The 68,820-nt window shown below is 32.4% G+C and overlaps 6 protein-coding genes across 7 annotated transcripts; 3 read left to right on the top strand and 3 right to left on the bottom strand.

The window, feature by feature from the left end:
* Positions 1 to 317: 317 nt before the first annotated feature.
* Positions 318 to 940, top strand: LOC123206198 (squalene monooxygenase SE1-like). The gene is made up of 2 exons (XM_044623338.1): positions 318 to 515; positions 614 to 940. Exons 1-2 carry the CDS (start codon positions 318 to 320, stop codon positions 716 to 718), a joined length of 303 nt encoding a protein of 100 aa, XP_044479273.1. The 3' UTR covers positions 719 to 940.
* Positions 589 to 4,409, bottom strand: LOC123206195 (pentatricopeptide repeat-containing protein At3g49740-like). The gene is made up of 2 exons (XM_044623333.1): positions 1,426 to 4,409; positions 589 to 707 (listed from the first exon to the last, which is right to left on the bottom strand). Exon 1 carries the CDS (start codon positions 4,365 to 4,367, stop codon positions 2,166 to 2,168), a length of 2,202 nt encoding a protein of 733 aa, XP_044479268.1. The 5' UTR covers positions 4,368 to 4,409; the 3' UTR covers positions 589 to 707; positions 1,426 to 2,165.
* Positions 4,410 to 8,900: 4,491 nt separating this feature from the next.
* On the top strand, positions 8,901 to 11,542 carry LOC123206196 (putative pentatricopeptide repeat-containing protein At5g65820). The gene has a single exon (XM_044623334.1). The coding sequence runs from the start codon at positions 8,998 to 9,000 to the stop codon at positions 10,888 to 10,890; it is 1,893 nt and encodes a 630-aa protein (XP_044479269.1). The 5' UTR covers positions 8,901 to 8,997; the 3' UTR covers positions 10,891 to 11,542.
* Positions 11,543 to 12,523: 981 nt separating this feature from the next.
* LOC123206197 (DUF21 domain-containing protein At2g14520-like) lies at positions 12,524 to 16,150 on the bottom strand. 2 transcript variants are annotated; one of them, XM_044623336.1, is made up of 11 exons: positions 15,708 to 16,150; positions 15,275 to 15,351; positions 15,116 to 15,199; positions 14,880 to 14,993; positions 14,711 to 14,797; positions 14,419 to 14,558; positions 14,239 to 14,326; positions 14,075 to 14,148; positions 13,279 to 13,403; positions 12,932 to 13,173; positions 12,524 to 12,850 (listed from the first exon to the last, which is right to left on the bottom strand). In XM_044623336.1, the coding sequence occupies exons 1-11, from the start codon at positions 15,883 to 15,885 to the stop codon at positions 12,806 to 12,808; spliced, it is 1,254 nt and encodes a 417-aa protein (XP_044479271.1). In that variant the 5' UTR covers positions 15,886 to 16,150; the 3' UTR covers positions 12,524 to 12,805. The 2 variants fall into 2 exon arrangements, with proteins under 2 accessions (XP_044479271.1, XP_044479270.1); XM_044623335.1 differs by having other exon boundaries at positions 12,932 to 13,179; positions 15,708 to 16,148.
* A 1,377-nt stretch (positions 16,151 to 17,527) lies between these two features.
* On the bottom strand, positions 17,528 to 20,518 carry LOC123206187 (pentatricopeptide repeat-containing protein At3g49710-like). The gene has a single exon (XM_044623322.1). The coding sequence runs from the start codon at positions 20,418 to 20,420 to the stop codon at positions 18,258 to 18,260; it is 2,163 nt and encodes a 720-aa protein (XP_044479257.1). The 5' UTR covers positions 20,421 to 20,518; the 3' UTR covers positions 17,528 to 18,257.
* A 12,382-nt stretch (positions 20,519 to 32,900) lies between these two features.
* LOC123206204 (1-aminocyclopropane-1-carboxylate synthase-like) lies at positions 32,901 to 34,905 on the top strand. Its single transcript, XM_044623349.1, has 4 exons — positions 32,901 to 33,271; positions 33,382 to 33,513; positions 33,589 to 33,749; positions 33,853 to 34,905. The coding sequence occupies exons 1-4, from the start codon at positions 33,125 to 33,127 to the stop codon at positions 34,796 to 34,798; spliced, it is 1,386 nt and encodes a 461-aa protein (XP_044479284.1). The 5' UTR covers positions 32,901 to 33,124; the 3' UTR covers positions 34,799 to 34,905.
* The last annotated feature ends 33,915 nt before the right edge of the window (positions 34,906 to 68,820 follow it).

Below are 68,820 nucleotides of genomic sequence, written 5' to 3'. Positions count from 1 at the left end.
TGGTGGTGGAATGACTGTGGCATTATCTGATATTGTTGTGCTTCGGAATCTTCTTAAGCCTCTGCAAGACTTTCATGATGCAGCTGCCCTGAGCAGATATCTTGAATCCTTCTACACCTTCCGGAAGGTAAGCTTAATTAGTATACCACTTTTATTTATTCATTTTCATTATTACAGCTGTAGAAAAATGGGGAATTTACCTGGTTTAGCCTCACAGTTCGTTCTTTTCTGGCAGCCAGTGGCATCAACAATAAATACTCTTGGCAGGTGCCCTGTACAATGTGTTTTCTTCTTCCCCTGATCAAGGAAGGAAGGAAATGCGCCAAGCATGCTTCGACCATTTAAGCCTCGGAGGTATTTTTTCAACTGGACCAGTGGCTTTGCTTTCTAGTCTAAACCCTCGCCCTTTGAGTTTAGTTCTCCATTTCTTTGCTGTGGCAATATTTGGTGTTGGTCGCTTGCTAGTACCATTTCCTTCCCCTAAAGGCGTTTGGATTGGAGCTAGATTAATTTTGGTATGTATCTTCCATCTTCTATAATTGATGATTACAGCAGGTATGGATTGTTGCATTTTGGGATTTTTAAATTCTCACAATAATATTTCCTTTTACAGGGTGCATCAGGTATTATTTTCCCCATCATCAAGGCAGATGGAGTGAGGCAGATGTTTTTCCCTGCAACTGTTCCTGCTGTTTACAGAGCTCCTCCTGTTGATTGATAAATCAAAGATTATATGGCAATAATCTATGCAAACTGTTCCACTCAAAAAAAGAGACATTGGACATTTATTTAGAGTTCATAGGGTGGCTCAAAATAATTCTGCAAGTGTGATATTAGATGATGTAATCTTTGCTAGATGTAGCAGTGAAATTGCTAAATGCTTAGTTTATTGGTGATTGCATGATAAAATTCAAAAGGTAACCAAACCCGTATCTTGATATGTGCCAGGATTGTGAGATGCCTTTCTATGGTTTCCTTGAGGTGAAATAACAAATGAAAACTCAAGTTCTGTATAAAGAAGAATACTCAAAAACAAGTCCTTGCTTGTACAAACGTACTTCATATCTATCGTGAAATCTCATTAACCAAATGCATAAAAATGAATGCCAAAATTAATCATAGAGACAACTCATATCTGGCACAACTTATTGGTCCTAAAGCCATTTCAGAGAAGAAAGTAGACAAATTGGCTGGTGAGTCAACAGTTTGTATAGAAAGAAGCATTACACAATCAGATGGATAATCACCGGCCAGGCACCACAATGGTGTTTTGGTAGTTCAGTAGTCATGTAACTGCTACTGTGGGTTACCAGTCATGTAACTATGATGACATAGAGGTTCTATCTATTGCTTGTAATACAGAAAATAATAATGATGAAGATGAGACCAACTGACATGAGGTGAGCCATGAGCCATGATTCGCACCTGGAGTTCCTTGTGCAATCTACATTTTTTCTTTTTTATGACGAAGAACCTATTTGAGTTGGATCTCTCTTTTAGGGTTGAGTCAATCATCCCGAGTAAGTAAAATCCCGTACTAGGTAAGTTAAGATTTTGATATTGATATAACCGCCTCTCCACTTAGGGATTCCATATGCTTTGCCACTCAAACTCCCATTTGGGGAATCCACATTGATGGATACCATGGGCAGCCCCTATCTGTATGGAATAGTTGTAGACTTTCATTCCATATCCTATTGTTTACAGTATTACTAAATCCACCAATTCTGATACACGAAATCTTCCCTGTATAAACCAACTGTTCAACACCACCTATATCTTTATGAAAGTTGAAGGGCCCAAGAACTGCTTACATCTTTCTCGCAACCTGACATGGCCAGAAGAAACCTTTTCAAGGATCAGACAACTTAGTTCCTTTCAAAATGGTTGACATTTGCAAGTTATTTTTATCTTAGAGACTCTCAAATATGACAAATGACTAGTGCTCCTACATGGCTCTTCACCATTCTTCTCAAGCTGTATTTAGAATGGATTCAAATCCCCACAATATGTTCTCAATAAATACTTCAGCTTATACATCAATCCACTAGGGGCAACCTACCTGTCAAAAACTAGGGAAGCAAACAACACATTGTTTGTTGAAAGCTGAGTTCCCATTTCATATTCGACTATTGTTTGTCGTCAGGGTTCAAGCTTGCATGGTTTTATGACCCAACCCAGCTGCAACCAGGTTGCTTCATCACCCCGGTTCTCTTTGAGAGTTCTCTAATATTCGCAGCTTCTTCCCACAAACCTGAAGTTGCATATATATTTGATAAAAGCACATAAACTGATGGATCATTTTGCTCATTTTCAAGGAGAAAGCCAGCAATTATTCTTCCTAGTCTTAAATTACCATGAGCAGCACAAGCACTAAATAAGGTCCACCAGACACTCGAAGGCACTTGAATATGCTGACTATTTATTAGTCTCTCAGCTTCATCAAGATACCCTGCTCTTCCAAGAAGGTCAAGCATACAAGATAGATGATCTTCTGCAGGAGCAAAACCATAATAGTTCACCATGCAGTTGAATATCCTAGTGCCATCATCAACTAAACCTGCATGGCTGCAAGCGGAAAGAACAGCAGTGAAGGTGGCCTGGTCAGGTATAAGGCCACCTGCATCTTGCATTGCCTCAAAACAACTGACAGCTTCCTTTCCTTCTCCATGCTGAGCATATGCAGAGATTAGGGCATTCCAAGAGACAGTATCCTTTTCAATCATCCCATTAAACACTCTCACAGAACAACTCAAATTCCCACATTTTGTGTACATTGTTATTAGACCATTGCCTAGAGAGGTATTTGAGAAAAGATTATATCTCAAGATGTAACCATGAACCTGTTTCCCATGTCTTAATGATGAAACACTAGCACAAATACTCAAAACAATGCTCAGGGTATATACATCAAGCTTGACATCTGACATCAGCAATTTGCAAAAAAGCTCTAATCCTTGCATTGGAAACCCATTTAAAAGGAAACCAGAAATGATAGTATTCCAGGTTACCAAATTTCTATAAGACATGCCATGAAATATTTGATAGGCATGCTTTATTTGCTCATGTTTTGAATATGCAGAAATCAATGCATTTGAAACTTGGATATTTGAAATGATCCCATTTCTAAATACAAGGGCGTGAATAATCTCTGTGATTTCTACAAACTCCGAGCTTGCCAGCAGACTTCCAAAAGTAAACTCATCCGGTTTCACTGTTGCCTGCCCCATTCTAAGATAGGCCGCGATTGCCATTCTACCCAGTTTACCTTGAGCGTAACTTGATATTATAGTATTCCATGAGACAAGATCTTTCTCTTCCAAGTTCTGAAAAACCCTCTGAGCAGCATCTAAATCCCCACAGGTGGAATACATGGACATTGCTGCATTGCTCACAGGAGTTAATGCTTCAAAACCATTCTTGACTGCTTGAGCATGCACTTGCCTTCCAACTCTAACACAAAAACATGCACTCATTGAACTCACAAAACTCAATTCACTAGGCCTAAGAGAAGCCTGTAGCATCTCCTTGAACATCATTAAAGCCTCTTCAACTCTTCCTAAACTCACCAAACCATCCATCATCACATTAAAACTAATATTATCATACACAAAATTTCTTGCCTCTTCAAAAATCATACTCGCATCTGCAAAAATTCCACAGTTAAAGTACATAGTAATCAACGCATTGACCACAGAAACTCTAACAAAAAACCCAGTTTTAATCACCAACGAATGCACTTGCCTCCCAAGTTCAACTAACCCTATATCAAACACACTTAACACGCTACCCAAACTATACTTATCATGCCCAATACCCAATCTATGCATTTCTTTAAACAAACTAATACCAATATCTTCATACCCGTTTTCCATACACCCGGTAATCATCGAATTGTAAACAGCTAAGTCTCTGTTAGGAATTTTATCAAACAATTCACAAGCATAACCAAAATGACCCATCTTAGTACAACAGGACAACATCGTTGTCCAAGAATAAACATCTGGGTTTTCTATTTCAGCAAAGACCCTTTTAACTAAACAAAAATCTTGCGTGTTTTTATACAGCGAAAGAATAGTATTAGCCACGTAAGAAGATAGTTTAAGACCGGTGCGTATAGCGTAGGCATGGAGTTGGTCACCGAAGGTGGAGTTGCGGAGATTTGCGCAGGCAGTAATGGTTGTGGAGAGAGTGTAGATGTCTGGTTTGACGTGATGGGAAGACTGGAATTGGAGGAAGAGATGGAGAGCATCTTGGTAACGGGAACAACGATTGAAATTTGAGAGTGAAACGTTGAGTTTAAGGAGTAGCTGTTTAGTGCTATATTTTGTTGCAATGGGTGGTATTTTGCAACTCAACTGAGTCATCTGTTTGGTGATTTTGCCGTGGGATGGAAATTTTTCTCGTTGTACTTCATAATTTTAAGAAGGCCGAAGGACTTATTCTTGCCCAACCAATGTTGCTTTTCTAAGTTTTTTTTTTATTAATTTTAAAAATCCTATTTATCTACTCGTATACAGTTAAAATTAATTGAGTTTATTACTCATATCATTTTCTCCCTTAAACCTTAAAAATTAACAATTTCTCCTTAACCCAAATTTTCAAAAACTATATTTTCCCCCTAGGGCTTCGAAACTTTCAAATCCAATTTTTTCGGCTACGACCAGCAATCTCCAAACACCTACTCTTCTTCTCTGGCACTTCTTCCTTTCGGTTGTGCATCTTTCGACATCGTGTGGTGTCGTTGTCGATGAAGATACATCTTTTCATTGACGATGATGCCACACGACGTCAGAATATGCATGGTCGGAAGGAGGAGGCGTCAGAGAGGAAGAGTAGGTGTTTGGAGATCGCCTATCGTTATCGAAAAAATTAGATCTGAAAGTTTGAAAACCCTAGGGGGAAAAATGCTATTTTTGAAAACTTGGGTTGGAGGAAATTGTTAGTTTTTAGGGTTTGGGGGGAAGAATAAAATCAAATTTAAGTTTATTTTTAATATTTAAGATAAAATGATGATTTTGTCCTTGAAACCGTTAAATTTAACTGTCCATAGATGAGTAAATATGATCTTCAAAGTTAACAAGGGGAAACTTAAGAAATCAATATACTTTGGGCGGGAAATAGTCCTTGGGCCTTTTTATGAAGGCCAAAGAATTATTTTCCACCCAAGTTTTAATGTAAATATAAATATACACTTGTAAGATTTGAAAAAGGCCAAAGGACTATTTCCCACCCAAAGTATGATTTCCTACCCAAAGTATGCTACTTTCCCAAATTTCCCCCCTTTAACTTTAAAAATCTCAAATACTTACTCATGAACAGTTAAAATTAACAGAAATCTAACCCTTTAAAATTTTATCTCTTTTACCCTCCTAAACTTTAAAAACTAAAAGTTTTCCTAACCTAAGTTTTAAAAAATGACAGTTTCACCTAAGGTTTAGTTTTCAAATCTTCGACGTCATTGCTAGTGGCCTCTCCCTCCCGCAGCTTTCTCTCCCTTCGATGGTCTCTCTCTACCCATTTGGATGCTCAATGGACATTGAAGGAGGCGTGGAAGACGAAGACGAAGATCTAGGAAGACGAAGCTCTTTGTCTTCCACATTTCCTTCAAAGTCGATCAGGTGTCCAAATGGGTGGAGAGAGACCACCGAAGGGAGAGGAAGCTTCAAGAGGGAGAGGTCGCCGACAATGATGCTAGAGATATGGAAGCTAAACCTTAGAGGGAAACTGTCATTTTTTAAAACTTAGGTTGGGGGAAACTTTTGGTTTTTAAAGTTGGCCAAACGACTATTTCCCGCCCAAGGTATGCTGTAATGACAAGTTTCTATCCTTTAACTATGGAAACACCAAACACCCACTCATGACTGGTTAAATTTAACAAAACCCTAACGGTGGTAAGGGTAAAATCATCATTTTCTTTATAATATTAAAAATAAACTAAAATAGAATCTACTTTTGCCCCCTTAAACTTTAAAAACTAAAATTTTTCCCTAGCCTAAGTTTTAAAAAATCGCAGTTTCACCCTAGGATTTCGTTTTGAAATCTCCGACGACATCTCCTACTCCATTGCCGACGACCTCTCCCTCTCGAAGCATCCTCTCCTTTCGACGATCTCTTTCCTCCCATTTGGACACCCGATCGACGTCGAAAAAGCGTCTTCTGGGAAGACGAGTCGTCTTCATCTGGGAAGACGATTTCTCTTCCCAGACGACGTATCTCTGCGTCGGATGGGTTGGAGTGGAGTTGAGGGGGGTCGTCGGTGGAAGAGAAACCGTCGGGAGGGGAAGACGGCCGACGATGGCGCCGGAGAAAGTGAAAGGGTTTGGAAATAAACCCTAGGGGGGAAATGCGATCTTTTCAAACTTAGCTTAGGGAAAAAATGTTAGTTTTTAAACTTTTAGGGGGGAAAATGAGATTAAATTTACCACCGTTAGAGTTTTGTTAAATTTAACCGGCCATGAGTGGGTATTTGATGTTTCCATAGTTAAAGGGTGGAAACTTGTCATTACAACATACCTTGGGTGGGAAATAGTCGTTTGGCCTTTAAAGTTTATGGGGGAAAAAGAGATTATATTTTAGTTTATTTTTAATATTATAGAGAAAATAAGTATTTTGCCTCTACTATTGTTAATTTTAACCAGTCATAGGTAAGTATTTGAGATTTTTAAAGTTAAAGGGAGGAAACTTGAAAAAACAATATACTTTGAGGGGGAATAAGTCTTTTGGCCTATGAAAAACTCAAACACTAACCTATAGGCTAACTTTTATTAAAGACAAGGGTAAAATTATCATTTTATCACTAAACCCTAAAACCTACCAAATTTATATCATTTTTCTTTCTTAGTTTAAAAAACTAACAATTTCTTCTCTAGGTTAAACTTTGAAAAATCATAATTTCTTCCTTAGGGTTTCTCTTTTCTTCTTCTCTATCTTATGCTGTCAGAATCTGGTTGTGCTTCTCTTTATTGTAGAGATGAAGAGATTCCAGATCTTTTCAGACGAAGACCTTGTCTTTGTTTCTAGTCAGAGACAAATACATCTTCGTCACCGTTTACGAAACATTGGCGGCTAGAGACATAGAGGCATGATTGAATTTTGATTACTGGAGATGAAGAAGAAGAAAAAGAGAAACCTTAGGGGGATAAAATGTGATTTTTCAAAGTTTAATATAGGGGAAAATTGTTAGTTTTTTAAACTATTGAGAAAATGATATAAATTTGGTAGCGTTTAGGGTTTAGTGAAAAATAACAATTTTGTCTTTGCCTCTAACAAAATAATTTAACAGAAGTTAACTCATAGATGAGTATTTAGATTTTTCAAACCTCACAGATATTTATTTATATTTGTATTAAAACTTAGGTGGAAAATAGCCTTTTGGCCTTTTAAGAAGATTGTTTTGCTTTTATTTAGCTTCATTAGCCAGTCATATACCACCACCAAGCCATCATATGCTAGCCTAATTTGTTGGTTATTAATTGAATTTGGCTGAAGGACTATTTTGCATCCAAGTTCTAGTTTAATCTTAAAAACATACATATGACTATTAAAAACTCAAAACACTCACCTATAACCCAATTGTTGTTAAATTTTTTTCATCAGAGGTAAAGGTAATCATTAATATTAAAAAATATAAAATTTATATATTTTTTCCATAGATTTTAAAAACTAACAATTTCACCCATATCTAAAGTTTTTTATTTTTGAAAAGTAACATTCCCCCTCCCCACCCTCCCCCCCTCCTAAACCTAGGGTTTATTTTCAATGGTTCTCTGACAACTATTTCTAGCCACCAACAACTCCCTTTTGAACCCAAAGTCGTTACTGTCCCTTCCAAGACCATTATGTCATTTGGATTTGTCAATCCAGACAATTTCAAATGACAAGATGGTTTTAGGAGGTACAACCACAACTTTTGGGTCAAAAGGGAGTTGTCGGTGGCCGGAGATGGTCGCTAGAGAGCTGTTGAAAATAAACTTTAGGTTTTGGGGGGAAAATGTTATTTTTCAAAATTAGAAAACTATAGGCGAGGTGAAGTTGTTAATTTTTAAAATTTAGGGGGAAAATAAAATGAATTTTATATTTTTTTAAATATTAACGGTAAGATAACGATTTTTTTTGGTTAATTGGAGACCCTACCTGTATTTTGGATGGGTAAACCCTAGACATAGTAACTGAACCTATAATCACTGTATCAGGTAAGTCAAAATTTTACAAATATGACAAAAGCTTGAACCTAGACCTTTATTTTAGAAGTTTTAATGTTTTACAAATTTTACTAACTTTTGAGGTCATAAAATAATAATTTTATTTTTATCTCTAACAAAAAAAATTAATAACAGTTAGATTATGAGTAAGTGTTTAAATTTTTGAATTATCATAAGTATACTTTTGAGATTGAGTTAAAACTTAGATAGAAAATAGTCCTTTGGCCTTTGTAGTCATTGAGAGACGATAATTCACTCTATAAAACTAGATTTTCAATTCGTCTTTTTCTAAACAAGAAAGATATTTTTTGATAAATATGAAGACGGATACAAAGATAAATATATTTTCAATCTGTTCTCTCTTTAATTTATTCTTTTTTTATGTATTCTTTAAATTTTTATATATTAAATAACTTTTAAATATTTTGAATTATTATTAATTTATTTTAACACTGAATAAATATTTTATTATTTTTTTAATCAGAGAAAAAGGGGTAGAAACTTTTCTACAGGTAAAGGACAGAAATTTCCGTTATCCTTATATTGGGAATAGAGCAGACAGAAATTCCGAATAAATTTTCTCTTTTCATTGGGCTCAAACCGAGGCTAGCCTATTAATGTTTGTCATTGGGCTACTGTTATGCCAAAACTTTCGGGCCGTGATGTTCCAATTTGACACCCTCTTCTCGCTCATCACTCAAACCGCACCGTTTTCCGCTTTCTCCCGACTCGAAGACCCCCCTGGAAAATGCGTCAAAACTAGGTAAACCTGTAACGTTAACATTTATTCAACATGCTGAGATTCTCTTCAAAGACTTTCTCTCTCCTCAGAAAACACCGCCACTTCTCATTTTCCCCCAATCAAAACTCCAATGTGGTTGTTCAATCATCCGAATTGAGGAATCAGTTTGATTCTAACCTGGTTTGCCTTCAAACCAGTAAAGAAGACAACAATGATACATCTTACGCTGATGAATTCTCCGCCGACGTTGAGAAGATATTCAGAATATTAAAAAAATTCCACTCTAGAGTTCCGAAACTTGAGCTGGCTTTACAAGCATCCGGCGTCGTTTTACGTCCCGGTTTAACAGAACGCGTGATTAACCGTTGCGGTGATGCGGGGAATTTGGGGTATAATTATTATGTGTGGGCGTCGAAGCAACCGAATTTTTTTCATAGCTATGACGTGTACAAGTCGCTGATTAAGAGTTTAAGTAAAATGAGACAATTTGGCGCCGTTTGGGCTTTAATTGAGGAAATGAGAAGAGAAAAGCCAGAGTTGATTTCAAGTGAAGTGTTTGTGGTTTTGATGAGGAGATTTGCGTCTGCAAGAATGGTTAAGAAGGCTATTGAAGTGTTAGATGAGATGCCAAAGTATGGGTGTGAAGCGGATGAGTATGTGTTTGGTTGTTTGTTAGATGCTTTGTGTAAGAATAATAGTGTTAAAGAAGCAGCCAAGCTGTTTGAGGATATGAGAGTGAGGTTTAAGCCGAGTTTGAGGCATTTTACGTCGTTGTTGTACGGTTGGTGTAGAGAAGGGAAGTTAATAGAGGCTAAATATGTCTTGGTGCAAATGAAGGAGGCTGGTTTTGAGCCTGATATCGTTGTTTATAACAATTTGTTAAGTGGGTATGCACAATTGGGAAAAATGACTGATGCTTTTGGGTTGTTAAAGGAAATGAAGATGAAGGGTTGTGAACCAAATGCAAACTCATATACGGTTTTGATTCAGGCACTGTGTAGGCAGGAAAAGATGGAGGAGGCAATGAGGGTTCTTGCTGAGATGGAGAGAAATGGATGTGAGGCTGATGTTGTGACTTACACTACCGTGATAAGTGGGTATTGTAAATGGGGGAAAATTGAGAAAAGTTATGAAATTTTGGATGGAATGATACAAAGAGGGCATATGCCTAATCAGTTGACTTATTTGCATATAATGTTGGCCCATGAGAAGAAGGAAGAGTTAGAAGAGTGTGTGGAATTGATGAGGGAGATGAAAAGGATTAGTTGTGTTCCAGATGTTGGTATTTATACTGTGGTGATTAGGTTGGCTTGCAAGTTGGGGGAGGTGAAAGAAGCTGTAAATGTTTGGAACGAGATGGAAGCTAGTGGGTTTAGTCCAGGGATTGATAGTTTTATTGTGATGATTCATGGATATCTTGGGCAAGGATTATTAGTTGAGGCTTGTGAGTATTTCAAGGAAATGGTTGGGAGAGGCCTATTTTCTGCTCCTCAGTATGGTATCTTGAAGGAGTTGTTGAATTCTCTATTGAGAGGTGGGAAGCTTGAAATGGCTAAAGATGTTTGGACTTGTATTGTCAGTAAAGGATGTGACCTTAATGTTTCTGCATGGACAATTTGGATTCATTCTCTCTTCTCCAATGGACATGTTAAAGAGGCTTGTTCTTATTGCTTGGACATGATGGATGCAGATGTAATGCCACAACCGGACACTTTTGCTAAGCTCATGCGTGGACTAAGGAAACTATATAATAGACAGATTGCAGCAGAGATTACAGAGAAAGTGAGGAAGATGGCTGCTGATAGAGAAATCACCTTCAAAATGTATAAACGACGTGGTGAGAGGGACTTGAAAGAAAAAGTAAAGCTGAAAAAAGATGGGAGGAAGAGGAGTGCTTGTCAAAGGCGATGGGGCAGGGGACATGGTAAAGCCAAGATTTTGTAGTTAGAATGAAGGGATTGTTGTGATTCTGGTGAAGTAAACGACTTCAATATAAAGAAATGTATTCATGAGACTAGTTCCAATCCAGTGCTTTGAGTAATGCAGAAAGCCTTTAAATCCTCAGCTGATTGTCTGGTTTACCATGGGCATCTGAGGATCATTTTTAATCTAAATATATAGAAATGTTGCTCTGTTGGTTTTAACAAGGATATGCCGTGGTCAGTGGTTTTTCGGTGAGTGCAACTTATGATAACTATTAGCAACAAAGGCAATTATCATAGACGGTTGATTTTAGCAAACTGGTGGCTGTGTTTGCCGCATGAATGCCAAGACTATAGGCGTTTAACAGCAGGATGTGGTAATTTCATAAAGGGACACCTTATGACGGGCCACCATATAGAATAACTTTCTCCAGCTCTCCCTTTGCATATTGAGATAAGTGCTTCATTGGACATGGAAATGCCAATTTGCCACCATCTCAGATAAAGAAGACTTCTGGGTTGCCTGCAAATTTGACTGATGGTTTCTGCTAGTGATTAGATATATTCTATTTGGATGTTGGCATTGCTAAGTTGCAACATCTTTAACAATTAGGTATGAAATAATATATATTTACTTCCTGCACTATTATAAAATTTTCAAACTATAGATTCACTGATCCTCACCTATCTTCATTCAATTTTCTACACCAGCATGTAAATAGATAAGAATGTTACATCCAACTTGAAGAAAATGGTGTATATATATATTTTTTAATAATTCTAGTTAGACAGATGAAAATCACATCAGTTCTCAGATAAGTGTATTGGATTGGGATAATTCTGTGTGTAACTGTTGTTATTCCATGATTGTTAATTATGAAGAGTTCACATGAAACTGTTTTGTTGATATTGTTGAGTTACTTATATCAAATTGTCTCAAGTTTTATTTATCTTTCTCATAAAAAAATGTCTTTACAGATTCTGGATTTCATTTTCTTAAGAAAATCTCTTTTGCATTTTTATATTGGGTCAAGTCAATATGAAAACATTACTCATAGTGGATTTGGGGTTAATCAAACTCGAAAGGTGACTGCTGAAACATCAGGTGACTCTTTACCTGTTTACTGTACACCTTTCCTGCCCCTCCTAGAAATAGGATTTACCAGTCCTTAGTAAAGGGTCTGGAAAATTAAGGCTACCATTTTAATAACTAGGAGACATTTTTTCTTTTGACAATATTATTCAGAGAAAATCAATAGTAAAAGTTGGATTCAATTGTCAGCTGCTCCTAAACAAATAGATATAGCCTCTTGTTTTTTGCCTTTTTCCTAGTGAACTTCTACCTGCTGTATTTGTATGCCCTAATATCATCTTAGATATTTTTTTGGTTTTGTGGCTCCCCAATTTAATTTGCTTTAGTTCTTGGAAGTTCCTTAACCTAGTTTTCCAATCCATGTCTTAAATGAGGACGTTGACATTTTTGCTTCATTTTCATATATTACTTACCCTGGTGCTTTTTGATTCTTCAGTATATACCGTGTAGGGAGTTTAATGATGTATCCAATGGATTTCTGTGACTCAGAGAATCAAAATCTGTTAAAATAAGTAAATTGAAATGCTTATTTTGACAGATTTTGAGAACGTTATTTGGGTACTGCAGCCAAAACTTCCATTGTAATGATTTTATTTTTACCATTGGTCTTAAAGATTACTGTTTCTCTCAAGTCTCAACAACAATTTCATCACTTTTTTTTTTCCCCATATTTTCAGATCAACAGTTTCTTTTGTCAACCTAAGTTGCCAATAACATATACATCAAAATCTAAGAAGTTTACTTTCAATTCTTCAACTTGTGATTTATTCAGCTGTTGAATGAAAATGAATCTCTCTGCATTAATTTCCATAATAAAGCTATACTTGATATTGGCAGATCCTCACTAATTATTCTCAGCTTGATAATCAGTCTCATCATAGATCTCCTCCTACATGAAGAAAAGTTATTGGTATAAATTCTCTGGGAGTATAGCAAAAGAAAAGTTTATTAAAAAAATTATTGCATATACTTGTAATAGTTCTTCAATGACATCTTCTAGTGTTATAATGCCAATAGCTTCTCCTTCTCCAGTGGTCACTGGGAGTGGATCATCAGTGATATGCAGAACTTCTGGGTTAGTCCATTTCTTACTCTTGGAGGCTCCTCTATGCAGATTTGGATCATGAGAAAAGCTACTCTTCTTTAGTGATCTCTTGGTCTTTAAACATTTATCTTTAAGATGACTTTCACCATCAATGTCCAGCCTCACATCTGTATCTGAATCCATGTTTTTTCAAAAAAATGGAAACTAGTATTATGGGAAAGAAACGTTGACCATGGATAATAACATGCCACAGCTTTAGAAACAGAACTTACCAACAGTTGAATGTTCACCAGCTGGTTGCTGTGTCTCACCCTGATGCCTTATAACAACAGCCATATGGCTATGACCTTTCTGAAACTCATTTAGTATGTCGTATAAAGGCATTGCTTCTGAAACCCTGCATACAAGGCACATACAATACATTAGCCAATCTTTACTTTTTCTGTGTGCACTGGTTTTCTCATTTTGGTGAGATTTATCTAGCATAACATTTTGTTAAGGCCAGTAACATATATACAATTTTGCCCAAAAAAAAAATAACACCAGGTTAAATAATGTCAATATCCTCATAGTCAGTGTCCATAACTGGCATTTTTTAACCAATCCAAACACTTTTGTATCAAAAGTAGTTTTGTTGAACTTAATATTTTTGTTTGTTAGTATCTTGATTTATCAGAAGGAGAATTTTAGTCTATATTCTTGATTAGTTCCTGTTAAATCGATAAAATAATCAAGAGAAGTTAGAATCTTTATTTTTATTTGTGAGAAATTCCATCATAATGGTTGCTGGTTATTGCCATGGCTAGGATATGAAGCTTTGCAGGTTGTATTCTGGACTGGACATATCAAATTAATGTTGCCAGACTTATAATTTCTATCAGATTTTTGAGAATCTACTGGGTTTTAGTTTTCTGTTGAAAAATGCTCTTAGATTTTGTTGTGTTATGATCAGATATCTTAATTTAGAGAAATACATCAGAGTGGCTGCATGGTGTATATGCAAAATATGTATCTTTACAATGCAGGTGTCTTGACAAACTATGATGTTGTGGAAATGGAATAAAATACCTTGGAATTCTGCGAATGGGGACATTCTTCATAGGCACCTCATTTTCTGGATGGATGGTTAGTAAATTTTTCACCTATGATAAAAAGCGGACAATTCTGTAAGCATAAATTGGGCTAGAGGCACAAAGTGACCATATAAAATAATATGTGTAAAATGTAGTTACCAATACGAGTCCAATTATGTTTGTTGGTCGCTGATAGTAAACTGGCACTCTGCTATGCCCTTTTTCCAGAATTAACTTCCTTAAATTCCTGCATGTTGTTCATTTAGATATGAAATCCATCTCAACCAGTTGTCATTACAAGAAAACCAATTTAAAATACCAAGATGCATCATATATTACCTGTCTAGTTTGGCATTAATATCAATGGCAAAGGTCTCAGATATGGGAGTCATTGCATCCCTGGCCTTTTTTGCAGAGAGTTCAAGTGCTCCTGTGATGATTGTTGTCTCATCTCGCGTCAGTTCTCCACCTTTGCCAGCCTGCATAACAGTCAATAGAAGAAGAACTAGCTTCATTGCAAGGTAAGAGGATGGATTTCTGCTCAATAGACTGAATAGCTTTGTTTTCACAGGCTGAGGAAAGGATATGATACAAGGAACTACTGATGTTGATAAGCTTAAAAGAATATTACCTCATTACCATGCAAATCAACCAGTGTCTTCAACTCAGCTCTACGAAAAAGTGGCTCATTACCTTTCCCCAGCAAGAAGTCCAATAGCTGGTTAAATACACTCCCCGTCAATATCCAGTAATGAAGATTGAGAAATCAAACTTAAGAGAACTAATCAGGTTTGTTTCACCTTGCTTATTGGATATGCCACAGGAAAACAGACCCAAACAAGAACTCGAACAAATGGAGCCAGTTTTGCACCAACTGCCAAACCATATCGAGAACAAACAGCTTGGGGAATGATCTGCATATGGAAGAAAATCTTTGAGTCTGTATATGCAGATCAGTGTAAAAAAGGACCAGAAGCCACAAACTTGCAATCCCATTAAGAGAAAATGAGTATATTTGCCCAGAAAAAGAACTAACCTCACCAAACAAAAGTATCAAGGTTACTGAAATAAGAATAGCACCCCAAGCTGTTACCAAACTATCCAGAAAGATGGGAAGGGCCTGAAAGAAGAAGATATTTCAAACACCCATTGGTTCTATTTTCTTTGACAGTTGTTGCTGCAGTAGTAAAATTACCTCCATGGCAGCAGCATTGCAGATTAGCAGAGTGCATAGCAACAAGTGCTGTTTCCTCACAACCGGCAATATCTTTGCTGTTATCACAAAGAATGAATGCTCAGTAATTGCCTCTCCAGGGATATCTCCCAAATTAAATCGAGGTGAAGGAGTAACATATAAAGCATGCAGCTTAATATAATGAATTGCACAGTTCACACAGTCTACTTGCCAACATCTTTTAAAAGCATCCATAATTTAAATCCCCTGACTGATGACCAAAAATAAATATGCCTCAATTTGCAGTTGATATTAGAGATGGAGCACAATCAAGCATCATATACTGAAAGAATTGCAATCTGTTTGATGAACATAAATAATTATTGCAGCTAATTAACAAAAGTAGTGGAAGCTGAAGGAGACATAAAATGAAGTGAAAGAAAGGGCGCAGTACAAGCATGTTGACGATCAGTGGGTGTTCCAGACTTGGCGAGAACTTCAAGATCAACAAGGCTCATTGACATGAGGCCCAACGTGAGACCAGACATCAGCCCTGCAAATACAACTAGCATGCTCGCTACTAGTATGCCAATGAAGAATCCTGTGTCGCAGCATCTATACTCCAACGCCATTGATCAAAAGCACAGGTTTACAACAACAATGGCTTTGCCTAACTAAGAAATTCTAATGTAAACAAATGGATTCACAATTGCGCAACAAAGAATAACGAACTTATTCGATTCATGAAAATATCAGAATAAAATCAGATTCTATTTCCTTCTTTTGATTGTGGGTTGTGGTCTTTTTCAACTGAAACGTCTGGAACTTCACTTTTCCTCTAGCTTTTACTTGATTCTAAAGGAAGAGAGAGAGACTAAAAGGTGGCAAATAAATGAACAGTTTGGTTCGTCTGTCACAATTCTCTCTATCTATAAGTCCAAGGCATAATAACTTTTTCTTATCTAAAGGTTTGCTGCGTTATACCCTTCCATGGAAGGAATCAAAACGATACTTGAATCACACAAAAGGTAAAGATACTCTCATTCATTTGGCTTTAGAGTAATCATTCTTTATTATAAGTAATATATCATTATTTGTACATAAAATTTTATATATAATTTTATTATTAGTTATAATAAAGAGTAAAATTATATATATAAACAAAATATATAAATTAAAATGATAATATATAATTAAATGATTTTGAAATAAGAAAAAAAAAATCATATTATATAATAAAAAACTATTATATCAATTTGTATAAATGAATTTGAACATATAATTTTATTATGAAATATTACATATATAAAATTTTAATTTCTTGCATTTTTACTTTTCTTTATAAATAGAAATCTTGTCATTATAATAAAATAATGATAAATCCTAAGCTCCTATTGAGGTTATTTTACACTAACTTATAAAAATACCCATATTTTCAATTAAAATTACCAGCCGCCCAAGCCTATCACCCAGACCACCATCCACCACCATTTGTCGACGCCCACACAGCAACCAACCTTTCACCATTTAATATTACATGAAATTCTCCTATCATCGTTGAAGTGAGACCAAGAGGAGATAAAAGTTGACAGAGTCAGACTGACAACAATTTCCTTTTCACAGTCATTGGATTCTTTTGATGTAATCTTATCATTCTCATTTATTATGGTTTTTCTCGATAATCTCTTTCAACCCCCTCTCATCTACATTTTTTTTAGTTTGACCCATACAGTTTCACATTTGCTTTGATTTAACATAAAAGATATTTTTGTAAAATTATATCTTAACACTCTTTTATTATCGTCAGCATAATAATGATTTATACATTCTAACTTTATTAAACATAATAATAAACTTTACAAATAATCTTCTTCATTCATTGATATTGCAAATAAACTTTTTCATTTTATAGCTGAACCCAAACTAAACCCGAACATGATTAGAAGGAAAATGGTAGGACGAGGTGCAAATAAAAAGAAAAACACATACAAGATCTCCCACAATATTTCTACCCAAAAAGTTAAAAAAAAAAAAAAGGGGAATTTATATATAGCTGTCCAAAAACTCTGTTGGGTCATTTGATTTGGTAGAAGAGAATGTTGATTAATTTCATTGACGAGGAATATATTTCTTTTTCAGTCTGATCATGCATTCAGTTATTTGGTCTGCAACTTTAGCTCCAATTGCATATCATCACTTAATGTTAGGTTACTAGTATTGTCATATACCATGTGCCATTCTAGAGATGCAGATAACTTGGTAAAGCAATGAAGATGTTTAAAAACTAATATTATTCACCATTGGTGGAATATTCTTCTGGATTATATAGATAATTTCTCCTAATGTCATGGTATAATCTGAGTACATTTATATCTGCATTTGCATAAGTTTGAATGGGGTCACAGCAAATGAACAAGCCAGCCAGTCCAAACTTCCATTTACTATCTAGGCCAATTGGTAGAATCTTTTAGATCTATAAAGATGCCCAAAACATGAGCATGAAAAGATCCGAATGGGAAAAAGATGCAGAAGCTACCCAAACCAATTAGATCAGGGGGCAATCAATAGAAAAAGGAAGTATCTTCCCCAGGGCCAAATCCATAAGGCACAACATCCTTATCTTCAATTTCACATTCTTTTGATGCAATTCTGGTGGCTTGCTTCATCTGTGAGGAAGATAGCAGAGTGTTTCGATTGAATGATCATGACTTTTCTGATACTTAGGGCCAGCCCCTTCTTGAATCTGCTTAACACATCTCTCTTTCAAATTCTGTTCACACTAGATCGAAACCTTTTGTGAGACACAGAGTTGTTGGTGGCAGAGATAAAAACTGAAAGCTTGAATGCTTAACCATAGCTACACCCAGTAAATGACTTTGTTTAGCATAATGCTGCATGATACCAAATTTCATTCATGGAAGGACCTACACTTGTGATGATTATTAATCCCTCCCATTGCGCTGATTCCTATGGTGAAACCCTTAAGCTCAAATTCTAACCATTGTCACCAATAATCACCACAAGAGCACTGTCCATCCTTGAAACAGTGGAATCTATGGGTATCCCTGACAGTGATTTCCCTCCCAGAAATAGCGGACAAAAATTTGATTGCATTGTGGCAATCTCCACATATTCTCAAATTCTTTACTACAAGTATCGGTTCCCCATCTTTACTTGAGAGCAGCCCAAATGCAACTGCTAGCTTCTCACTGTGATGCACCAATAGTTTCTCCTTCTCTCCATGCTCTATTTCATCATCCTTAACCAAAGCCCATCTCACATCTGGGACATAGCCTGCTCGTTTCATCTTCATTGACATCTCCTCCAGGTACACATGAATTTCCTTTATCATTGGGTGTGAACTATCTCCAGCCACAAAGACATGTACCCTTTTGTTCACTTCAATCCAACTACAGCCAGGTTTCTTCTTCACACCTCTATCACGCATCAGCTTTCTAATTGTAGCCACCTCTTCCCATTTACCAGCGCTTGAATAGATATTTGCAAGCATAACATATGGAACAGCATTTGAGGGTTCCAGCTGAAGTAACTGATTAGCTGCTTTCAATGCTAGCTCCGTGTTTCCATGTGTTCTACAGGCACTGAGTAGTGCTGCCCAACCAAATGTGCCAGGGCTAACAGGCATCGCCTCAATGAGCTTCTCAGCTTCAGTCAGTTTGCCTGCTCGGCCAAAAAGATCAATCATGCATGAATAATGTTCAGCTTCTGGTTCAATTCCAAATTGATCTGTCATTATGCTAAAGTATTTCTGACCCTCCTGAACTTTTCCAGTGTGCACACATGCAGAAAGGACAGAGATGAAGGTTACACTTGTGGGGGGAATATTTTTCTGCAACATCCATTCGAAGAGATATAATGACTCCATTTCTACCCCGTGCTGTGCATAACCTGCAATCATTGAATTCAATGAGACAGTATTGTACTCTGGCATCCTATCAAATAACCATCTTGCATCTTGAAGGTTCCCGCATTTGGAATACATAGCTACAAGGGCATTATTTACTGAGATCTGGTTTGAAGGGATGAAAGATTTAATTGTTAATGCATGAATCTGTTTTCCTACAGACGGAGACAAACTGGAGCATGCACTAATAACACACACAAAGCTACAATCATCAGGGCAATAACCAACTTGTTGCATCTTCCTAAAACACTCAAGAGCATCTTCGCTGAACTCCTCACTTTGTGAATACCCAGATATCATAGTGTTCCAAAGAACCAGATCTGGACTACGAATTTCCTCAAAGACCTTTCTACAATCTTGCATTCCGCCACTACATTTTGCATACAAATCAATCAAACCACTTCCTACATGAGAATTCTGATGAAACCCACATTTAATCAATTTCGCATGAAACTGAAGACCACCCAACAAATCCTCCACACATGTGAACGCGGTCAAAATTGTGGCTAAAGTAAACATATCAACAACTACTCCCATACGAACCATTTCTTGAAACAGTTCTAACGCCTTCTCTCCCTTCCTATGCTGCCCATATGCAACAATCATAGAGTTCCAAGAAACCTCATCTTTAATCTCATCCATCTCATGAAACACTCTTTTCGCCTCATCCAATAACCCCTTTTTACCATAATAAGTAAGAAGCGAATTATTCACGGAAGTATAATTGTCAAATCCACCATAAACAGTAAAACAGTGCAACTGTTTCATTAGAAAAACATCGTTACAACAGGCAGTAATCACCCCAGATAACGTAAAGCCATCCATGTCAAAACCCCTGTCTTTCATATCCTTAAACAAGCTTAATGCTTGTTCAGTTTCTCCACAATCCGCATAAGCCGAAATTAACGTGTTATACGAGACCAAGTCCGGCTGGGGAATTTGATCAAACAGTTGATGAGCAATGTTCAAACATGAAACTTTCGCATAACCGGCTATGAGAACATTAAAGGAGAAAATATTGGGGTTCTGGGTTAGGTTAAAAGAGTGGTGGGCAGAAGAAATGCAACCGCATTTGGAGTAGAGGAGGATGAAATGGTTGGAAAAGTAGGTAGAGGGATGTATGAGGCTTTTGAGGTAGAGTGCATGAAGGGTTTTGCCTGTTAAAATGTCTCTTTGAGCTATGCATGTTTTCAAAAGGTGGCGGAAGGTTTGGAGAGTCAATGTCCATGAGATTTGGTTCATCAAGTATGCAGAACTTGGAACGAATTGACATTGAGCGATCTCTTCTACGCTTTTATACTTTTCTTCGTTTGCTGGCCTTTCGGCTATCGGTATTCAGTCCATCAGTGCCCGGACCTAGGCAGTCCATCAGTGGCCGCAAGACCCAAGTCTATCTTTAGAAAGACTTGAAACCCGTTAGTACTTGGGCTCAAACCCCAATTCCTTTCTGACAACTCTGAAGCCCATTACTATGTCTCCTTAAAACCCAAGCGTTGTATTTAGGGTTAGATTATATGCAGGATGCTCAGGCTAGAAACATAGCTGGGATTGACGAATCAAGCCGGAGCTTAAAATTGAACATGTTTTTATAAATAAGTCAAATTTGATCTAATTTGAATATTTAAGTTTAAACTGATTCATGCATCACTTAGATCACATCTAAAGTTAATTTTTTTTAAATAGACTTAGAGTCTCAACTTGTCGATCTTGAATTAATCTTAAACTGAATATATGTGGAGCCTAACAATCATTTCCCTCTGGAAGGAAGTTTATCTTAGTACGACTTTTAGTGCCTACTCTAAAATTTTTAACGCCTACTATGACTAGGCATTGGAGCCCAAGTCTATCTCTGGCAGTCTTGAAGCCCATTATTTGGTCGCCTTAAAACCCAATCTAAAAATTTGGAGCCCATTAATATGTTTTTTGAAAACTTTTGAAACTCAACATCATTGAAGGACAGGGTTGATTCAAATTGGTCTAAACTCAAATAAAGTTAAGCTTGAGCTTGGTTCAAATTTGATAAGTTAGCAGTTTCTGTAGTTCAAGATCGGCTCAATATGCAAGTTTATAGCTCGAGTTTGATTATAATCTTACTTGTTTGTGTACATGAGTCAAACGTATCTTAAAATTTAATTTGTCTTAGATTGAAATTTAACCCATTTAATATGTTAGGTAAATATGGACATTCATACATCAACAGGTTTATGGTTGTGAATTCCATAAAAATATTTGACATCCAAACAGTAAAAATTAGAAATTACACATATTTACATTGAACATTCGACTAAGTATATTGTTTTTTTTTTTTTTAAATCCTAGAAAACATCAAGTATCGAAACACAATTGTATAATCATGGTTCCCACAGTCTCAACTATGTTAGAAGACATCAAATTGGAGAAATGTTCCTTGAACTTTGAATTGGATTTACACTACAACAACCCTTTGATCTAGTGTGAGAGCTTCAATAATATGTCCAAAATATTAGATGTCAAGCAAAGTAGGTGACAACACCAAACAAAAAAGTATGCGTTATCAATGTAAAAGATTTAACATTCAAGTTAGAGATGCCATTATGACTACATAATATCAACAAAACAAGATACTATTGAATCAACAAAAACAAGAAAAACAAAAACACATTTGCTGTAAATTACTGGTGTTCCATTATACCCAATCACAAACTTACTATGCAATTATTATGTCACACCAAGAAGACAACAAAAAACCAAATCCATGATGTGAATGATACCAGCCAACCATTATCCATGATGCAATCAAGTAGTTGTCGTATGTATAGATCCAACCAAATTCTAATACCAGTCAGTCAAATTAAACTCTACATAAACAATTGAGTAGACAATCTAGACAAGTTAAAGTATCAAGTCGACCTGTGGCATGCCCTATTCTCCCTTGAAAAAACATGGCTTAAGAGGGTATAAGTTGCAATTTTATAAGTTGTGTTAGGGTTGCGAATTGTGTGAACCGTGTTAAGGGTTTTAGGGTTTGACCCATGAGCCGACTTGACACAAGCTTAAAAAAAATTAAAAATTAAAAAATCTATAAATGTATAATATGACAGGTTGATATGTTAAAACACGTGAGTCAGTCTACTAAAGGTCCACAGAAGCACAACTCAGAAGCTTTGGATTGTATCCCAAACCTTACTATATTGCATGTCTTAGCACAACATGACTTACTACTATGTTTAAGACAATCCAACCAAAGTACATGACTAAATTGGTAACACAACATGAACAACTAAATTATTGTATGTACAAAACCAATACTAAAAAACATGTAAGTTCTTAACATATAAAAATGGTTGATCAACTGCATCCAAACTTTGTATTTGAAATCACATCCATAACATTATCAACACCTTTGGGGATAATATCAGGAGAAGAGAACATATGACAGAAACATGTTTTGTACTAAAATATAAAAATTTTAAGCACACATGATAAATTGTTTTGGATTTTATATATTGATGGAACTTGCTTCCTCAGTGTAATGGTAATGGAATCTCAATTTCAGTTACAAATTTTACCTACATGAACATAAATGAAAGGAAGTTAAACTTATATCATTAAAGAAAAAAAAAAAAAAGAAAACCTCAAGGAAAATTGAATAGCATATGAAAGTAAGTAAACAAGTACCAAATTGGATTTTTTGCACTCTTTGCATTGCTTTGATCCAGTCACCCCCACTAAGAAGCATTGGACAGTATTTGGAGATTGAGATGCTCTGTAAGGATCAATTACTCTCGAAGCAGCACTAAACGTTTACTCTAAAGCTACTGATGTTATTCAAATTGTTATATTTTTAGCACCCATTTGACTAAGCACTTACTTCAATTGATTTGCCGTGCACCACTGAAAGGCTTTAAAATCTGATGCTTCATTCCCCTCATCAGTGTATATACACGATTCTTCAAGGTAAGCATCGATCTCAGATTTCATAGTGGGTTTAACTTCAACTTTCTTAGTGTGTTATCTTAATCTTTGCCAACCTAAAAAGATTTCATGTTAACAATTGGAGAGCCAGATGCTTTTCCTACAAAAATAATATGTAAAAAAATAACTGTTTCAACAAAAATAAAGTTTAATACTAAACTTGATCTAGTGGATTGTGATTGTACATTGCTTGCATTTTCTGTTGCAAAAAGTTCTACGTACCGACTATAATCTTGATCAGATCTGTTAATGAAATCGTATTACAAACATGTATTTATACACAACCATCAGGCGTATCAAGAAGTCATTACTATGTAGGCAACTCCTCCGTTTTTTCAGTCACTGGGTATACCAAACAACGCTCTCAAACTAAATATAAGACTGCATCTTAATATTCACATGAAACACAAACGATCAGAGGCTCAAACAGATTCATGAAGTCTACTAGGATATCTATGAACAAGTAGGTGTTCAGGGTGCACAAGTGTGCGTATTATGTGTATAGGGCAAGAAGCTATGAAATTATGAAATCGTGTTTCTTTATATAGAGACCTTGCATGGCCATTCATGATGATGTTCAGTCATATATCCTATGTTTATCTTAGCCGTATAATCCACTAGATTTTGGACAGATAAGATCCATAAATAATCCTTACCAAGAACAAGTTGGGCTTCAATAATGTGTTCGAATTGTTTTAAGATAGTAACACTCTCACTTTGATAGTCTGGACGCTTAAGACATGATTTGATGTTTTTCCTATGGGGTGCCATGGAAAAAGAGTCTTAACATAGACTTGGAAAGTTTTTACTAAAAAAGATAAGAGCTTTTTAGAAGCCTTTTCTTAGCACAAAATTTTTCATTGTAAAAATTCCACCAGTGATAAACATATATAATTAGAATTAAAATTTTAATAAAAAAATATTGATGAATATAAGATTTTAAAGTGGTTTGACTTGTTGTTCAGAAGACTTATGTTTATTTTTTATGCTATTGAGTTTTATGGAGACATTTTAGCATAGTAATGGTATGAGTTAAAAAAATTGTCATCTTTTTATCTTTGCACAATATTGTATTTATATGATAAGTGGAAATGATATTTGGGTAATTACATAGTTGAAAGTAAATATTCTAAATCCGAAAACATTGAATTTAGATGTCTAAGTTGTGATCACATTATACCGTAGAAATCAGAGAAAATTATGCTATTTTATAATAATATGAAATAATTTTTATCCCATAACGATACAAAATAAAGATGAAATGTGACCGATTAAATCATGGAACAACTAAAATTGATTCTTCTTATAGTTTTTCAATATAAAATTTTTTACCCACAGTGAAAGTTATCTCAAGTATAGATAATATGTCTAATTGTTAATTAATGACAATACACCTCTTCAATAGAACTCTGGTGATTTTACTAAAGAAAAGTTTAATTTCGCAACTTGAGCTATAAGCCTTTCTATTTTGTTATGAACAAATAATAAAAAGTAAAGATTGAGGTTTGGAGCGTTAGAAATTTTAGGGAGAAATCTTAAATTCGAGTTTCTATATCATACGTATGAAATCCTCTAATTAATTATAAAAAAAAAAATGGAAAGTTTGAGGTTTGGACTTAAAGTAGATTTACTGAGAGGGAAATTTTGCATCAGATTATAGAAGATTTTGTTGCGAGGAACTTCTCTTCAACCATAAGGGCACTTAAGGCAGCAACAGAGATTAGGTTACAGGGCTTTCTCTTGGGATTTATAATCCATTACCCATTTAATTGGATTTGGGTCCATAACTAAGGATGAATGGCCTATCAATTTAATCGTACCTTCTCGAACTCGTCAATGGACTGAAATAGCTGGTAGGATGAGACCTTGGGTTTATATCATACCTTTAACTAGTAAGCAATGGCGTAAATTATTTATATTTATATTTAATTTATATTTTAAATATATCGTTCTGAATTTTTAAATTCAAAATATATTAAACATATATTTTATATATTTTTTATATTAAATATATTTTTTGCTCTTTTTTACCTTTTTATGAATTTTTAAAATACAAAATATCTCTTATATTTTCAATTAATTACTATAATGTTATAATTATATAAAACTAAAAACTCAATTTTTTGTCATCCAAATTTCTAATGTGCATTTTACATTTTCAATGTCTATGAGGGTATTTCATAGATCTCTCATACACGTTTAATTTTCTTAGCTCAAACATCAACAAATCATAATATTTTGGTGATGATTTGATAAATATATTATGTTATATAAGTTTAATATCCAATTAGATACTTTATATTTGAATTATTGCATTGATTTTAATTAAAAGATATATGAAAAATATAAAAATTATGATTAAAATTATCATATTTTTAAAATCATAATATTAATGATGTGTCTTATTAAACCTATATATATATATTTTATATATTTTTTGTATCTAAATTTTATGATTTTTTTAAATATATTTTTTATTTTTTGTCGTATTATACTGATGTAACTCTCAAACATATCTTTTCGATTTCATAATTACTAACTACGATACGATTGATGGCCCTTCTTTCTAACTTTTGTCCATTTTCGTCAGATTTTTTGTTTTGTATCGCCTTTCGCTTTCAGCCCAAATCATATCAATCCTTTTTTTGTTTTAAAATAGGCCAAATGAGTATACTATTTTTCTAAATTCACACTATTTAATTTCGAAAAACTCATTTATCCACTTATAGACCATTAAAGTTAATAAAACTTTAATCCCTTAAAATTTTATCTCATTTTCTCTCATAAATCATAAGAACTAATAATTTTCCTCATAAACCAAATTTTAAAAAACAACATTATCCCTCTTAGGGTTTTATTTTCAATTTCTTAGACATCTTTAATGTCATTGTTGACAGTCTCTCCCTCTTAATACTTCCTCTTCCTCTTCTTCTATCAGTATCTATCTTGACATCTCTCTCTCCTTCAACAGGCTACTCAAACAAGAAGACGAAGAGTTTCGTTTGAAAAACACCATCGGAGAAAGGGAAAACATCGGGAGAGACAGACTACTAGCAATAGCACTAGAGATGTCGCTACAAATTGAAAATTAAATCTTAGGAGATAAAATATTGTTTTTTTTTTATTTTTAAGTTTGACCTAAAGGGAAAATTTTTAGGTTTCAGATTTTATAAGAGAAATGAGATAAAATTTTAGTTTATTTTAATATTGTAAGTAAAATGATGATTTTACCCTTAAAACTAACAGATATAATTATTTATAGATAGGTTAATATATTTGTTAAAATTAAAGAGCGGGAATCTTGTAAAGTAGCATATTTTGGGTGGGAATAAGTCCTTTGGTCTTTAAAATATGAACCTAATTATCATTTGCAGGTCTATTAATTTTAATTAATATAATGTCCAAAAGTTTTTTTTTCTAAATATATAAATTCAAATAACTATGTTAAGTAGGTTGCCTTGATTTGGGTATAACGCTATTCAAATAACTTTAAGGGTGCGTTTGGTTGATGATTTTTAAAATTACATTGATAATCTATCTTTTATTCCCTTGTTTGGTTTGTCAGTAATAAAAGATTACAGTAATCTTTAATTACCAATGCTGAAGTGGCAGATAATATAGGTGGTAATCTGATTACCACCTTCACCTTAGGTATTTAAAGATTACTGGGGTAATCTTGAGTTTATTATAGAAAAATTATTATGTATTAATTTTTTGAGATCAAAATAAATTTATTTTTAATTAATATGACAAATAATATAAAAAATATTTAAAAATAATTATATTTAAGGACATTTAAGTAAAATAATTTATTAGTAATATTTTATTACCTTTAACCAAACACAATAATTATTTATACCTATCAAATTTTATCAAATATAGTAATCATTTATACCCAGTAATCTTCTAAGTAATCTATCTTCAAGGTAATCTTTCTATTTTAGTAATCAAACATTACTTAAACCAAACGCCCCTAAGTTTTTAATGATGGTACAAGCTTAAACACAATATTGCTGGACTGAATGGTCAATTTAAAACATTTGATAGGGGTAGGCCCATGCCGAATAAAGTCGTACTTTTGCGTAATTAGGTCCCATTTAACCCGTTTCAAGTGTTGTCACTATATATATATTTTTAAATATTTTGCATACAAATAAATTAACATGTAAAATATCTACAAATATTTAATTTATCAATTTTTTAAAACACTTAAATAACTAAAAATATAACATTATTATTTATATTTATTAAATTTTATTAATTACAATCATAATTCGTACACAATAATTTTTTAAATAATTTATCTTTAAGATAATATTTTAATTTTAATAATAAAATGTTTCTTAAATCTAATATTACTTTACAATACCAATTAGTTTCTATTAATATTTCGTCACTTATTTTTTTTTTTTAAAGTTCCGTTTATTTTGTTTCATATTAAACTGTGATGAGAGAAGATTCGTTGAAAGTGTTAAGGAGAAATGTAGATTTAGCATAAATTGGCCTACTTAAACATTACTATTATTATTTTAATAAAATTTAAAAGTTTATAAATATCTCAGTAACCTAGTGAAAATAGAATTTAGGAATGGTACTTGTAAAATCACATAGACATACCTAGGATGTCTCGGATCACGTAGTGGAGTCAAACCCTAGAAGTAATTAAGGACCCACCAAGGGGGATGATACAAGCAGCCTACTGTCACAATTGCTCTCATTATAATTATTTTACTATATATATATATATATATATATATATATATATATATATATATATGTATGTATGTGTGTGTATATATATATATACAAGTATATTGTAATATAATATGATACAAATGAAAACAATATATATTTAAAGATATATTAAATTAATGGAAAAAAGATAATTTTTCATTCAAGTTTTAGTTTAATTTCAAAATCATATTTACAATAGATAAAAAATTTAAATACTTACCCATAAACTAATTACTATCCAAATTTTAAGTTAGAGATAGAGATAAAATCGTCATTTTACCTATAAATCATAAAATATAAATAATTGATATAATTTTTTCCTCTTAATTTAGAAAACTCACATTTATCTCTGATGACTTAGGAAACTAGCCGGTGATTGGGAAAAAACGGAGATCTTCTTCGACGAAGGACGATCTGGATAACAAAAGGTCATCTAAATAGGAAAGAAGAGACGAAGGACGACACATCATCGTCCTTCGTCATCGCATGTGGATGACATGATGAAGGACGATGAAGAGTCGTCTTTTGTTGTCGCGTTTGGATGACTGTTTTTTGTTGTCCTTTGTAGTTGGATCTGAAAGATGAGTGAAAAATGTTGGCCGTCGATCGAAATGATGGTGGCTGGAGAAAGAAACAAACCCTAAGGGGTGAAATTAAACTTTTTAAACTTTGAGAATGAGTTGAAGTATTACTTTTTAAAACTTACGGGGAAATGTTATAAATTTCAAAGTTTTAGGGTTTATGAGTAAAATAATGATAAATGTAGACGGTAGTTAGTCTATAGGTACGTGTTCGAGTTTTCATCTATTGCGAATATAATTTTGTGATTAGAATAAAATTTAAGTGGGAAATAGTCATTTTTTCTAAATTAATATATCATTTAATACTATATATATATATATATATATATATATATATATATATATCTTATAATATAATATATTTTATTAATACAGATCGATATATCTCTGTAGAGAAAATAATAATATAATAGATGTGTATATAAAAAATTTTAAAATTTTAAAAATATTTATAATATTTTTTAAAATAATAATATATCAATTATACTTTTTATTATTTTAAAAGATACATTATACTAAACGACATAATACACAATACAAATATTAGGGGGAGTTGGCACCAGGTGGAGTCTCCAAAATGGGAAGGCATTGAAGTGAGCAGTCACTCTCAAGCTAGGCTGGACTGAGTAGCAATCTGGAACGCAATAAGGGCAAGCTTGATTGCTTGGTTGGGGCTGTTTGATTTGAATTTGTACACCAAGTTATTCCAAGAGAGCCTCGAAAAGTCCAGGTTCCTCGTTGTGCACATTTACGCAACTCCATACTTCATCATTGTCCCTCACGACCCACCTGCTTATACCAATTACAAAATGAATGCAAGCACTAAATTTAAACTTGCTTATGTACGGCCTGGGTCCTCATCTCAGTCTACAAATTCTAGTGTGATTTCTGTATTATGAAATTCACAAGAATAATTTGGCACGTTGACCCACCTGCGTACAATTTAAAAAATGTTTGCTAGGCATCCAAAAAAGACCAAAGCAAAGGCCCTGGGATTTCACTCCTCACACGTACATGAAACCATTGAAAATCTAAAATAAAACAAACAGTCTTGTGATTTTCATTTGTGAAGGCTTTTTATTGACTTCTATAAATATTTCTATCAATGTGAATTGTTGTCTATGTGTCATTCAAGTTTAAAGAACTTAATTTTAACGCATGTACGATTAGATCAACCTTATTATTTGACATTAATTTGTTCAGTTACAAAATATTTTGGACACGGACTGATCAACCATTTAATTTAAATTGATCTTATATGAAGACAATGAAGTTAGGTTTATCTATTCTCGCAACCTCTCATTTTCATACAAAGACATATATAAAACTTTTGACTTTTGGTTTTTCCACATCTTAAGTAATATGTAATTATCAATTCTATCGTTAAGGAGAAAATTCAATGATGTTGCATTGATTACAAATAGCTCATCGACATTGAATAATTTTGAACGTAACTGACGTAATTTCATGACTTAATTTGATCAATCCAATCAACGGTTGAAAGAAGCTTAAATCTCAATATGATTTGTGAAGAGAAGACTCAGGTTTTACTCAAGCCTATCTAGCTTATTGGAATTATACGTGTTCTGACTCCACAAATTTAGTAAATAAGGTTGGTATGCATAGTTATCGTTGGTTGACTTACATATGTTAAAATAGATATAGAAGCATCAATTTCAATGAGAAAGACAAAGAGATAGATTCATGGAGAGATATAGATGAGAGTGAGAGGGGCCTACGTTGTTGAAAAAGGAAGCAAATGAGCCATGGCCGTGTCTCCTAGGAAGATTGTGAGGAATGGACTAACGTGAGCTTCCTGTTATTTGTCACCAACGCGTGAATATGGTCCCTGACGCTGAGGCTACATTTATTCTACATTCATGTGTTTAACTGGCTGTGGTGGGGGCAAGTAAACGAGGGTTTCACGTGCCCTAATAAACCTTATTCTACTACAAACCACGTGCCCCCCTCAATTATTCAAAAGATATTTCCCTTCATATCATCTAAACGCCCCATTTTAGGGCTAACATGATTCCCAAATTCTAATTTTACTTATCAAATGTCATAGGGTGCTGAGTGTAGAGGACAATAGTTTGATATTTTATATATATATATGTTATGGACAAACCAATAATTCTCTTGCCATTAAAAACAAATTTATGATAATCTAATATATGATAAAATAGAGATTTCTCATCATGTTTTCACTTGTCATCCCATAGTTATGCTCACAAATTATTTCAATTAGATCAGCAGCCCTAGGGGAGGACCCATTTGTTGCTTGGTAAGAAGTATTAAGGGACCCTATTACACGACCTGTCCATAGATTACAAAATAAACAATGCTATCTGTAATAATTTTGAGTATATAAATGGATATATATTTTATATGTGTCACAATGTGATTAGATATTACTTTATTCTTAATTCAAAATCATCAATCAAGATACCTATAGTGTTATTGTTTGGATTATTAGTTATTGTTTGTGTAAGTTTATATATTAGGGTTTTTTATTCACACCCAAATTAGGAAGACGTTTTGCCCTAATCAAATTTTTAGATGGAATTTTGCTATAATAGTCTCTTTCTAATTTGACAATCCATTTCTTAAGGTACTTAACTGATAAACTAGCTAGTTTATATGTAAAAAATTCTCCATCCAATTTAACAATATCCAATACTAATTTGGTTTTCAGTATAAATCCCAAGAAGATAATGCTCTACAGTAAAGTCCCAATTATTTAGGGACTTCGAAACTCAGCTTTCAATCTATTTATCTTACCATAAATTAACAAAAAATTATGAATGTGGACTTGCTTTTTTGTAATTAATCTCCTCTATTATCAATGATTTAATCCTCGCCAATAATGCGCGCTCTTCATTAAGTCTTATCTAAACTAAACACCTTGATACAAACGGTAAACTTGCTTTCAACACGAAATTCCCAAGTTTAGATTTCGGATAACATCCTTAAGTCTGATTAATTAAAAATAACAAACCCCATATAACAGTTAATTTATGAGTGTAGACTCCATTGGAAAAGAAGTACCGTAATTGGGCTGCCCTGAAGTTGATTTTTGTGGGTAATTAATTTCTAGCTTCTATTTCTAAGATGTGGCTTGGATGTTTGTCTGCTTATTAACACTGATGTCCATGAACTTGTACATGCCAAAAGAGGGAGAGAGGCCAGGTGGTGAGTAATGTAATGCAATTAGTGACCCACTTGAAATTCAATATCCTAAACGGATCAAGAAAGTTAAATCATCCTTAGCTGTCTCTGCTTTTTCATTGATTCGAATGCGATAAATTAGATTAAAATTATGGTACAATGTGAAGAAAAAGTCCTTCAAATCTGGGAGCGGACTCAGGCCACCCTAACCTAACCTTTGCTTCTTTGTTAAGGAAACACACTGATGATGTAAACACGACCAGTCCCTTTTAATAACATTTTTGTCTTTTTAGTATAGTCAGCACTGCCACTGCGAAGAGTATGGTTTTCATGACTTCTCTTCTTCATGTTATTAAGAATGTTTAGAATGGGTCACAGTGAAATCTGGGAGCAAAAACAAAAGGCGGAATCAGAAGTTGATTTGGTTCATGGTAATCTGTAACCAGATAGACAAATCCATACACATGATACAATTTCAACCACATATTGTACTCATAATTAATACACTTAATAAATCAGAGTTTTAGATTTTTTTTTTTGAAAATTCTCATATTTTATTAATTTTGTTAACTCTATGATCTAATAACCAATATTATTTTTATTATATTAAATAAGTAAAAAATTAGATCTTAATATATCATCAATAAATTTTGAATCTACTCTCACACCCCATCTTTACATTCAATCATCCATTTGGGGAGTCATTTTATTATAATGAGGTTATATTAAAAAGCATTTTCTTCCTACGTGGAGATATACTGAAATGTTTGACCTAGAAATATTTTTCAAATGAATCGTGAACAAAAATTAGGAAATGGAACATAGGCTTTTGGGAGAGAGTAAACGACTAAAGAGAGACCGGAAGCATATGGACCAGGGTGCACAGTTGAGGGTCCAAGTTAGCATAAACTCTGTGGGTCAGTCTAGCCATTTTTAATTAGATTTGTCTCGGTTTTGTTCACTAAACACTAACACGATATTTTCCTCTGGGTCTCAGTTTTTTGTTTCTTTGTTTAGTATAAAATATTTATGAGTAGTGTTATATATATAAAATGTTGTATGATCAAGTTTTATATATAATTTTATATATAAATAATAATATAATATTATATAATTAAATAATTAAAAATAAATTAATATTTAATTATATAATCATATATTATTATTTATGAATAAAATTATTTGCATAATTTTATCAAATATTTATAAACTATACTCTTATTACACCACGCGAGTTACAAGAATTTGGAGTATTCAATGTACAGTTCTGTCCGGCGATGGACCAGAAACATTTTATTTCTCATATTAAAAATAAAGAAATCTATGTCTGTATGGTCTAAATCTGTCTTCGGTCACTCTTTCCTTGCTACAACAATTATATATATATTCAACCTGTGGATTAGAGTTCTCCACTGAACCATCTTCAAACTCCAAATCAACATTTCTTTTCTCTCTGAGATTTGTTCTTTCTCTTCGATACTCCTAATTGTTTTCTTAACAAAACTGAAAATGAAGCTGTTGTCGAGAAAGGCTATGTGCAATTCCCATGGGCAAGATTCTTCATATTTCCTCGGGTGGCAGGAATATGAGAAGAACCCATATGATGAGGTTAAGAACCCTAAAGGAATTATTCAGATGGGTCTTGCAGAGAATCAGGTAACTGAAATTACTAAATACAGTACTTAACTGTATCTTGAAAGTTTATTGAACATAGTATAATCCAAAAACTGGTGAGTTAACTTTTATTTATTTATTCTTATTTGCAGCTCTCCTTTGATCTTCTTGAGTCATGGCTCGCTAAAAACCCAGATGCAGCTGGTTTCAAGAGAGATGGACAATCCATTTTCAGGGAGCTTGCTCTCTTTCAAGATTATCATGGACTCCCAGCATTCAAAAAGGTAAGAGAAAATCCTACTTTTTTGGTCATCTCTATAATTTGTATATCTAACTCTTCTTTGAATACAATTATGCAGGCATTGGTAGACTTCATGTCAGAAATTAGAGGAAACAAAGTAACTTTTGATCCAAGCAATATTGTGCTCACAGCCGGGGCAACTTCTGCAAATGAGAGCCTCGTGTTTTGTCTTGCTGAGCCAGGCGAGGCCTTTCTTCTTCCCACTCCATATTACCCTGGGTAAGTATCTTTGTAAGTACTCTTCCTATTTCTAAAATGGCAAGTAAATATACTTTATGCATAAAATGTACGTTACTGATATATATTTTTTAATTCCTTGCAGATTTGATAGAGATCTTAAGTGGCGAACTGGGGTTCAAATCGTACCAATACAGTGCACAAGCTCAAATGGCTTCCAAATTACTGAAAAAGCTCTTGAAGAAGCTTATCAGCTAGCACAAAAACGCAACCTAAAAGTTAAAGGAGTCCTTGTCACCAACCCCTCCAATCCACTGGGCACAACAATGAGCCTCAATGAGTTGAACCTTCTTGTCAACTTCATTTCTTCCAAAAATATTCATTTAATTAGCGATGAAATTTATTCCGGAACAGTGTTTAGTTCACCAGGCTTCATTAGCATAATGGAAATTTTAAAAGAAAGGAAGCTTGACGATACTGAAGTTTGGAGGAGAGTACATATTGTGTATAGTCTCTCAAAGGATTTGGGCCTCCCTGGCTTTCGAGTTGGCGCAATTTACTCCAACGATGACATGGTTGTGGCTGCAGCCACAAAAATGTCCAGCTTCGGCCTGGTTTCTTCCCAAACTCAATATCTCCTCTCAGCCATGCTTTCTGACAAGAAGTTTACAAAGAACTACATTTCTGAAAACCAGAAGAGGCTTAAACAAAGGCAAAAGAGGCTCGTCTCAGGGCTTGAAAAAGCTGGCATCAGCTGCCTTAAGAGCAATGCCGGTTTATTTTGTTGGGTTGACATGAGGCATCTTTTGAGCTCTAACACATTTGAAGCAGAGATGGAACTATGGAAAAAGGTCATTTATGATGTCAAGTTAAACATCTCTCCTGGGTCTTCATGCCGTTGCACCGAGCCTGGATGGTTCAGAGTTTGCTTCGCTAACATGTCAGAAGAAACTCTAAAGCTCTCCATGCAACGTTTGAAGGTTTTTGTGGACTCAACCACTAAAACGAACCATTCAAGAAGAAAGTCCCTCACCAAGTGGGTTTTCTGGCTATCCTTCCACGACTGTGAAATCGTTAACGGTGAACGATAGTCTGGTGTAGGGCTGGATTCGAGCCTAGCCGAGCTTGAGCTCGTTTATATAGTTGGCTCGAGCTCAACCGAGCTCGGCTAAGGCCGGCTCATTTCGGGTTTGAATTCGGCTTGATTCGGTTCAACTCATTTTTCGTTATCAAAACGACATCGTTTTTAATATATATTGGTCAAAATGACGTCGTTTTGTATCAAAAATTTTAATTAGAAAATCTGACGAGTAGTTTGAGCTCGAGCTCAGCTATGGCCGACCCGTTTCGGGCTCGACCGAGCCAAGCTCGAGCTGGCTTGGCTCAAATCCAGCCCTAGCTTGGTGGCAACTTTTCCAAATATTTTTTGTTGGGTCTTTTTCATATATTACTCAAAAACATTAGACAGGTGAACTCTGTCCACAAGTCAATGTGGATTAGAAGTGGTTTAATTAATTTAGTCCCATTTTGTAATTCTAAATCTGAAGCTCTTACCTTGCATGAAATCTTCTTCAAAAGCTCAAATGACAATATAATGTAACTATCCGTGATTAGTCTATAAATTATCATAATAAAAATTAATTAACTTCTTCCTTTATTTTCTTAATTTAAGTGTATGAACATTATTATTAAAATTTCTTGCAGTAGTATTTGGGGACGTACGACTTGTAATGTTGCCAGCGAGATAAACAGATGTAGGCGGTGACTTAGGCTGTCGGCATCGGCCGGTCCTCTATTAATTGAAGACGTGTGAGAAGGAAACTCTTGATATATATATATATATATATATATATATATATATATATATATATATATATATATAAACAATAGAGTAAAAGAACATTCATATTCTTGTTAGGGTTTAATTGTTATAGATGCACCTTCCCTTTTAGGGTTTGAAACAAAGCCAGGAATGAATATATGATAAAGACTTTAACACTTGGACACTTCTATGTCTCTCGTCAAATTATTCGTCGCCTACCAAACGATCAGAGAGGATTTGGAAGAGTGATAAATAAGAAATTTTAAAGATTAATGCTTTGTGAACTTGATAGGATTATTAATTAAGGGGCTTAAAAAGTGTTTTTTCTTGTAGTGTTTCATACGGTTTTTGCGAAAAGAATAATATTATGCATACATACTTTAGAATATATAAATAAATATAAATATAATAAGTTGTTATATGATTTGATATTATTTTATTATTAATTCAAAATTACTTAATCACATAATAACACATTATTTATTTTCAAAAACTGCTATGCATATATGAGTTAAAGGGTGACAAAACAAAGTCATTAATAGTGTTAAATTATTTAGAAAGTGCTTTTCCTGTCAAGTGCTTCCTTGAATTTTATATAATTAACGAAATTAAAAAAAAAAAAAGAGATAGCATGTGTTCTGTTATAGGGAAAAATAATAGAACTACGATTCTATTCTCAAGATCTTTTGGTACTAATTGAATATGATATTTTATTTAGTTAATTAAGTATATGAATTGACTATTAATCTCTTTTTTACTGGGATCATTACCATAATCATATCATTATTTTACCAACCAAATAATATACGCATGTGGTTCCATTATAGTAGAGGGGATTTAATTACTTCATATATGCTATTGAGTACTGAATATTATTTAAGGTCGAGGACCGATCAGTGATGACAAAGAATGAAGGCGACAAATTGAAGATGAGGATATTTGTTTTCGTAGAATAGCTATGGATAACAAGAATCAAACTTTTTTTTTCTGTCAATTTGGTTTTAGAAGAAGACGAATCGTGTTATAGAAGCTTTATCTAGAGCCAATTCAATGGACAATAAATTTGGAGAAGTTGACGAAAACGACGGGTTTTGTATCTTCAACGACACTTGGCATTTAATGATGTCTCTAGAGTGACTGGAATGGGAAGATGGGTGGGAAGTGCTGACACTTAGCTGGAATGAAGAAGATGATTGAAGAAAAGTAAAAACCTTAGGGTCTTATGGTAACTTTTCAAACTTTGAGGGAGATTAATAGTTTTTAAACTTAAAAAAAAAAATAGAAATATTATATATATAAAAAGATATTAAAAATATGGTGGATACAACGGACTAAATTTTTAGATTATATTATATACGAAAATTAATTTGGTTAGTTTCATTGCTGATTTAGGTATGATCCAAGATGGGGATCTCAATGCAACATGTTAAGATATATTTAACAAAAAAGAAAAATCATTTGAACTGTTAAGACAGAAAGTTAATACATCAAGAAAGGAATAGGTTTCTTTCTATATTTGTAAAGCAAAATAAGACTCCACTTAATTTGCAATCAAGATATGTTATTTTTTAAAATTAAAAAATACAATTGATCAAAATCTTAAGAAACCTAGTTTGGTTTTGCTGTTTCCAGTACAGTTCTAAGTGAATACTAAAATTTATTTGAAATTAAAAAAAATAATGAACACTTTTTTTAATAATTGAAAACCAATTTAAATCCACCCCACAATATTCATATCACCCTTAAACTGCAATATTATTTGTCGGGTTGGACCGGAACCGGGTTGACTCAAGATTGAAAGTTGGTTCGGCTCGGTTTGAATTTATTTATTTTAAATATAAACTAAATTCAAGTTAAGAGGTTTGATTTGTTTTAAAACCGAACCGAACTTGAGTTATAGAGAATTCAACTTTGTTTGGGTTGTGAGTTAGATGAATGATTAGATTCAATTTGAACTTGACTCATGATTCAATTCGAATTATGTTAAATAATTGTTAAACAACGTCGTTTTATCAATGAGTCATGAATTCAAACCACGTATATAAGCCACATATCTGAGCTATGAATTTGAATAATAAATTTGAGCAAAACTTGAACTGAACTTAAACCAAACCATTTTTATTCAAACCGAACTCGAACTACCCTTAATGTTGGCACGATAAATTTGAGCCAAACTTTTTTTTTTTCACACCAAACTTGAGCCAAGTGGTGTTCGGGCTCGCTTGACTTGATTCGATTTGTATCTACCCCTAATTATTTATATTCATGTCATTCTGATAACAACAAAACTGTACATTCCTATTTTTGAGTATACAAATAGATACACACATAATATGTCATTATGTGATTAGGTGATTTTAAATAATAATAAAGTGACACTATTTATCTAATAATACATCATATATATACATATTCGTGTATACAAAAATGTGTATGCAAAACATTATTTTTCTTGTAATTTACCCAAGCAGCAACAAAAATTATTTTGCACTTAATTAAATTGTAGACAACATTTTTTTTTTTTATAATATCACGAATCATAAAATGGAGCTTCCCCTCTTCGTCTTCTTGCTTCTTGTTTGAGACCAATAAGTCCATTGCATGTGCCATGTGGGTGAGCCAACATATAACAAAACGAATTATGAAAGAAGAAAAAATAAATATAATAGAGAGCTCAATTGTTTTTCAGTTGAAATAAATAAATAACTACATGATACGTATATTTGTTATTTCTAATATTTATTTGAGTCCTAATTATTTCTGCCTAATTTTCCACCATATGCGGCCAATATGTACCTATCAAAACTGCCCATGATCCTTCCATGTGCTGAAGTCCCTGGCAGCCCTCATTAATGGTTCGAATATATAAAATAAAAGGAAAATTGGGAATTTTGGAAAATATGTGTATGTTATATAGACAGGCCAAACGGCTATGTCCCACCCAAGATTTAGTAAAAAGATCAATTCTCACCCATTAATTTTTAAAAACTCAAATATCCACCTATTTATTAAAATTTACCTTTAAGGTTAATGATAAAATTGTTATTTAATAATTTTTTTTTTTAAAACTATAAATTTGTCACGTTTCCCCCTTAGTTGTAAAATTAATAATTTCTTTTCATCCAAAGTTTTAAAAATAACTATTTTTCCTTATGATTTTTTCTCCTTCTCTTTGACAAACATCTCCTTCTCGGTCATCGATGTTCTCCCTCCCGGTCAACTCATCTCTCCCTTCCAATCTCTCTTTCGCCCTTCCCTGGTCGTGGTGTCTCTCACCCATAGACCGACGTTCATACGAAGATTAGCATCCACAGATCTGGACGTGGTGTCTCTCACCTACAAACCAGGGTTCAGGTGAAGATCGACATCCACAGATCTGGACGTGGTGTCTCTCACCCACAGATTAAGGTTCAGATGAAGATCGACATCCACAGATCTGGACATGGTGTCTCTCACCCACAGATCGACATCCATAAATGCATCTAGATGAATGCATCCATGAAGAATGCGACGAACAGGTTCACCGATTTGGATGAATGCATTCATCCATTTAGAGGGAAGTGCCAATTTCGCCCAAGAGTAGCATGATTTGGTCGGAGAAGAGGAGTCTGGGGGGGTTGACCATAGAAGATGGTTGTCGGAGAAGGGAAAAGAAAACCTTAGAAGGAAATAGTCATTTTTCAAACCTTCGATTGGTGAAATTGTTTTGAAATTAGGGGACAAATGTAATAAATTTTTAGTTTTTAGAATTTTTTTCTAAATGATAATTTTACCTCTAATCCTAACAATGAATTTTACCAGATGAGTGCGTGTTTAGATTTTTTGAAGTTAATTGGTGGGAATTTGTCTCGGTAAACCTTGGGTGGGAAATGGTCTTTTGGCCTAGGTAGATATATTAATGTCCATGATCCTTTTTATATAACATATCATATTAAAGGACATATATTGCAGTAGATTTAGCACATATTATTGGCCATTATACATATATAATGTTGATTAATATCTTTCAATCAGATTATGTCAACACGGTTTTTGTTAAATTAGTTTCTTCAATGAATCGCAGATCCGGGCGGCAGGAGGGTCGATTTTATGTGATTCAAGTTTAGAGTATCCCTAAAAGAATTGAATATTTAATTATGGAGTCACATAATGAGAGATGTGGGTAATTAAATTTAAATTATCAAGCCAGACTGAACTGTTTAAAAATTATAATTTAGTTTAATTTATAAAATAGTTTGATTTGGATTGATAATTTTTTAAATATTAGTTTACAGTTTGGATTGTGGTTTGAACAATTTTTAAACTAAATCAAATCAGAAGTTATATTTTTTTAAAAATACATATATATATATATATATATATATATATATATATATATATATATATATATAAAAGGATATTTGAAAATTTTTTTAATAAATAATTAGATATACAACTTATTTTTTATAATTTTTTTATTATTTTCTTTATATATATATATTTCATTTTTATTTTACATATTTATATTATATTACTATAATTCAGTTAATTAAATTAAATAATATTTATTTTAAAATAAATTATTTTAATAGATTCAAACCGTACTCTAAATAGGACAAAAACATATCTTTTCAATTTGGTTTGAAAATTTTTCAAATTATTTTTTTCAGTTTAGTTAGAAAAAACTCTCAAATTGCATCAATCCAGACCGTGCACACCTTTACACATAATTTCTCTCAGTTTTTTTTTTTTTCAGATGAACAAAGTTATATATATATTTTTTAATACACAAATGATGTGTTATCATGCAATTAAATGTTAATGTATTTTTAATTCAAAATCATCAAATCATGTAATTACACATTATTTATGTATATTGATTTGTAATTATCAATATATTGAGACTGATAAAAACAAAAGTTTTTCTTTTTTAATTTTTAAATTTCCATAAAAGTATTATTTTCCCTTAAGGGGATATTTGGTTTGGATAATATGTTATTACAAAAAATAAAAGATTACCTTAAAGATAGATTACTTAGAAGATTACTGGGTATAAATGATGATCATATTTGATAAAATTTATTAAAAGTTGGTAGATATAAACAATTATTATGTTTGGTCAGAGGTACTAAATGAATACTAAAATATTATTTTATTTAAATATCTTTAGATATAATTATTTTAAAATATATTTCATATTAGTTGTTAGATTAATTAAAAGTGATAGTATTTTAGTCTTAAAAGATTAATAAATAAAAATAAAATTATAATAAAATCAAGATTACCTTAGTAATTTTTTAATATCAAGATGAAAGTAGTAATCAGATTTCCACCTATATTATATGTCATATTATTATTAATAATATAAAATTATTATAATATTTTATTATTGATAAACCAAAGAATATGATACAAAGAATAAAAAATAAATTATTAAAATAATATTTATATAACACAAACGAAATGACACTAAATGTTTTAGAAGACTTTGTAAAGGTTTACTTTTACAACTTTCCATTTATCAAAGATATAGAGATATAGTTTGTTTGTTTGTTTGTTTTTTTTTTAATTTTTCTAACATTTGAATGACCAAAGTAAAAGTATAAATATTTTTTGGAATAAGAAAAACATTTTAAATGCTTTATGAAAGAATATTCTATCAAGTATTCCTATAAATGCTATATTTTGACAGTCAAAATATGTTGTTCTATTTATTCCATTATGTTGACTAAACATCTAATCATGATAATCGGATCATGTATTATATGATATATCAAAAAATTTATTTTGTGTATCATGTATCAAGTATCGTATTGTATTATACAGATTTTTAAAATTATGATAATAAAATAATAAAAAATTTAATTAACATGTCAACATTTTAAAAAAATCACAAATATTTTTAAAATTTTAAAATTCCTCATATACATTTTTATTACATTATTATTTTCTTTAAAAAATATATCAATCTATATTGATACTGTATAACATATCGTAATATTATATATTATATCGTATTAATTAGATATATCTCATAATATATATTATTTTACATCTATATTATATCATATATTATAAAATATTAATAATTATACATTTAATCTGTTGGATGGTTATTATGTATTATAGAAAAGTAAATTGTAAAAAAATCTTCATAGAAAGTTTGTGAAGCCTCTTACTACAAGCCTTAGGTTTGCACCATTTAGATTAGGAAAACAAAGAATTTTCTGTGTTCATACTTAGGAGAATTATTATGATTTCAAAGAAAGTAATAACAAATAAAGATGAAAAAAAAAAAAGCAACAAAAACGACTTTAGACGTGCTTTTAGCTCAGAAAAACAGGCGTGCATGATCATAGGCTGTATTTTATACACACACGCACACACACATATATATAAAGTAATTAATCATGTAATGGCACGTTGGGAAAAGACGACACGAGAACAACTGATTTAGAAAGCTTTGTCTCTGCAAGGGTTTACACGCCAACATCACAATTAGAGACTAATCTCCCTCTAACGTCTTCATTATACATAATAAGAGACAATGACAAGATAGCCAAACTATCGATAAGGCTTTATCCAAGCCAATATATTGCACAATATGTAAGATTTTTTAATTTTACATGAAGAAATATAATCATGTAATCCTAATATATAAGATCTATACAGATATTATAAAATATTGAATTAAATTTTTTAGAGTTTATAAATACTTATAACGTCATAGAATCTGAAACCATAGAGTTTTTAAAATTACCAGCAATGGAGTGACTGGTCTTACACTCTTGAAATCTTTGTAAATAACAATTTTCAATATGTAAAACTATACAAAATGAGTTTTAGAGTGAGATCTAACCAATATATAATAGATTGTTGAACTCCTATAAAAAAAAATCCAAAAACCTTAATCCACACTAATATTATTTACTCATATCATAATATTTAACCACTTAATCATATATGCAAAAAGTCATTTGATTATTTAATTACCTAATTTTGTTAAACTAAATTTATAATTAATATTAACGCACCATAGAAAATCTTCTAACACAATATATATGGGACAAATCTATATCCACGCATAACATCAATAGTTCTATTAACTTAACTCATCTCGAGAAAATTAGAGGCAGCAAACGGGGAAAACGAGTGCATGGAAATTAAGAGAAAGAGAAAACAAAATAGACTACGTGAGTATGGGAGTCATGTGGGAGTCGCATGAGGGAGGGCAGGGAGGCACATATGCTAGGGAACATACAACACCTGCACAAGCCTTGAGTGATGCTTACGTTTATGGGAACACTATGCCCCATATCAACATGCCTCGTTGCCTCCCTCGCCCATACCACAAATTATAGTATCCTCAAATCCGGCTCCACTTTTAGATTGCTATTGTTTTTATCTGGATTTTTTATTTGAATAATTGTGTAATAACTGCTGTGAGGTTTTGGTTTTTCTTGTCTATATTCTTTTGTCTCTTGTTACCACCGTAATGTTGAAAAATTGGTTCATTAGATCATACATTAATTATTTTATTCTCTTTATATTTTATCAAATGCTATAAATGGAAGTTTTGATTTTAATTCAAAACATCCCAAAAATAATTGTAACCAAACACAATTATATTGAGAAAATCTTATTGTTATGGATCTTTAATAGTTTTATCTTTTTTTTATAATTATTCTTTGAAGATAGTGAAAGTAATCAGTGGTGCTGAGGATGTAGGCACATTTATTGAACCTCATAAATTCTTGTGTTCTTTTTCTTTTATTTTTCTGTATTTATATTTTTTGCCTTAATTATTTATTATATTCAATAGCATAAAAATTGTGTTTTATGTTTCCGCTGTACAACAAGTGGTATCAGAGCCTAGGTTTAGGATAGTGAATAGCTTTTTATATAGTTATGTGCATGTCTAGGAAAATGCTATCTAAGGAGATTAGTTTTTAAGGAGGTTTTGTCCCCACCAATCTTTTTTGGGTATTTTTCTTGTGCTTATATTATTATTTTTGACACTTACTACTATCCTAGCTTATAGTAATCTTTTTAGCTATTGAATATAAATTTGTGAAACTTGATTATTTGAAAAACTATCTACCAATTAAATTGTAGTCAACAGAAAATAGTATCGACATCAACAAAGACAATTGTGATAACCGCAAAAATTGATGTGAAAAAATTTGATGGCTGAAACAATTTTGGCTTGTGGCAATGTGAAGTAATGGATGCCCTGTGTCAAGACAATCTTGATATAACTTTGGAGGAGGAAAAACCAGAGAAGATGGATGACAAAGAACGGGCAAGGATCAATCGCCAAGCTTGTGGTACAATCCATACATGTCTTTGTAGAGAGTAGAATTATCCATTCATAAAAGACACATCCACAAGTAAGATGTGAAAGACATTAGAAAACAAGTATATGAAGAAGAGCAATGAGAATAGACTTTATTTAAAAAAGAGACTGTTTCGTCTTCAATTGAAACCTGGTACAAATATAAGTGATCATATTGATACTTTTAACTAGTTGATAGCTGATTTATTAAACCTGGATGAAACCTTCAAAGAAGAAGATGAGACAATGCTTCTACTAGGATCCCTTCCTGAAGAATTGGATCATCTAAACATTACATTACTTCATGGAAAGAAGAAATTATCTTACAATGAAGTATGTGCTACTTTGAATAATAATGAAATTCGAAAGAAAGATCAACAAGAGAATAGAGAGATGACTACTAAAACCCTTATTGCAGGAGGACGAAGTCATAGTCATAAGCAAGAAAGAAGGGGTAGATCTCAGTCAAAGAAAATACCTAGTAAAGATGAATGTGTTTTTTGTCGAGAGAAGAAACATTGGAAGAAAGATTGTCCGAAATTATAAAGGAAAGATAAAGGTAAGACCAAAGTTGCTTCAGATGCATATGTAGTTGAACTTGAAGAAGATGAGTCAGACTTTGCTCTAGTAAGTCTACCATCGACATCTCAGTATGATGAATGACTTCTAGATTCGGGTTGCACTTACCATATGTGTCCACACAAGGAGTGGTTCTTCAATTATGAAAAACTAAATGATGAAGTTGTTTTCATGGGTAATGATAGTTCTTGCAAAACAATGAGGAATATGTTCAATCCGTTTAAAGAATAATAATGGATCAACTAGAGTTCTGACAGATGTTTGACATGTACTATAGTTGAATAAAAATCTCATCTCTTTGAGAGTTTTGGAATCCAAAAGCTTCAATGTATCAATGCGAGATAAAGTCTTGAAAGTTGTCTCTGTTGCCCTTGTAGTGACGTTCGACATGTACTACAGTTGAAGGAAAATCTCATCTTTTTGGGAGTTTTGGAATCCAAAGGCTTCAATGTATCAATGTCAGATGAAGTCTTAAAAATTGTCTTTGGTGCCCTTGTAGTGATGAAAGGTATAAAAAGAAATAACTTGTATTATTATAATGGTGGTACAGTTCTTGAATCAGCAGTTGTAGTATTTGAAAAAGATACAAATGTTGAAACAACCAGACTTTCGCATATGCGTTTAGGAAATGCAGGGGAAAAAGTCTTATTTAGTTTGGTGAAACAAGATTTATTAAAAGGAGCAAATACCTGCAAGTTAGATTTTTGTGAGTACTGTGTCTTGGAAAAATAGATGAAAGTAAAATTTAGTATTGCAATTCATAATATTGAAGGTATTTTAGATTATGTTCACTTTGATATGTGAGAACCTACTAAGACAACTTCCTTGGGAGGTAGACACTACTTTGTTACTTTCATTGAAGACTTTTTTAGAAGAACATGGGTGTACGCTTTAAAAAAGAAGAAAAATGATGTATTAGATGTTTTCTTGAAATGGAAAAAAATGGTTGAAACTCCAGTGGTAATGGTGGTGAGTATACTAGTAATAATGATGGTGAAACAATAACACATAATACAAAAATATTTGATATGATTTCTAGCTACTATTGGCTTTCTTTTTCTTTTTTGGCACATTTACTATGCGAGTTTTGGTAGTAATTTTATAGATTAAAGCATGCAATATAGTTTAATAATATTATTCACCGAATGGTTGATGGACATGTGTAAGCAGGAGTGTACGTGATTATTGATTTAAAGGGTGTGTTGTTGTTTGTTGGGAGTGCTACAAGGTGTGTGTAATGTAGTTAAAGGCATACTGAATGGAAACTAGGTCATCTTTGCATCAACTGATTAGAAGCTAAAGTCGTTTCTTTAATGAGTCTAAGACAAAACAATACTAATGATCTTACACTATAATCTAAGCACATGTAAGATTGATAATTAAAAAAAAATGGTATCGGGTAAATCTTTTGTACCAATGCTTCTATATCAAGAGCTTTTTGTATTAGTAGTCCTTAGCTCGTGTGTTCAATTTCCTTTGGGGAAAATACATATGGAGCTAGTTAGTAAAAATGCTAATTATTCGTGTTTAATTTATGTTCCTATTTAATTTGTGTTTTAAACACGTCGTTCTGAATTTTTCAACCCAAAACTTATTAATATTTTGTATATTTCCCATATTAAATATGTATTTTTGCTATTTTTTATAATTTTTTAAAATACAAAAATATCTCTTATATTTTAAATTAATTATATAATGTTATAACTATATAAAATAAAAAACACAATTTTTTGTCATCCAAATCTTTAATCTCTTTTGATAATTTTTTATGATGTTTAAATCTTGATTATATATTATTTTATATTAGGTTTAATAGTCAATTAAATACTTTAAATTTAAATTGTTAATTAAAAAATTTATTAAAAGTGTTAAAATTATGTTTGGTATTCCTATATTTTTAAAAACGTATTATAGATGATGTATCGTATTAAACTCATATATATACATTCTATATTTTTTTGTATTCAAATTTTATGATCGATTTTTTATAAACGTATTTTTTATCATTTACTATATTATATCCATATAATTCCTGTATTTTTTTTTTTTTTTTGGTTCCATATTTATTAACTAGGCATATGGATACAACAATTGCATCCCAAACTAACTTTCCAAATGCTTTTATTCGTAATTAATTAAAAGTGTATTTAGTGTGAAAAACATATTATGCTGGATGGATATGTACAGCCCATTAACTGTATTTGTTTTAAACAACACGGCACACCAAAATATAGCGATTAAAACGTGAATTTAATTTTTTAAGAGGTAAGTTTGATTTTGAATACTCAAGAAATAAATGATAGAAAAGGCAAGAGACGGCATACAAGATTTATACAAAATTATGCGGTTCAGTGAAATCTAAAATGCCTACCTCAATGAGTCACACAATACTTAAATATTTGGCCAAAAAGACTTCCCACCCAACTAAGGGTCAATGGAATCTCAAATTCTTATATTTTAATTATCAAAAATATCAATATTTATTTATAAGTTAATTTTTATTTAAAATCTTAATTAGAGTTAAAGATAAAATTGTTACCTACTAAAAAAATTAAAATTTTATCATATTTTTTTCTCTAAGTTTAAAAATCTTAATTTTTTCTTCACATAAAGTTTAAAAAATCAATATCTCCCCCTAAGATTTTGAAACCATCATCAGAGGCAGTGAAGTTCATCGTCTCTAGCCACGTTAGCTCTTCCTCCTGATTTATCTCTCATTGCCGATCAAATCCCACCCACCAACTCGTCTCGAACAAAGACACTTTTGTCTTTGTTTGAGGCTAATTAACCATCGCAGGTCTTAGATGACCACATTGTCTTCACCTGAGACCTCATACCATTATCTTTATCAGAGATGAAAACACTCCAATGAAGATGATTTCGTCTTTGTTGGAGAAATTTGGTTTCACCAGTGGGTAAGGTTTGATTGGTAGACAGAGATAAACCAGGAGGGACAACCAATGTGGCTGGAGACAATGAACTTTGCCATTTTCGACAACAGTTTCAAAACTCTAGGGTAAAAAAATTGTTACTTTTTAAACTAAGAGAGAAAAATGTAATAAACTTTAGTTTTTTAAATTTTTTTTGTTAAATAATAATTTTATCTTTAACTCTAACTGAGATTTTAAATGGAAATTGACTCATAAATGCATATTTGAGTTTTTGGAAGATAGAAAGTGTGAGTTTGGGATTACATCTCTTTTGGCTTAAATATTTACTTCATTAGAGCAATAGATAATTACAATTTCAATGATCTCTCATTATTACAACACAAGATTACTTAACCTACTCCTTACAAAATCTGTAAATATGTGATTCATTCGTTCAGCCACTCTATTTATACTTACTTTTGAGCATAAACACCCAAACTTATCTAGAAACTTACGATAAATTTATGAGATAAAATATTTTTACACTTCCAAGAGACGCATCAAGAGTCTCCCATTAGTCACAATGTATTAAATCTAGATTGATTGTTATTACTTCTTGTAACGGATGAAGGGAAACTATGATGCAGGACAAGGGTTGTTGAGCTTGTGATCTTGTTCACAAAAATCGTTCAATAAGATGAAAAAGGATAAATAGATAATAATGTTAATATGCATGGCAATTTAAGATAATAGACTGACATTTTATTTTCTCATCTCCTTTATAAAAGCTTACTTTACTCAACTAAACTAAAAATATTTGAATACATAAAGAAAACAACTTTAATTCTGAATTCTTAAAGACTTAGAAGCAAACTTTAAAAACTTTAATTGAGCTATCCTATACAAAGAATCCTAAGAGCTATAGATTGGGGTTTCATAATTTTTTCCTATAAACACAAATTACTTTGATTAAAATTTAACTTCCTAAACATAAAATATTCTTAAACTCAAAATGGAACTTTTAACAACTCTAATTAAATAAATTAAATACTTAACAAACTAGGAAATTAACTTTAAATTAAAAACTCAAGAATATTAGGAAACTTATTAAAGTAAATTAAACCCTTCATATAAGCATGCCACCTTAACATGTCTTGTCACTAGGCCACATTACTAAACATTATGCCATATCAATTGCCACATAATCCAGGTTACCACGTCATCATGTCATATGTCTTGCCACATCATCATGCTCTTTATGAGTTGGATTATTGTATACGTTGCTTTCTTGTGTGTTGGTTTAATTCACTTTCTGTTCCACAACAGCACCCTCTTGCATTCTTTTTTTGGAATTCTATGCATTTTACATCTTTTCTCTTAGTGTCTTAACCTAGTATTCCTTCCACAATTTGAAGTCTTTGGTCCTGCGTCAAACTAATAATTCTACTATATTTACCATAGGGACAATTTTCAATAAAATCTAAATTAACAAATTTTGAGTATGTTAGTATTCTCTGTCTAAAAGTACCTTCATCCCTTGTTTGCTCGTGTCCAAAACTTTTATTTTAGATTGAAGCAAATTCTGTCACAACATCAACAATAATAGTTTCGCCGACAATAATCTCTTACATCAATTGATACAAACCACCCACTAACTCTTTTTTTTTTTTTTTAAACAATAATGTTTGTTTAACTATCCTTAACTTATTATTTCCTCCAAAAAAATTTACATTCATCTTCATCGAACTGTCTCAATGATAAAAGAATCTTTTAAGGATTTTACATATGCAGTACACCAAAAATTGAATTAATTGTAGAACCATCAAACATGGTAAGATGAACATCTTCAACTCCCACTATTTGACATGTGTTTTCATCACCATGTAAACAATATCCCCACATGATTAAGAAGTGTGAAACCAATCTTTTGGTGAGGTGTGTCATATGAATGAAAGTAGTTGAATCTAACAGGCATTTATTGACAACAGCTCTACATTTTCAAATGAATCTATAATTTTAATAATGTTTACTTGGGAACCATTCGAATTTGACCCTAAAAGATTACACTTGACATTTTCTTTATTTGTATTTCTAAGGACCAAAAGACTTGTTCCCACCCAAGGTATACTGAAATCTCAAACTCTTATTCTTCAACTTTCGAAAATCCAAATACCCACTCAAAAGATAATTTCTATTAAAAATCTCAGTTAGAGTTAGAGATAAAACTGTTATTTAACAGAAAGTTAAAAAAAAACTAAACTTTTTCACATTCCCTACCCCCTCAGTTTGAAATCTCACAATTTTCTCTTAAATTTTCTTTGAAAGTTTGAAAAGTGGTGATTTCCCCTTAAGATTTTTTTCCTCTTTTCTCTGAGAATGATCCATCGTCTCCGGCCATCGACCGTCTTCCCTTCCATCTTATCTCTCCCTCTTGGTCCCTCTTCCTTCCTCTCTTCTCTGAGGATGATCCATCGTCTCCGGCCATCGACCGTCTTCCCTTCCATCTCATCTCTCCCTCTTGGTCCCTCTTCCTTCCTCTCTAGCCATGAATAGACAAAAATCGTTTGAAAATCCAAACGAAAAGTCATGCCACCATTGCATTACCTAATTAACCACTTTTGTGTTTTCCACATGACTCTTTAGTAAGTAACAAAGATTCTACAAATTCATAAGTGAGATTTGAATTTATACTATGTTTATGACTAAGGTATCCCACAAATCAGGCAGAGAATAAAACAACAATATACTATAGCTTTCCTTTTTCATCAATCTTCAACTTAATAGTCGCTACTATGTTAATTAACGAGTTGAAGTCATTCAAGTGTTGTTACAAAGAGGACCCACCTCTATCTTTAGGATGTATAGTTTCTTTCGTATAAAAAATAGTGTATGATGTAGAGTTTCTCTCCGATATTATTTGCAGTTTGTCCTATAAGCTTGGTGATATGTGGAAAAAAACCCAAAAAACAGTGGTGCTACTGAAGGATTTTGGCAACAAAATTAAAATTTTTAATTTATGTTCACATCATATGTAACAATGGTATTGAAAAGTTTACATGATTTTTCAAGAAATAAAATATATAAACATGTAAACTACTTTGTACCTTGTAATTTGATTTGAAGTTTGGAAGCTTGAATCACTAAAATAAGTGATCTCTTGACTTACACCATGCAAGGAAGAAAAATGGAAGAAAGGAGAAACTTTTTCCCGGCCAAGAAGAAGAAGTAAAGAAAAATTGCATATTTTTCTTTTTTTTCTCTCAAATTTATGGCATTAAAACTTGATAATTATCAAGTTAAACATATGTTTAATTCTCATTGGTGGAAAAGTAAGAGAAATGAGAATTTGACACATGTTAATTCATTTATGCCCAAAATTAATCATTTTAACTTTCTAAACAATTTGAAAGGTGTAAAATGACAATTTTGCCCCTTTTCCGAATCTTATTCGAAAAGCACAATTTTTATCCTCGGAAAGTGCTAGCCCACCATGGATAAATATTTTCAGCTTCATAATACCATTTTCTTCCTTGAAATATAGGTGTGACCTTCAAGGTTCATAGTGACGTAGTCGTGGGCCCCATATCGGACGATACGTTTCATTATATCATTATATAACCTAAAACTGTCGTTAACTGATATACTTCATTTTCCGCTACAAAATGAAGCTCCCACTGATCATGTGGTATCATCTAGCAATGTCCCATGACCCCTACATCACAATGAAATACAAGCTTCACATAATATCAAATGAACCTTTCTTACTCACACTTACCATGTAGTCCAATCCCTCCATCATTACATCCCGATTAAGCTTGGATTCATGGAATGTCAAAATCTAATATTTAATCTTTTCGAATATCAGGTAATACATCATAACGTGCCACATCGAAACTCTTTTCTTGTGGTCTTTTATCTACACTGGCCAGTGTTTTAGATTTTCATGTTTCTCGATATTCGTATGGGAACTCGGGAGCAGTCGAGCTGACGGATCCTTGTATGATCATCACTTGTCCTCTCGCTCAAGCAACATATGATCAAAACGGCTTCTGAACGAGACATGATTAGCTTCGTGGTATACACCGTATGAACCATATGTTCCGGAACGAAGCACAACTATGATATCTCAAGTCAAAGGATCTATACACTAGTATGATTCACGATGTATCATTGACTACATATTAATGCCCATGTGATCATCGTTCAGCGGTCACGTTCGATAAACAATATAATAAAATAACCTTTGATCAGTTCTCTAACCATCAAATGGTTTCATTGTTTACCCATGTGTATATCCACCATGTCTAATATCATTCATTGATATACTGTGGTGATATAGCACACACCCACTATGCAATACTATTGCCCAAACAGATTGCCTATGTAGGGAACGATTTGATGACGTTTATTAAAACTCATCGGGACCTTTCACATGTCGTATGCATGTAGTTAATATGGATGTAATATACAACTACAACATATATATATATATATAAGTGACGTTGAAAACATGTGAAGTATAACAGAACTTTTCTTTTATTAATAATGTATATGCAAGATATACAACCCTTAAAACCAATTAAAGCGATTGGTTTTTAGGGCATATTCTAACAAAAACTCCCACTTGCACTAAAGCCAATCGCTGTAGTACCTAATGCCCATCTTCTCTAGATGCCGGTCCAACAGTCTTTGCGTCAGTGCTTTAGTTAGTGGATCTGCAAGATTGTCTGCCGAAGCAATCTTCTGAATGACAATATCTCCAGCTCCAACGAATTCTCTCAAGATGTGATATTTTCGTTGAACATGTTTTGACTTTTGATGCGCTCTTGGTTCCTTTGCCTGTGCAATGGCACCAGTATTGTCACAGAATAGAATTACTGGTTGACTCATCTGAGGAACCACGCCCAACTCTGTGGCGAATTTACGCATCCAAACAGCCTCTTTTGCAGCTTCTGAAGCGGCAATATACTCAGCTTCTGTAGTAGAGTCTGCAGTAGTCGATTGTTTAGCACTTTTCCAACTAACTGCACCTCCATTACAAACAAAAATAAATGCAGACGTAGACTTTCTATCGTCCACATCCGACTGAAAATCAGAATCTGAGTATCCTTTGAGCGTAAACTCTGAACCCCCATAACCTAGTATCAACTCCTTGGTCCTTCTCAAATACTTCAGGATGGCTTTTACTGTTGTCCAGTGTCTTTCTCCAGGATTTGACTGATATTTGCTTACTGCACTAACTGCAAAAGCAATGTCTGGTCGTGTACATAACATGGCATACATGAGACTACCTACTGTCGAAGCATATGGCACCTCACACATTCGTTGTCGTTCCTCATCAGTCTTTGGACACATATCTTTTGATAGATGTGTTCCATGAGGAAACGGTAGTAGACCTCTCTTAGAGTCTTGCATGTGAAAGCGTTTCAACACTTTCTCTATGTACAACTTTTGAGATAAACCTATTAATCCTTTCGCTCTATCTCTATAGATACGAATACCTAAAATATAGGTTGCTTCTCCAAGATCCTTCATGGAGAAAGATTTCGCTAACCATAGCTTAACGTCAGTCATAGTGCCAATGTCGTTTCCAATTAATAATATGTCATCTACATACAAGACTAGGAAAACGACAATTTTATCTCTATCCAATTTATAAACACACGGCTCATCCGAATTTTTAATAAAACCGAATACTCGAATAGTTTCATCAAATCGAATATTCTAGCTTCTTGAAGCTTGTTTTAATCCATATATAGATCGATGTAGTTTGCACACTTTATGCCTCTCGGTAGCGGATACAAAACCGATTAGCTGCTCCATATAGATATTTTCCTCAATATACCCATTGAGAAAAGCAGTTTTAACATCCATCTGCCATATCTCATAATCATAGTGTGCTGCGATGGCTAGGAGAATTCTGATGGATTTAAGCATCGCGACTGGTGAAAAGGTCTCCTCATAATCCAACCCTTGTTTTTGAGTATAACCTTTAGCTACCAATCGAGCTTTATAAGTTTCAACTTTTCCATCCTTGCCAATTTTTCTCTTGAAGATCCATTTACATCCGATCGGAACTATTCCATCAGGTGGATCAATGAGCGTCCATACTTGATTGACATTCATAGATTCAATTTCTGAATTCATTGCCTCTAGCCATCTACCAGAGTCAATATCCAATATCGCCTCTTGGTAAGTTCTTGGATCCTCTAGATGCTCAGTTTCTCCCATTAGAAGAGATTCAAAATCTCCTTCTGTCAGAAAACCATATCTCTCGGGAGGTCGAGACACTCTAACAGACTTTCTTATTTGAGCCGTTGTAGTTGGTATAGGTGATTGTATACCTGGAGGATTTACCTGAATAGGCTCGGTTACGGGCTCTCCAGACTCTTCTTCGAGCACAATTTTTCTTCCTGCACCACCTTCCTCTAAGAACTCTTTCTCAAGAAAATGTGCATTTCTACTAACCATAATTCTTTGATCAGAGTGAAAGTAGAAATAATATCCTAAACTTTCTTTTGGATACCCGATAAACCGACCTTTTTCTGCTCGGGACTCCAATTTATTAGTTCTAACCACTTTGACAAATGCAGGACATCCCCAGATTTTCAGGTAGTTTACACTTGAAAGTCTGTCATACCATAATTCGTATGGTGTTTTCTGAATGGACTTCGATGGGGCTTTATTCAACACATGCAGTGCTGTCTGAAGAGCATATCCCCATAAATAAACTGGCAAATCAGTAAAACTCATCATAGATCGTACCATATCTAATAAAGTACGATTTCTCCGTTCAGACACACCATTATGCTGTGGTGTGAATGGCGGAGTCAACTGAGATAGTATTCCTTTGTCTCTTAAGAACTCCTGGAATTCTGTACTCAAGTATTCACCTCCACGATCTGAACGTAAAGCTTTAATATTCTTCCCAGTCTGGTTTTCTACTTCCTTTTGAAACTCTCTGAACTTTTCAAAAGCTTCAGATTTGTATTTCATTAAATACAAATACCCATATCGAGAATAATCATCGATAAAGGTAATGAAGTATGAAAAACCTCCTCGGGCCATTTCATTAAAGGGGCCACACACATCAGTGTGTATCAACTCTAATATATTTTTGGCTCGCTCCCCTTTATTTTTAAACGGAAGCTTGATCATTTTTCCTCGAAGACAAGATTCACAAGTAGGATAGGGTTTTGAACCCAATGAACCCAAAAGTCCACTTTCTCCTAATTGTCGAATCCGATCCTCTCCAATATGACCAAATCTGTGATGCCATAGAACTATTGGATTTATATGATCCCTAGTTCTTTTAGATGATTTTGAATACATAGTGCTATGTAAATCAAGCTCTACCACATACAAACCATTTGTATTGATAGCATTTCCCACTAATCTATTCCCAAAATAAATTAGACATTCATTTCCATTAAAGGTAAATTGATAACCATTTTTACACAAAACTGGAATAGAGATGATATTTCTGGTGGCATTAGCAAAATACAAAGTTTTATATAAAGTTATTACATGCCTAGTAGGTAACTGTACATTACATACACCTACAGCCTCTGCGGAAACTCGTGTCCCATCAGCCAGTCTCAGTGTGATCTCATCACGTTTCAAGGCAAAACTATTCTGCAGATGCTGTAAACAAGCACAAACATGTGAAGTTGCAGCAGAATCTAATATCCAGGAATCAATGTTTGAATTAACATTTAATTCAAATTCAATTACATAACACTGATATGTACCTGTTTTGCTTTTTCTCAGATCATCAAGGTATAGGGGACAGTTCCTCTTCCAATGCCCCTCTTGGTTGCAATAAAAGCAATTGCTCTTCTCCTGCTTCTTTTCTTTCTGTGGAACAGATGGTCGTGGAGGCTGAGAACGTGCTGTGCCAATGCCAAAACCCTTCATCCTAGAAGGTCTGGCAGTGGTTTTCTTAAAACCCTTTCTTTGTACTTTTGGTCCACCAGATCCCATCTGTGAACCTCTCCACCAAGGCTTTTGAGCTTGCCTCTTTTTGCCTCTCGTGGCAAAAGTAGCTAGCAACTCAGCTGGTGTTTTCCCTTTCTTCTCATTGTTGTAAAATTCTTGAATATCATTGAGAAGATCAGGGAGAGTGCGCTCAATCCTATTGAGATTATAATTTGTAATAAACGGCTTAAAAGTTGGAGGGAGTGAATGGAGAATCAAACTCACCCGAACATTATGCGGCAAATCTGTGCCCATAACTTGTAACTCCCCAGCCTTATTAATCATTTTAATAACATGATCATCTGGGGAAATGCCCTCCCTAAGCCGCATGCTGAATAGTGAAGTCATCAAATTATATTCCTTCACTCGAGCATTTTCACTATATAATTGTCTTAAAGTAGTGATAATTTCATACGCACTCTTCACGTTCTCAAACCGAGTTTGAAGTTCAGAGTTCATTGATGCCAGCATATAATTGTGAACTCGTAAGTCAGCATCTACCCATTCAACATAAGCCCTTTGCTCTGTCTCAGGGGCATCAGGGTCCACTGCTGTTGGTAAAGGTGCCTCCAAGACATAAGCTGACTTCTCAAGATTGAGAACGATGGTCAGATTTCTCAGCCAATCCTTAAAATTTGGACCAATAAGCACATGCGAGTCCATCAATTTCAGGAGTATATTGTTTGCTGTTGACATTTTGAGATTCTAGATCACAAGAGAGAATGCTGCAAGAAATAACAAATTCATTAGAAATTACCAATAAACCTAATCTTATTAGCTCCCACTATTTTATTCAAATCTTATACTTCCCCGGTTGAAGATTCGGAAAGTTCATTGGATCACTTTCTAGTGGGGAATCAAATTTTTATCAAACTTGACAAACCGCACATAATAGATCTAAGTCCGTCAAGCTCAATAAGTAGGAAACGATTTCCTTTTACATTCTAAATGCAAGCTATGATTCATGTGAGCCTCTAGCTTTGAGCACCGCACATAATAGATCTAAGCACTCTAAACTAGTCAAATTCAACCCATCGTGCTTTCCAGATATAATACCCCATCACTCCCGCACATAATAGAATCTAGGGAATGACAGAAATAGTACTCTAGACACCAATCGACTAATTTTACGTCATATGACATAGTATCCGTCACATAATAGAAATCTAGGATGTCTAGCCTTATGACGTAACCCTAATCAACCCACAATGGAAGGCTCGAATTTAATATTGAAAATTTAGGGAAGATTTTATTATTATTAATAAGAGTCATTTTATATCTTGGGTAATCTAGTATATATCTTTGGATACGTATTTGTCACCCAAGACATATTACTAAATCATATTCTTACAATTTATGTCATTGAAAACTTTTCTAATATCCTAAATGGTATTGTAAGAATATTTCATGCCTAAAAGTTTTAGTTCTCTAAAACACAAAACTATGTGTTATATACCATAAACAAATTATATGATAACATAAAACATAAAACTTAGGCATGCTATTGAACACATATCAACTATATTATTCAATAAACAAAAGAAATCATATTTTCATACAACTTAGCATATCACATATCTAAAATGTACATTAGGTTGATCTTGCATATAAGACATCCAATATCTTATAATTTAATCCTAGATTAGCAAACTTGAGTTTTTATTTATGTATCTAAGACAACAAACACATCTAACATGTTAAGTTTATTTCAATCTAGCATACATAATATTAAGCATTTAAAAGCATGATGTTGACCATGTCACTATGTCTCAAATATATAGCATACACATGTCACACATTAATACTATCATAAATTCCTTTAATGACATGACATTTTGGGCATCCTAGTCAAACATTCATACATATAAATTAAATTTGTAATTTGGTAAACTTAACAAATAATTTACCATATTTCATGCTTTTCATTCAAGTTTGCTAAAATACAAACACATCCAATGTTTGGTGTCTACAAGATCAAACCATAACAAGTAAACAAAGTAATTTAAACCAAAATTCTATATTACATTTTTCTTGAAACCAACCATGAAACCCTAACTCTTGATGTTTCCAAAACATATACCAAGTTCACCAAAATCTCACTAACCATGTTTCAATTCATACTTAAACATGAATATATTTTAGAATGACAAATTGTAATATAAATACATAACACATGCCAAATATGAGCCAAATTCACAAGTGTCATGCATTTCACCAAATCATAACATATATGAATCATTCATCACTCAAACATAATTCATCTCACCATATAATAATTATTCAAGCATGAATATGGTTACTCATAAAGTAATTTATCCAATCCAAGCTATTAAGAATTCAATTCTCAATCAAACCAAGTCAAGCACTAGTTTAAGGAATTAATAACAATTCAATCAACATTGAATGTTATTTCCATCAACCAAACACATGGAAATCATGTCAACTTGTTCATGCCCTTCACCAAGTCTCACAAACTAAGTTTCTTAAAAAACACATTCCCATGTAAAGTCAAGATTAAAATTCATGTGAATATCATGACAATCATGTATAAATCATGATTAAACCATTAATTTAAAAATCACCCAAATTTCTAAAATTAGGGTTTTTTTTATTTTTTTTATTTTATTTTAATTATGTCAAAAGTTATCCAACACAATTTCAACAATTTAAAGCTTCTCCAATGCTATTAAGACATTCCTAATAACATATGTACACTTGGTTTGAACCAATCACACATAACAAAAATTATAGCTTAGGTTTTGATCACTAACACTTCCAAACACCTAAAATTATGGCATGTTCTTGTCATTCAAGGATCAAACTCTTGCTCTGATACCATTTGAAGGATTTTGGCAACAAAATTAAAATTTTTAATTTATATTCACATCATATGTAACAATGGTATTGAAAAGTTTACATGATTTTTCAAGAAATAAAATATATAAACATGTAAACTACTTTGTACCTTGTAATTTGATTTAAAGTTTGGAAGCTTGAATCACTAAAATAAGTGATCTCTTGACTTACACCATGCAAGGAAGAAAAATGGAAGAAAGGAGAAACTTTTTCCCGGCCAAGAAGAAGAAGTAAAGAAAAATTGCATATTTTTCTTTTTTTTCTCTCAAATTTATGGCATTAAAACTTGATAATTGTCAAGTTAAACATATGTTTAATTCTCATTGGTGGAAAAGTAAGAGAAATGAGAATTTGACACATGTTAATTCATTTATGCCCAAAATTAATCATTTTAACTTTCTAAACAATTTGAAAGGTGTAAAATGACAATTTTGCCCCTTTTCCGAATCTTATTCGAAAAGCACAATTTTTATCCTCGGAAAGTGCTAGCCCACCATGGATAAATATTTTCAGCTTTATAATACCATTTTCTTCCTTGAAATATAGGTGTGACCTTCAAGATTCATAGTGACGTAGTCGTGGGCCCCATATCGGACGATACGTTTCATTATATCATTATATAACCTAAAACTGTCGTTAACTGATATACTTCATTTTCCGCTACAAAATGAAGCTCCCACTGATCATGTGGTATCATCTAGCAATGTCCCATGACCCCTACATCACAATGAAATACAAGCTTCACATAATATCAAATGAACCTTTCTTACTCACACTTACCATGTAGTCCAATCCCTCCATCATTACATCCCGATTAAGCTTGGATTCATGGAATGTCAAAATCTAATATTTAATCTTTTCGAATATCAGGTAATACATCATAACGTGCCACATCGAAACTCTTTTCTTGTGGTCTTTTATCTACACTGGCCAGTGTTTTAGATTTTCATGTTTCTCGATATTCGTATGGGAACTCGGGAGCAGTCGAGCTGACGGATCCTTGTATGATCATCACTTGTCCTCTCGCTCAAGCAACATATGATCAAAACGGCTTCTGAACGAGACATGATTAGCTTCGTGGTATACACCGTATGAACCATATGTTCCGGAACGAAGCACAACTATGATATCTCAAGTCAAAGGATCTATACACTAGTATGATTCACGATGTATCATTGACTACATATTAATGCCCATGTGATCATCGTTCAGCGGTCACGTTCGATAAACAATATAATAAAATAACCTTTGATCAGTTCTCTAACCATCAAATGGTTCAATTGTTTACCTATGTGTATATCCACCATGTCTAATATCATTCATTGATATACTGTGGTGATATAGCACACACCCACTATGCAATACTATTGCCCAAACAGATTGCTTATGTAGGGAACGATTTGATGACGTTTATTAAAACTCATCGGGACCTTTCACATGTCGTATGCATGTAGTTAATATGGATGTAATATACAACTACAACATATATATATATAAGTGACGTTGAAAACATGTGAAGTATAACAGAACTTTTCTTTTATTAATAATGTATATGCAAGATATACAACCCTTAAAACCAATTAAAGCGATTGGTTTTTAGGGCATATTCTAACAGCTACTACATACACCCAAAATTTGGTATAGAATTAGTACCGATCAAACTCCTATTCCACATCACTATTTAAACTGCACTATTAGCTTCCACATCCGTTGATATTGATTTCGGTGCATATGGTATTAAAAAAAAAACAAAATCTACTTCATTTAGTGCAAGATTAATTTCTATCATGACCAACATGTGATTTTCCTTGATTTTGTTATCATCCCTTCTGGCTTCCTATCATTTTCTTTTAGAGCAATTGCACAATCATCCTTCTCAAGGGCTACTCGCATCTTCAATTCCATAATTCAAATTTGAGATTGTTGAATCTTGGCACCTCAACTGGTTGAACTAGATGTCATTATTACTTAATTATAAACCATAAAACACTAGTCTTGCATTTTTTACATTTTCTACCTAGACTTGATAATAGTTTTAATTTTAGAACACTCAAGAAAGGAACAATGAAAAAAAAAAATAGAGAACATCAAATAGAACACACTAGGCTTATGTGATTCAACCATTTACATGTGCTAGTATGCTTATCTCCAGCAGGTGCAACACAGAAGTATTTACTTCGTTACAACAAGAAATAATAACAATATCAGGAATTTCTCGCTATCACTGTATCTAAGAATTGAGCACAACCTTTTAATGAAACATTTGTAAATGACCCAATATATCACCGATTTATAGTTAGGAATCCAAAATTTCAAAGGAATATGAATTTCAAAATAAATGTGAATTTATAAAAGAAATATATGTTAGGTTTATTTTTAATAAACTTGAATTAAACTAATCAATCCTAAACCATATGATCTACGTATATATTATAAAAATACTAAATTAAATATCTTAGAGTTTAAGGAATAGATAAATTGTCATGCAATTTAAATCTGTGAAGTTATCAAGATTATCTCTTAACGTGATTTGTCCTTCCATTGAATGACAGTTTTTAATGAGATAAGTTATGTTGCAGTTGTACTACATCAAGTTTTGGAATGAGGACCTAACCAATATAGAGTAGATTAATTGACTCCCCCATCAAGAGTCAAATAAACCTCAAGACTTACACATATATTGTCTATTCGGATCATAACCTATAAGTATATTGGACTTATTTTTCTCTTTTGTGAATTGATATTGGACTATTTAATTAACCGGTTTTATTAAACCAAAAACATAATTAACATTGGTGAAAATTTCTAACAATAAATCTAATATAAATTTATCTTGAATCTAGTTGAAAAAAGTCCTAAAAAATAAATATTCATATTCTATTAGGAGTTAATACCTATTAGAAAAAAGGCTGCTAATCTAACATTGATAACTTCCCCGTCTAAAATCACACTAATTAAAGTAACTAAATACGAAATAGGCAAATGAAATATATTTTGAAGCCTTGATTCAGAACTCAGAAGGATAGTTGAGATCCTGTACAAATATGTTATAATGAGTACAAACAGCATTAAGCATATTTGCTTTACATATTTCCTTTTTGCTAATTTGTGTGTAGCTTTTTGCATGCCACCCGTTCTATCTACGCATAAAGTAAAAGAAGAAGGATTTAAATTTTATTTTTCAAAGACCGAATTCTGAACTAATTTTTGACACGTAAAATTTGATAATAGTTTTCTCAATGTTGCTGAAAAGGTTTTCTTTTTAAAGGTTATATTTCAAAAGGGAGGAACATTGGCAACTTAAATTCAAAGCGTGTTAAGGCTTGTTTATGTCATTTGAAACAATACACTGACTAAGCACACAACACTTTAGCCACAATTTTTTTAATAATATGATAATTAATAAAAAGAAAGGCACCTGCATATGTAGTTGATATATGATCAAAGAACAGATTAATGTATGGTTTTTATAATAATTGGATAGTTTTAAATTAATAAAAAAATATATAATTAAGTTAATTGTATTAAGACTGATGAATTTATACGGATAAGTTAATATTTAAAAATTGATAACAACGATAATGATAATATTGAAATCAAAGTTTTTAAAATCAGATTAGATATCGTTTGATAAAAGAAGTACTCTAGTTTAACTAGTGGTCGAATCGGTTGACCAATAGTTAAACTAATCAATTGTTCAAAAATAATATTTAAATTTTTTATATAATTTATCATTAATTATATAATTTGACTTATTTAATATTAAAATAAGTTTAATTTTATATATATATATATATATATATATATATATATATATATATTCAAATATAATAAATAAGCTCTTAAATTTAAGATTTCATAATAATTTTTTTTAAAAAATTAATTTTTTATGTTGATCAAGTAAAACTCAGTCATATACTCAATCAAACTGAATAGCTCAAATGATTTAATTTGGTTTAATTATAGAAACAATTTTTAAGTAAATCAAAACTCGTTTGGCTAACAATCAAAGACTTAAGTAATCGAATTAGGTGATTCAATCTTATTTTTAAAGCCACGGTGGAAGCAATCATAATAGAAACATTGATTATATCATAACAATGATGATGGTTGCCACATAACCTTAAACTCGGTACTTGTTTTGGTCGACAAAATTAACCAAATTTATAGACACTCAAAGCCTAACTTATCTTATAAAGGTATAAAATTCGGTGCATGATTCAAGCAATTTCATTCAAGCCATCCCATCACACTCGATGACACTCTCGAAGGAACAAAACTAAGAGTGAAGTATTTGATATTTTAAAACCCACTCTGGGGAAGGACGATTCTTCCATGAAACATCATTAATTCAAAAGTTAAAAGAGGGGTTGGTGCATATTATGGGAATGTGTCGTCGTCTATTGTTTAAAGTGACCTCCTTTTTTAAACTCTCCCAACATTAGCTTTGTCTATTGCTTCCAAAGCGGTGGGGAAATCCCTAATATCGCGCACAGAGTGTCATTTGGCCACCCCCACAACCCCAAAACGTGCCCAAATTAAAAAGTATTGCTTCATGTGATCATTTTGTATTTTGTATGCATGTATTTCCGTACAATCCAAAAAGTAGTGTTTCTTGGTTCATCACAATGTGAAACAGATGATTTCATGTTGAAAATTTATATAAATAAAATATATAATTTTAAAATTAATTATGATATTAGTGCCGACAGTTTGAAAGTTAGATCAATATCATTTTTATTTCATAACCTTTCTGTGGATGGGGCTCTAGTTTTTCTATTATTCAAGTATCTCGAATAAATTTAGGGTTTCTATAAGATTTTGCAATCAATATTTAACAAATCAAGATTTTGCAATGGTGTATGTATTGTTGTATGCACAAAATTTGTGCCTAGATTTATTATTGTTGAAGACTAAAAAGAGTCTCATATCTAATAAAAATAATATAAGTGAGTGGTATATAAGTGTGATAAATTAAACTTTAACATAAACTAATTGATTTTGTGTAATATGAGTTTTGATCTCCAATGATATGATATCAGAGCCCAAAAACCAAATGAACCAAATGGGTGGGTTTAACAGTCTAAAATGATCTTAGATCTAACAGCGTAACTTAATTCTAATACTAGTCAAACAGTGAGTCTAACAACTTAAAATAATTTTTGGCCTAACTTAATCCTGTTACAAACATTGGGTTTGACAGCTTTAGGCCTAATAACCTAACTTCTTCGTAGTACAAGTAGTGAACTAGCCACCTCTAATCTTCTGGGCCGATATCAGGCTTATCTACTCAATGGGCTTGTATTAACTTTGGGCGCTGAAAATTCCATGTCCATTGGGCTCAAAAGTTGATTGAGTTCCCAATCTTATGCTAATGATGACCAACGAGCCCATCTTAACATATTTGGGGCTAGATTCTCTTAGGGTCCAATACATGAATGCTTGCATAAGTTGAATCCCTTTTTCTTTACCATTTTCTTTAAGAAATCTAGGGGTATTTCCTCCTCCAGTAAATTGATTCGAATTATTCTTATAAAACTTTTGCTTCCCTTTATAAAAATTTGAGTTTTCATCTTCATGTTTTTCCTAAGAAATTTAGCATATTTTGGGGTAAGCGTCACAAACTTATTATCTCCAAAATTTCAAAATCTACATTTGCAGTAATGCATGGCTCTATTGAGTGTTTGAGTGCAAGACATGTACCTGGCTTCTTTTTCTTCCTTCTCTTCAAGGTAAGCTCATATGTTTGAAGAGAACCGATTAACTCGTCTAGATCCATTTCTTCAACATTTCTACAATTTTCAAGTAAGACTACGTTGGGAAGAAACCTTTCAGGGAAGGATCCCAACACCTCTTAGGGTATAAGATTCATTAGAAATATTACACATATCTTTGCATGAAAATCAGAAATAGTTTCAAAGTCAAGCATTGTTAAATTTCAATACCTGTTATGAGTACCTTGCATCTTTAGCAATCTCACAATTTGTTGTTACTTTCATTTGATTTATTGAAACTACATTAAATATTGCATGAATACCCTTAGAGTTCCAATTTGACATTTCTAGTTTAACATTAGTCCACAGTTCCACCTATTTTAATCTGATTATTCCATCCACTTCAATTTCAGGTGGTGATCATCCATTTACAACATAAATCCAAAATTTATCATTAATTGATTTTGATAAAGCTCTCATTATTGTTTTTTATTATGGATAATTAATTAATCTCATCGAACATTGATGACTTAATGTAAATCCACCTTTACGAAACATATCCATTCTAAGGAGTCACAAAATTAGCAAAAAAAACATATATAAAATTTGTTAAACCAACTAGTGAGTAGATTTTCTAAATATCGAGAATTCAGAACTTGCCCTAATACTTGTTGAGAATGATATAGGTTGGTTATTGTCACAATTTGTGAAAACAATTTGCATATGTAATAAACTCGATTACATATTCAATAACCGTGGAGGAAAAAAATACAAAGGGAACACACAATTTTTACATGTTTCGACTATAACTATAACTTATATCCATGAGACCAAGTTCAAAAATCTCAAGTCTATTGTAATGAAATTAATCAAGACGATTGGATTTTTCAGCAACAAAGTAATAAACTGAAAAAAAAAAAAAAAAATTGACTAACAAGAAAGTTACAAATATTTGAAGGAAAACACAAGCATTCCACTCATTTACCACTAAGTCTCTAGTATAGGTGAAGATATTCAAGCTTCACTTGAACATCCGATCAAACTCCTTTCGGTTTGAGAAAGATAAAAATCCTTTCAACCTTTAGACATCATCCAACTTCATAATCAATAGTAGGCTGTTTTCTATAAAAAAAAATTTGATACAAAACCAGTAAAAAAAAGTTGAATAGATGGAACCCAAAAAATATTATATGCTTGGGAATAAAGAATAATATTCGGGTTGATTCAAAGCGTAGGAGAAGGGTAATTTATATAATGAACACAAGACCATTGATTTGTATCAATTGCCAAATTAGATTATAATATATATATTCACTTGTACTAAAAATGCATTACATTTCTAATGTAGTAGAAAACCAATTTTTGACAGGTGTCACTCAAATATTTATATAAACATTTGAGCATACGTTCTTGGTTTGTCAATCACGAATTTACAACAATAATGAGACAGTTCTTTAAACAATAAAAACATTTTTGCTAACTTTCAAGATAAGAATAAAGAAACCATTATTGTGTTAGTGAGTGTCACTGTCACTAAATAAACAAATAAGTGTGATTAATTAATTTAATCTGAAAATGCAAAAAGTCTGAAAAGAAGGTCGAGCTAGCTCTGGCTTTTGTCGCGGCATGCATGACCAGAAGGCCATGCCCAAGGTTTCATTTGGTGTTTAATACAGTCAACGCATCCACAGAATGTGGCCTTCAAAAGTAACTTAAAAATTTTTGAAATTTTGGTTGCATGCATAGAGGCTCTTTCTATGTTGGTGCTTCTTAAAGGAGGATGCTTCCTCCTTGCCTTAACAAAATTAATCACCTAATTGTAAGCTTTATTGGCATTTACAATATAATATTACTGTGTTAATTAATTACCAAACTGGCATTGGGATTGTTAACGTATATTCGCCATTGATTTGCTATCATGCCTCTCCAAAGCTTATCATAAAATTAAAATATACAGATTCTCAAAGTATATACAAACATCCACAACTTTGAGATGAACTGTGGAACTTGGACTTTTTACTGACGAATAATAAGTTAATTTATTCATTGATTTTAAATCTTGAACGTAATCGTTTAGAATTTACTTTTAATTTTGAAGTAGCTTTTGCATTTGAGGGCCAAACATCTAACATACCCTGATTGAATTGCAATTCTTTATCGTTTAGCAATATATATTTTTATAAATTAAATAAACTGCCTGGATAATAATTTTCCCCTAAATTCCGGTATCTAACTGTTATATTTCACCCGGCAAATTAAATTAAGAAAATGAATGAAATACCAGAGTGAATATAGTTTATATGTGGAATGACTTACCAGATTGACCATAGTTTATATATGTTTCGGAAAAATAACTGAAATTAAAAGAAAAAAATTAGTCCAAATAATACCATTTGACATAATTAATTCATTATCGATGTCTGTCAAACCCTAAACTCTACCTTAATTGCATTTATTCCTTTCCAGCGACCATCTCTTTGGCCTAGATGAAAGCTTTAAAATAGGTCTATATATATGTATGTTGCACACTGATATTCTGATAATATATTGTCTTAGTGAAAAAAGAAAAAAAAGTTATACAAAATTTGATAGTATTTTCTTGCTGCACTGAAAGTAGAGATTTTGATGCTCATAGTTTAGGGTTTTTTTTATTTGACATTATACCAAGAGCTTTTAGCGTGTGGTATGGAGTTCCTTATTGTGTGATTGTATTTAACAGTTGGCTTGTGTTAAAGATTAAAATTACACATTTAATAAAAACAATATAAGTGAGTGATATATAAATATAATAAATTGAACTTTAACATAAATCAATTGTTTTTGTATAATATAAGTTATACTGAAAACTTTTAGCGTGTGGTTTGAAGCTTATATTGACAACCAAAGTCTAATAGTGTATAATGGTTATACTTGAAGGAGAGGGTATAAGAGATAAGAATAATATAAGTGTTGTAAATTGGACTTTAACATAAGCAAATTAATTTTGTATAATATAAGTTTTGATCTCTACACTTATAGATATAATATATTCCTATAAGATGTGACTACTTACAAAATACTTAATTTTTTTTCTTTATGTATGCCGTCTCCATGTAATGAAGGCATCTGGGCAAGTTCAATGTTCAGAAACCCATATCAGATTGGTTATGGGAATGAAAAGAGAACACAGATGAATTGCATGGAGAAAAATCTACTCAAGGGTTAGGGTGGTGGGTGGCAAAGCAATTGTTTATTGAAAATGGTATGGTTGTATATATTTTATTGCCATCTGCTTTCGTTGAAGTTTGTATGGTTGCTGTTTGTTGAGAATGTTTGGAGCATTAACCAGAATTTTTCAGTCATTTGTATTTGTCTGCAACCTTAAAAGCAATTTTCGAAGATACTCTCACCAACAAATGTGAACGTAATCCATCACTACGTATTTAAATAATATTTTTAAACATTATGTATACATTTGTCCACATTACCATTTGCTATCTGGTATCTCAGTTACAATATATATTAATTTTATTTTCTTCTACAATTTGGTATCGGGTCTACTTGAATTATTAATAACTAATAATTAAATGCAATTTATGGTGGATTTGAAAATTCAAAGCAACTTTTGGTACTGCTAAAGCAGTCTGAAATAATTGAAAATCTTATTTATGTATATCGAAATAAATGTAAAGAAAGACAACTTAAAGATTAAGGGAACTGCTTCATGCAAAAAGTACTCTTATCTTAGCCCAAAATTTTTTTCATAAGAGAAATACTATATATCAACTACAAAAATAGTTTTAAAAGTAAATTCTCGTAACATACCCTTAATTGATTTCATCTTTCTTGTCCAAGGCTATGATAAGCTAAATTAAATTATTATGGATGAAAATTTTGCAAAGGTATTTATATTATATCTCATTGACAGTTAACATACAAGTATTTTAACACTTACATTAGTAAGACTATATGCGCTTATATTGAGTATTAATGGTGATACGTTAACTTGCGATTGAGTGATTTTGAATTAATAATAAAATAACACTAAATTATATAATGATATATCATTATTACTATCCAAATTAGTACTTATAATATCATAGTTATTACTTTATTTTTAATTTAAAATTATTTATTCATATTAGTTACTAAATTGGTGCTCATGATTCTATCGACTAAAACAATTGCACATCATGTAAGTACAATTGTAATTTATATGGAAATAGGCCAAATAAATAAAACAAATTCCCACCATTTAAATTTCAAAGAAATCTTATTCTTGGTAGTTATCAACTTCTATTAATGAATTCTATTTGATTTTCCTACAAATGACTTTTTTTTTTATTATGATTACGAAACTATCATTAATACTTAATATAAATATTAAATCAATAAAAGTATTTATACTCACTTTAAGTATACAAATATATATATACTTATATGTATCATTATATGATTGAATGATTTTGAATTAAAAATAAAATAACACCCAATCACATGATGACATATATAAGTATACATATAATTGTGTATTCAAAATGAGTACATATAATATTATTCATATCAAATTACCAATATATCTTTACCAGTTTAAATATTTATTACTTAGATTCCTAAAAAATATCAAAACTCTAACCATCTTTAAAAATATTATGTTTTGATTAGTTCTTATGGAATGTACTTGTAATTTTTTAAACCATTAAGAAACATATTAAAAAATTTAATATTTCAAACACACTCCAAACTTCTTTTGAATTTTAAAAATCCTGTAAGAATTTCCATGAATGCCCATAATATTTAAAAAATTATTGTTGGGCCCTCTCCCTTCCCAGCCAACCCCACTTTTGAAAAGGGAAAATAAAAAAAATATATAAGAGAAAAAGAAAATAAAAAAGAATAAAGAAAAAAAATAGAAAGAATGGGAGGAAAAAATGAAAATACAAAAATTTTCACTTAAACGAATTAACTAACAAAAGTGAATGACAGATAAAAATTTAATTTT

This window comes from Mangifera indica, unplaced genomic scaffold, assembly GCF_011075055.1.
Source record: "Mangifera indica cultivar Alphonso unplaced genomic scaffold, CATAS_Mindica_2.1 Un_0027, whole genome shotgun sequence".
NCBI lineage: Eukaryota > Viridiplantae > Streptophyta > Magnoliopsida > Sapindales > Anacardiaceae > Mangifera > Mangifera indica.
The sequence above is the reverse complement of the archived record's forward strand: the minus strand, read 5'-3'. Positions and strand labels throughout refer to the sequence as shown.

Bases quoted from the DNA above. Each gene is read 5' to 3' on its own strand.
- LOC123206204 (XM_044623349.1), top strand. From the start codon at position 33,125: ATGAAGCTGTTGTCGAGAAAGGCTATGTGCAATTCCCATGGGCAAGAT. The intron at 33,272-33,381 runs GTAACTGAAATT...TCTTATTTGCAG, and splicing joins TGGGTCTTGCAGAGAATCAG to CTCTCCTTTGATCTTCTTGA. The intron at 33,750-33,852 runs GTAAGTATCTTT...AATTCCTTGCAG, and splicing joins CCCACTCCATATTACCCTGG to ATTTGATAGAGATCTTAAGT.
- LOC123206187 (XM_044623322.1), bottom strand. From the start codon at position 20,420: ATGAACCAAATCTCATGGACATTGACTCTCCAAACCTTCCGCCACCTT.
- LOC123206196 (XM_044623334.1), top strand. From the start codon at position 8,998: ATGCTGAGATTCTCTTCAAAGACTTTCTCTCTCCTCAGAAAACACCGC.
- LOC123206197 (XM_044623335.1), bottom strand. From the start codon at position 15,885: ATGGCGTTGGAGTATAGATGCTGCGACACAGGATTCTTCATTGGCATA. The intron at 14,798-14,879 runs GTGAAACAAACC...GTATTTAACCAG, and splicing joins TGGCATATCCAATAAGCAAG to CTATTGGACTTCTTGCTGGG. The intron at 14,327-14,418 runs GTAATATATGAT...AACAACATGCAG, and splicing joins ATTAATGCCAAACTAGACAG to GAATTTAAGGAAGTTAATTC.
- LOC123206195 (XM_044623333.1), bottom strand. From the start codon at position 4,367: ATGACTCAGTTGAGTTGCAAAATACCACCCATTGCAACAAAATATAGC.
- LOC123206198 (XM_044623338.1), top strand. From the start codon at position 318: ATGCGCCAAGCATGCTTCGACCATTTAAGCCTCGGAGGTATTTTTTCA. The intron at 516-613 runs GTATGTATCTTC...TTCCTTTTACAG, and splicing joins TTGGAGCTAGATTAATTTTG to GGTGCATCAGGTATTATTTT.